Here is a 72,089-nt window from a genome sequence, read left to right on the forward strand (position 1 = left end):
TATACCCCTAGGAATTCTAATGGTTTTATCAGCTAATTGAATTCTCATCCTAGTTTGTTTGGGTTTCCCTAGTCCTAGTTGTTTAAACATTTTATAAGGCATAACATTAATACTTTCCCCTAAATTAGTTAAAGCATTGTTAACATTCAAACTACCAATTAAACAAGGAATTGTAAAACTTCCTAGATCTTTCAGTTTTTTGGGTAACTTGTTTTGTAGAATAGCTGAGCAGATTGCATTTAACTCCACATGTGATGACTCATCTAACTTTCATTTATTTATCAGAAGGTTTTTTAAAAATTTAACTGCGTTTGGCATCTGCGAAAGAACTTCAATGAACGGTAAGTTAATATGTAATTTTTTAAGTAGTTTAAGGAATTTACCGAATTGTTCGTCTGTGTGGTCTTTCCTTTTTACATTAGGATATGGCACACGAGGTTTATATTCTTTGCTTACCAGCTTCTGTGTATCGTGATTCATCTCATCCTTACCATTACTTACCACGGCTTCGTGCCTAGTTTTAAATTTAGATTCAACTAACCCTTCTTCGTCGCGTACAATGATGGCATGGAGTTGCTTCATTGGGTTAGTTTCTGTGTTACTGGGCATGCTACCTTGTGATCGTTCAGAAATCAACTAAGCGAGCTGTCCTATTTGAGTTTCGAGCCCTTGAATTAATGCTTGCTGATTCTTAAACGCTGTTTTGGTATTCTGAAAACGAGTTTCTGACACTAAGATGAATTTTGTGAGCATCTCTTCAAGGTTCAGTTTCTTCACTTGTTGATACGGTGGTTGTTGAAAACCTAGAGGATGTTGTGGTTTTTGATTTCCTTGACCACCCCACGAGAAATTGGGATGGTTCCTCCAACCTACATTAAAAGTGTTACTATACGGATTATTTTGAGGTTTAGAATTATTACCCATATAGTGGACTTGTTCCTCCTCGGTGCTAGGGTTGAACGATGGATAATCTGTGTTGTGTACTCATCCTCCATTTGAATCACACCTCATCACTGGATGTACCTGAGTAGAACCATACAAACCATTAATCTTTTTATTTAAAAGTTTACCTGGTTAGATAGCATAGTGATCGCATCAAGGTTGAAAACACGAGCTGCTTTTGTCGGCTTCGTTCTCATGACTTGCCACTGTTAGTTATTCAGTGACATCTTTTCAATAAACTCGTAGGCCTCTTCAGGTGTTTTATTGTTTAAAGTTCTACCGACGGCTGCATCGATCAGTTGCCTTATTGAGGGGTTCACACCATTGTAAAAAGTCTGAACCTGCAATTATAGAGGTAACCTATGGTGAGGGCACCTTCTCAATAAATTCTTGTATCTCTCCCATGCTTCATAAAAAGTTTCTAGATCCATCTGCACAAAAGAAGAGATATCATTCCTCAATTTAGTCGTTTTAGCCGGCGAAATATATATAAGTAAAAATTTTTCGGTCATTTCTTCCCACGTGGTGATTGACCCTCGTGGTAGCGAGTTCAACCACTGTTTAGCCTTATTCCTCAATGAAAAGGGAAACAACAGCAGGCGAATGACATCGTCAGAAACGCCATTGATCTTAAAAGTGTCACAGAATTCCAGAAAATTTGCTAAATAAGTGATTGGATCCTCGTCCTGCAAACCATCAAACTGAACAAACTGTTGTATCATTTGAATCGTGTTAGATTTCAGTTCAAAATTATTTACAGCAACAACAGGTCTAACTATACTCGATTCAGTTCCTGTTAAATTGGGCTTAGCATAATCATACATAGTACGAGGAGTAGGATCTTGATTTACTGGATTTGCAGCAACCACAGGAGGTAATGGCTTATTCTGGTTATCAACCATCTTTTCGGTTGTAGTATGGATATCGTCCTCTCGCTCTTCCTCTATGTATTGTAGACTTTGCCTTATTTCTCTTCAATTTTTACGAGCTATGCTCTTAATCTCACTGTCAAAAAGCAAAGGTCCTGACGGGTTCCTCTTAGTCATAAACTAGAGACACCTGCCAGAAGCAATTAAAAAGAAAAATTTAGAAAAGAAAAACTAAACTAAAAGCAAAAATTAAATTGCAATAAAAGTAAAAATGGCTAAAGTAATAAAAATCAAGCGTTCTTAATATCTTAGTCCTCGACAACGGCGCCAAAAACTTGATGGTCGTTAAACTAACTAACAAAATTCGACTAAGGTAAGCGCACCTATCGAACAGTAGTATAGTTATGGTGAGACCGGGAATATCGTATCCAGGAGGACTAAAAGTACTAGTAATTACTATCTTTTTATTATCTAACCTAATAATTAAAGGATTTTTTAAAACTAAAACTAATTATCTAATTAACTAATATTACGACAGAGATTAAAATTGGGAAGTACTTTTTAGAAAACCGATAGAGAAGACAATACCAAAGGAAGAATCCACCTAAACTTCACTTATTACTTCTGAATTAGACGATTTATTCACTTGACTTAATTCGTAGAAATCCTTAGTTCATGTTATTATCTCTCTCGAGACTAAAAACAACTGTCTCTAGGTTGATTAATTGAAATCTCTTTCCAATTAAAACCCCTATCATCACATTAACTCGATCTATGGATTCCCTTATTAGATTTGACTCTAATCCGAAAAATTTATGTCGTCCTATCTCTAGGATTGCATGAAACTCCGCTTAATTATAAATGATCTACTCTTAAATAGGGACTTTTTCTCCACTGAATAAGCACATCAAAAACTTGAATTAATATCCTGGAATATTAAAGGAAGAATTAGAACTCACAATTAAGAATAAGAACAATTATTTATCATATAATTCAAATGGTAATAAGATCCGTCCTAGGTTTCATCTCCCTTAGGTATTTACAGAGTTTAGTTCATAATAATGGAAAACATCTCAAGATTGGGAAAATAACAAAACATAAAGAACCCAAAAAACTTCTAAGGAAATTGAATGGAGATCTTCAGTCTTGAAGTAGATCTTGCTTCTGAGCTGATTCGATGGCTTTCCTTGAGTATTTTCTGTCTTCTACCCTGCGTGTCCCCTTTGATCCTCTTCTAGGGTGTTTATATAGACTTTGGAATGCCTAAAATAGCCTAAAATTACCTTTTTTTGAATAGAATTAGACTTTGGCTCGACAGGTACATGGCCGTGTGCCACGCCCATGTGCAGGTGCTCAGGCCGTGTGCAATTCTGACTTAGTTTAATGTCGACACGGCCATGACACACGGGCGTGTGGCCTACCCGTGTATCACACAAGGGCGTGTGGCCTGTCCGTGTGTCACACACGGGCGTGTAGTTTACTCGAGTAAAAATGCCTAGGCCGTGTGAAACACTGAATTAGGCCTAATTTGTTCGGTTTTGGCCCATTTCATGCTATTTTTGCTATTCTAAGCTCTCCTGAGTATAAAACATGAAATTAAAGGATTAAGAGCATCAAAATCACTAAATCTTATGCTAAATCATCTAAAAATATGCCAAGCATGGGATAAAAATATGTATATATTATGGTTTATCAGTAATGGAAATTATTGTAGATGAAATAAGTCAACCATATGTTTTGAAGAAGAAAAATTGTGTTTGGAAAGAGAGAAAATGAGAGAAAAAAATGGCAGCCGATAGTGGAGGGAAAAAAACAATGATTTTAAGTTGAAAGTGTAGTGTCAGTTTACAAAAATCACACAAAAGCATGATTATAATCATGGTAATAGAAATTCTTGTAGATGAAATGAGCTAACCATATGTTTAGAAGAAAAAAAACAGTGTTTGGCAAGAGAGAAAATGAAAGAAAAAAATGGTAACCGACATTGGGGGGGGGGGGAAACAATGATTTTAAGCTGAAAGTGTGGTGTGGGTTTACAAAAATTACACAAAAACATGATTATAATCATGGTAATGGAAATTCTTGTAGATGAAATGAGCCAACCATGTGTTTTGAAGAAAAAAAAAGTGGTGTTTGGCAAGAGAGAAAATGAGAGAAAATTTTTTGTTAAATAAATGATATTATCTATGACGTCATGCGCTTATGTGACATGCCACATGGGCTATTATGTTGACCTACGGTTTGAATAACGATCAACTCTCATTGACCGTTAAAACTTGGCTGATTTCTTAAAAAATCGTAATGTTGAGGGTGTCAATCAAAAAACAAAAAAGTCAAGGGCATAAAATCAAAAGCCCCCAAACGTTGAGGGTTTTTTTTACAATTATGCCAATTTTTTTATAAACGTTAGAAAATTTGATATTGGTATATTGTTGATAAATTTAGTATGATGTTAAAATTTTTGGTATGTCTTTTTTTTTTCCGAGCGTATAGCAGAACCTCTTGAAATATATGACAAAGAGCTACCCTCTATTTGGTATACAAAAACCTCCCACAACTCAATCTCATCTTGAAAAACAAAACAAAACAAGTATATTTTATTGTTGTTTCTTGTTGTTATTGTGTGTGATTGTGTATATTTTTTTTGGTATTTTAAGTTTTATCATGTTTTGAGACGTCTTTGTACTTTGTTCATCAATTCAGGGTGTTACAGTGTTCGGAATTATATAAATTTAATAACCTTTAATGTATTGTTGCATGACAATAGGAGCCATAGGTAGTTTACTATATATTTTCTCTTTCAATCAATTAAAAAGAAAAAATACAACACTGAAAAAGGAAGAGAGTGAATAAAAAGGATTTAAACATATCTTTAACATTAAAAAGGTAATTTAGAAATAAAGTATGATGGAAATGGCCTCAGGTAAAGTCAAATCTCTGTTGCTCTGCGGGTTTTCCTCTGTGTTTTAATTAAATGCCATAAAAGATTCAAAAGTTATGAAATAACAACAAAATAAGAATTTTAAAAATGTGGGATGCGAAGATAAGAGCTTAAGATGCTTTACATGCATTACACTTCTCAACTGTACAAAGGTAATGCTATACAACTTATTATCTTCTTTCATGAATTTATGATTATGAGAGATTGTAAATGAAGTCAAGAAACTTGTTAGAAAAAAAAGTTACACCTTCAAAAGTTTTTTTTTTTTTTTACAAATATATACCCATTTTAACATACGGGAAAAAATGATGATTGTCTCTAGCCAGCATAACCAACTGTTCTTAACAGGAAACCCACTCAATATTCTGAATTGATTCCAAAGATTCGAACCTTATGCATGTTGGGGAACTTGGCAACAACAAGCACAACCACTGCAATTGTGTTGAAAAAGAGCATAGGATGTTGGTAGTCGGTTGTATGTGAGGCTATCAAGTACCTGTCAAGAAAAGAAAGAACAATGTCCATACACATAAATACAAATTTACAATACAGAATAATTGGATAAAATGTGATGATCATATAAACATGCTTACAATATAACAGGTACAACAGTTAGAAATTTTCTATTGGGTGTAAGTTGTTTTCCATTGTCTATCTGCTCCCACCAAGTCAACCCATTGTACACCCCTTGATCTTCAGCAAATGGGGTTCCTTTCTTCCAATGAAAGAAATGGCATGTGATCTGAAAATATGATCAATCTCATAATTTTGGTTTAGATACTAGTTAAGCAGATTTGTCATGCGCTATAATAAATTCAAAAGCTGGATGAGTTAACACACAGGAGGGAGGGGGTATTTATAGGCATAGAAAGAAACCTAATTCAAAATTGAATACAATAAGAGAATAAAAAAAAAAAAAAAGAAAGAATAAAGAGGAATGGTACTAGGAAATGAGAGAGGTTGATGATGGTCCAAGCCATGCCAGGAGAACAACCGAAGATGGAGAGAACAAGAAGCCAAGCGAAGAAAAGGATTAGAATATAAATAGTCCACACTCCAGGGTACATAAACCAATCCGTGTTACGATTCAGATTCACCGGTGACTCCGCGTTCACATACAAACTCGCCATTTATTTTAAATAGCCACAAAATCCCAACCAGCACCCCTTTCTTTATTCTTTAATTTGACCGATTTCCTTTAAAAATATATAGTATATTCAAAAGACCTGACTTCTTTAATTATTATCATTTAATTTATCTTTAAACCTAAAATGCAAAACCCCAAGGACCACCCCACAAAAGTGGTTTCTTTATCTTAAAAAGGAAGATGATCATGAATAATGTCAAAAAAAAAAAAAAAAGATTTTTCGATTAATTTTTACGAAAAGAAGCCAAAAGAAGCTGATTCATGCCATGAACCTTTCTCTTTTTTGAAAACTTCATATGTCAAAAGCTCATTTGCTTTGTTTAGTTTTTCATCTAACACCCTTATATTTTCTTTCTCTCAATACACATATTTCTATAGCTTGGCATTTTAAATTCCTTTTTTAAGATTTACTTTTGATGTATAATTAATTACTATATTTGTTGCTTTTAAAAATGGCTTTATTTAAAGACTCATCCTTTTTCACGGTCTTTCTCTTGTTTTAAAAATGCTAATAGCATTTGAATCTCATGCATCAAATTTATGTCCATTACTACATTCTAAAAATCATTATGGATGCAGAGTCATGTGATATGAGCCGAAAGAATAAAGAAATAAAAATCAAGCCAGGGTAATGACTTTTTAATGCATTCTAGCAAGAAACCATTGCCCTTCACTTCATTTTAACAACTAGGGATAGATGATAAAGTTATGAACGGAAAGAAAGAGATTTGGAAGAGACTAACATTGTGAGTTCAACCAAATGTTAAAGCTAAATGCTTTATTGTGCTTGCAAATGACACATGTACGCAACTTCTTGTGCACAATAATACATCATGTTACAATGTCAAGAGTTGTTTATTAGAAGCCTCATTTCTTGAGCTACTTCATCATCATATCCTACCCAACCAAGCTTCACTATAACATCCCTTACCCTGATTAAATTGATAACCCAAGTAACGAGTATCACATTTGACACTGAGAGACATAATTATCCAAGTTACTATTGTCACTTCATTTCATACTTATTGAACCCAATTTAGGCTTCTCGGGTCATTTTCGAACATCCCTTACGTTTTGGTTTGATTCAGGACCTTTCTTAATCAAAACAAGGGAAATTTCTAGGTGCAGGCATGTATATCTCGAGACATTGCCCAGGAATTGTAGAAATTTAGGTTTGAAGTTTGTCTGTCTTGAGACAACAGCCCTCTGAAGCAAAAATTAGCCATGGAATTTTATAAGTCTCGAGACTTGGGATAAAGAACTTATAAATCAAGTTGTAAACACTTCCTAAACATACCAATTCAAATCATATTCATTCAAAAACATCCATCGACCATTTTAAGCCATATAATTGATAAACCATAATATATACATATTTTTATCCTATGCTTGGCATATTTTTGGATGATTTATCATAAATTTTAGAGAATTTGATGCTCCTAATCCTTTAAATTCTTGTTTTATACTTAGGTGAACGGAAAAAATGGGCTTATCTCAGTATTCCACACGGGTAATCCACACGCCCGTGTGTGACACACAGGCAGGCCACATGCCCATGTGTCATGGCCGTGTTGACATTAAACCAAGTCAGAATTGCATACGGCCTGAGCACCTTCACACTGGCGTGGTACACGGCTTGAGCACCTTCACACGAGCGTGGCACACGGTCGTGTCCCTGTCGAGCCAAAGTCTAATTCTATTCAGAAAAGGCTAATTTTGGGCTATTTTGGGCATTCCAAAGTCTATATAAACACCCTAGAAGAGCATCAAAGGGGGGACGCAGAGTAGAAGGCAGGAAATACTAAAGGACAACCATCGAAATCAGGTCAGAAGCACGATCTACTTCAAGATTGAAGATCTACACTCAATTTCCTTAGAAGTTCTTTGGGTTTCTTTATGTTTTGTTGTTTTCCCAATTTTGAGATGTTTTCCGTTGTTATGAACTAAACTCCCTAAATACTTAAGGGAGATGAAACCGAAGATGAATCTTATTACTATTTGAATTATATGATAAATACTTGTTCTTAGTCTTAATTGTGAGTTTTAACCTGATAAACCATAATATATACATATTTTTACCCCATGATTGGCATATTTATGAATGATTTTTCCTTGGTTTCATTGAATGTGATGCTCCTAATCTTTTAATTTGATGTTTTATACTCAGGAGAGCTCAGGATGGCGAAAACAGCAAGAAACGGGCCAAAAATGGACAAATTGGGCCTAAATTAGTGTTTCACATGGCCTAGGCAGTTCCACACAGGTAATCTACACGCCCGTGTGTGACACACGAGTAGACCGCATGCCCGTGTGTCATGACCGTGTCGACATTAATCCAAGTCAGAATTACACACGGCCTGAGCACCTTCACACGGGTATGGTACACGGCCATGTCCCTGTTAAGCCCAAGTCTAGTTCTACTCAGAAAAGGGCACTTTTGAGGGTTTTGAAGCATTCTAAAGCCTATATAAACACCCTAGAAGAGGATTAAAGGGGACACGAAGAATTGAAGGCAGAAAATACTCAAGGACAGCCATCGGAATCACCTGGAGACAGGATCTACATCAAGACTGAAGATTTCCATCCAATTTCCTAGAAGTTCTTTGGGTTTCTTTATGTTTTGTTGTTTTCTATACTTTGAGATGTTTTTCATTATTATTATGAACTAAACTCCCTAAATACTTGAGGAAGATGAAACCTAAGACGAATTTTATTACTCTTTGATTTATATGAAAAATACTTGTTCTTATTCTTAATTGTGAGTTTTAATTCTTGCTTTAATATTACAGGATATTAATTCAAGTTTTTGATGTGCTTATTCAGTAGAGTAAAAGTCTCTATTTAAGAGTAGATCATTCATAATTAAGCGGAGTTGCATGCAATCCTAGAGATAAGACGACATAAATCTGCCGGATTAGAGTCAAATCTAATAAGGAAATCCATAAATCGAGTTAATGCGACAATAGGAGTTTTAATTAGAAAGAGATTTCGATTAATCAACCTAGAGTCAGTTGTTTTTAGTCTCGAAAGGGATATTAACATAAATAAGAGATTTCTACGGAATAAGTCAAGTAAATAAATCGTCTAATTCAAAGGTAATAAGTGAAGTCTAGGTGGATTCTTTCTTGGGTATTGTCTTCTCAATCGATTTTTCAAAAGTATTTTTCAAGTTTGATCTCTGTCGTTACTTCGGTTAATTAGATAACTAGGCTTAGATAAAATATTCCCTAAATTTTTAGGCTAGGTAATAAAAAGATAGCAATTACTAGTGCTTTTAGTCCTCGTAGATACGATATTTCTGGTCTCACCATAACTATACTATTGTTCGATAGTGTAGCACCCCAAACCCGGCCCAGACGTTATGGCCGAATCTGACATGCCACATTGAAATTAAAAAAAACCCATGTTCCCTTTTTAGTATTTTAAAAGCCGACTTTTGTTAAGCTAACCAAGTGAATGGAAGCTGGGCACCAGGTAGGTATCCATAACAGAGGAGGTGAGCCATGAAGGCTGCTTAAGTACCAAACTCTTCGATTGGATCCAATCCTAGACATGCCCACATCTATTGCCACACTTGGTTATAACGGATTGAAACTTCTTTGAGTGGTTATCTTTGATAAATTGAATATTCGTGACGTCGTGTTATTTTAAAAACAAGTATCATTTTGAAATCGCGCCCTAAGTCCAGCCCATTTGAATTATTATCCACCAGAATAAAGTTATTAAAAATAATATAATCCCAGAAAATCAAAGAAGAAAATAAAGTTAAAATGGCCTTATTACAACCCAAAAATTAAATAGTAAATAAAGATAACTTAAGGAAACCAGTCTCTTTTCAAACCCAAAAGCGTTCACCATGGCCACTCTGAATCCCCTCCGGCTCCAAAACACCCACATCAAGGCCCAGCTGCAAGGTTAAAGAAGGGGTGAGTTTGGAAACTCAGTGTGTAAGGAAAACCCATTCAAAGCCCAGGTCAGCTCAAGCCCATCGGTCCTAAGCCCATTCAGATAACAGTGATACTGGGCCAGATCCCTTTTCAGATTACATTAAACTGGGCCTTAGCCCCTTATTCAGATAACAGTATGGCCCATAGGCCCATTTCAAAATACATGCAACATCAATAAACATATGCAAGCCCATTTGAGGAGTCTACTCAACCCACCAACCGCTACACTCCACCCGTACCAGCCCTACACTTCATGTGAGGAATAGCTCAACGCACCTAGCCCTACACTCCACGATTCTTGACCTTGCTTTGCTCGATTAACGATAAATTGAGGCAAAGCCTCCGATCGTGGACAAGCCACTTTCAATACTTCCTCCATCAATATCCCAGTCCCATGCATCAGATAATAATAACATGGCATGCAGTAAATAACAACAGTCCAACATGCATTTATGTCAATTTACTCCTAGGGGTATTTGGGTACTTTATCTCCTAGGGGTAAAACTGTAAATCTTCTACTTTTTAAAGGTATTTCAGTAATTTATCTATTTTAGGGTTTTTCATGCATATTCCTACCTTTCATGTACTAACAGAATCACTTACCGAGGGTTCTTACCGAATTAGGCCTGTTGGCCCATTATTCTAATTTTGGCCCATTAAGCCCAAAAATATCGAGGGCACAGAAATCATGCACTTTGCAGTCCAAACATTGCAGCTTACCAAAAACATTAATCGATTTACCACACGAGTATTTGCACACTCGCAAATCTACAAAATACCGGTTTTCAGCATTTTGGCTTTTCAGCTTTTACCGATCTAGACTAAGAAAGGGTGTCAATTACACACCTGTTTTATGACGATTCGTTGACGAGATCCACGCTCGAACTACCTAAAATTATATTACTACCACGTTAATCTACTACCGAAACGAACTACATAATAACTCCTTACCTTATTCGGCCATAACACCTTAGGCACTAGCAATCCTACCTTTGCCGAAGTTTGCGACTAGACTTAGATCCCGTTGCTCCACTTGTCCAAGCCCTTGATCAGCAGCCTATAGATCATATTATTATCAAGACAAAACAATTATCACAACCCCTTAGGGCTACAAGTCCAAGTCGACAGCCTCCCTAACCTTTAGGGGTTTCGGTTTTTCTAAAATACGAAATAAAGACTAGATTGAAAAGACTTACCACCGGTTCCTTCGGTCAATGATCCCAATTAATTTCTACTCAATTCTGATGCTGATCTAAGCCCTTAAAAGATAACAAAAGTTGAGCCTTCAGTGATCTCACTATTCGGCCAAGTCCCTAAGAAAGTGGGGTTTTCGGCTTTTGTTGAAGCTGTGTAAAGAAAGATGAAGTAGGAGGGTCTTGCTATGGTTCTGTCGACAGAACCTTAAGGTTTAGAGAACTAAAGAATCGGCCAAGAATGATGGAAAAGATAATAAAATTGGCTAGGAGAAATCGGCACAGAAAAAAGTATAGTTTTTGGGATTTTGGCTTTTTTATGGCAATGGCTATGAAGGTTTTAGAAACGTTTGAAGAAAATATGGAGATGCACAAGTGGTTAGAGAGATTTGGCTATGGAGGAAAAGAAGAAAAAGAAAAATTTGAAGAGAAAAGGAGAAAAGAAAGAAGAGGAGAATGGTCAGCAAACGGCACAACTTTCCCCCTCATGCCGAATTTATACTGGCACTTAACCTAGCCGAATTTTCCCATGCTAGAGGCCCTTGGCCGGCCAACTCCTGCTCCTTGATCAGCTCCTAAATCTTCTCCTTTATCAGGTCCTAAATCCTTTCCCTTATCAGCTCCTAAATCCTCTCCCTTATCAGCTCTTAAATTTTCTCCTGACAGCCTTTCACTTTAGTTCCACTGCTTGCCTTTTCTGTACATAAAAATTAATATCACCAATTTGCTTACCTTGCGACTCGAACCTTTGCTCTCCTTGGTCATCCACACGCCACCTCCCAAGCCCCCAAGTGACGCCACAAGCCAACTTACCGCGGGCTTCTTTGTGTTTTGTTTTACCCAGTTAATACCTTAAAGCCCAGCTAACCAGAACCCCTTCTTCTATAGAATTAAAACTAACTAAAATGATCGGATTTTAACTTAAACTTGGGCCTTCTAGTGACCCACTAACCTGATTAAATCTACGCCAAGCAGACAGAACACCAAAATTTAAAATTTGCCAACACTTACAGAATTCCCGAAAATTGGGGCGTTACAACTCTACCCCCTAAAAGAAATTTCGCCCTCGAAATTTACCTGATCTAAATAGTTGAGGGTATTGTTGATGCATAGTCTCTTCTGACTCCTAAGTAGCTTCTTCCCTTCCATGATTACGCCAAAGCACTTTTACTAACGGAACAGATTTCCTTTTGAGAACCTTAACATCTCGTGCCAATATCTGCACAGGCTCCTCCTCAAAGGTCAAATCAGTCTTTACTTCAATCTCCTCCATTGGCACAACATGTGAGGGATCCGATCGATATCGTCTTAACATAGACACATGAAAGACGTCATGGATTCTGTCCAACTCTAGTGGTAACTCTAACTGATACGCTACTGGCCCTACCTGCTTAAGAACCCGATAAGGCCCTATAAACCGCGGACTCAATTTGCCCTTCATGCCGAATCTCAAGAACTTCTTCCAAGGTGAAACCTTCAAGAAAATCATATCCCCAATAGCGAACTCTATCTCTTTGTGCTTTAGATCCGCATACGACTTTTGTCTATCAGATGCCTCCTTTAATCGATCTCTTATCAACTTAACCTTACTCTCGGTATCTGCCACCAACTCTGGTCCAAGCACTTGTCGTTCACCCAACTCTGTCCAACACGTAGGCGTACTACATCTCCGCCCATAAAGTGTCTCATATGGAGCCATCTGAATACTTGCTTGGTAGCTGTTATTGTATGCAAACTCCACCAATGGCATGTAGTCCTCCCAACTCCCATGAAAATCGATGATACAACCCCTTAACATATCCTCCAAAATCTGAATAACCCTCTTGTTGTCCATCATCGGTGGGTGAAAGCGATCTTGAAATTCAAGCGTGTACCTAATGCCTCCTGCAACTTCTTTCAGAACAGAGATGTAAACCTAGGGTCTCAGTCAGAAATAATCGATATTGGCACACCATGTAGTCGCACTATCTCTGCCACATACAACCTAGCCAACTTTTGCAGGGAGTAATCAGTACGAACTGGTATGAAATGGGCAGATTTTGTTAACCTATCCACCACTACCCACACAGAATCTTTCTTGGTGGGTGTCAAAGGTAGCCTACTCACAAAGTCTATAGTGACTCTCTCCCACTTCCACAATGGAATTTTCACCGGTTGCAGTAATCCAGAAGGAAATTGATACCCAGCTTTCACTTGCTGGCATGTCAGACATTTCCCTACGAATTTCGTTACTTCTTGTTTAAGCCCAGGCCACCAGTACAGCTCTCGCAAGTCGTGATACAACTTATTCCCTCCAGGATGCATGGCACAAAGTCCCCCATGAGCTTCCTTCAATATTGACTGTCTCAAGTCAGAGTCCTTCGGAACACAAATTCTTCCTCGGAAGCATAAAACTCCTTCAGTATTCAGTCTAAAATCCTCATTCTCACCCTTCTCAACTTGCTGAAACCGAAGACCCAACGAATCATCCTTCAACTGTTTTTCTTTAATCTGCTCAGTCCAAGTAGGCCTCACTTTCAATTCTGCTAACAGACTTCCATTGTCAAACAGACTCAAACGTACAAACAAAGCTCTCAAATCAGAAACAACCCTTCGACTCAACGCATCAGCCACCACGTTAGCCTTACCTGAGTGGTACTCAGTCGAATAGTCGTAATCCTTGAGCAACTCTACCCATCTTTGTTGCCTAAGATTTAACTCCTTCTGAGTTAACAGATACTTTAGTCTCTTATGGTCTATGTATATGATACACTTTTCTCCATATAAGTAATGTCTCCAGATTTTCAACGCGAAGATCACTGCTGCTAGCTCTAAATCATGCGTAGGGTAGTTTTCTTCATGAGGCTTAAGTTGTCGCGAAGCATAAGCGACCACCTTACCCGCTTGCATCAATACACATCCTAACCCCACATGCGACGCATCGCTGTACACAGTGAAGTCCTTCCCAGACTCCGGTTGAATCAACATTGGTGCTTCAGTCAATACCTTTTTCAAATGGTCAAAAGCTTTTTGCTGATTCTCAGTCCAGACAAATGCTACCCCTTTCCTTAACAGTTTCATCAATGGTGCAACAATCAGAGAAAATCTTTCTACGAACCTTCAGTAATAGCCTACCAAACTCAAAAAACTCTGAATTTCCGATACTGATTTTGGTGGCTTCCATCCCAGAACTGCCTCAAATTTTCGAGGATCCACTCTAATTCCTTCAGCAGAAACCACATGACCTAGAAAAGCCACTTCTCGCAACCAAAATTCGCACTTACTAAACTTTGCATACAGTTACTTCTCTCTTAGCACTTGCAGCACAATACGTAGATGCTCCTCATGTTTCTCCTTGATTTTCGAGTATACTAGAATATCATCGATGAAAACTACCACGAATCGGTCCAAGTAAGGTTGGAACACTCGATTCATTAGATCCATGAAAATGGCAGGTGCGTTCGTCAACCCAAACGGCATAACCAGGAACTTGTAATGACCATATCGAGTCCTGAATGCTGTCTTATGAATATCCCCTTCCTTTACCCTTAACTGATGGTATCCAGATCGAAGGTCAATATTGGAAAATACCGAAGCTCCTTTAAGTTGGTCAAATAAATCATCTATCCTTGGCAGTGGGTATTTGTTCTTTATCGTCAGTTTGTTCAACTGGCGATAATCGATACACATGCGCATTGTCCCGTCCTTTTTCTTCACAAACAGGACCGGTACTCTCCATGGAGACACACTAGGTCTGATGAAGCCCCTATCAAACAACTCTTGGATTTGAGCTTTCAGTTCCACTAACTCCTTCGGTGCTATTCTATAGGGTGCAATGGATACTGGAGCTGTTCCAGGCAACAAATCGATTCCAAACTCCACTTCCCGATTCGGAGGCAATCCAGGAAGCTCCTCTGGAAAAACATCTCGGAATTCCCTAACAGTCCTGACGGTATCCACAGTCAGATCCCTAGTTTCAACTTGATTTATAAAAGCCAAGTACGTCTCGCATCCCTTACGCATCAGTTTCTCAGCCCTTAAAGCTGATACCACATTGGACAAGTAATCTCTTCGTTCCCTAATAATAATTACCTCCTCATCCTCAATAGTCCTTAACACCATCCTCTTAGCTATAAAATACAGCGTTTCCCTATGCTTGGTCAGCCAATCCATCCCTAAGATCAAATCGAATTCTCTGAACGGTAACTCCATTAAGTCTCCATAGAAAATCCTACCTTGAGTCTCTAAAGGCACCTCCCTAAAGAGTTTCTCTACTTTAACTGAGTGACCTAACGGACTTATCACAGTTACCCCACACACAATCTCCTCAAAGTGAACACCCAATGCCCCAGAAATATCACATGCTACATATGAATGAGTTGACCCCATATCTATCAGAGTAGTATAGGGTACGTCAGAGATAAAAAAACGTACCAGTTATGACATCAGGTGTGTCACCCTCCTCGCATGACGAGCAAAGATATACCAAAGTCGACCGACGAGCCTCGGTGTTAGCAGATACCTTCGCCAGTGCCACACGTCCATGGCCATTACCAGTGCGACCTTAGCCACGACCTCTCGGCGGCGGCAATCCACCTCGCTACTGGTTGGAAAGTTACTGACCTTTGTTCAACCACTTGAGCCTGAGCTGGCCTTCTAGGACAATCCCTGACCTTATGTTCCTTTGATCCACAACGAAGACAAGCCCCAAAACGTTTCCAACATTCCCCCAGATGCATTCTACCACAATCTCCACAAACCTGTGATCTAACTGTAACGCCCCTAACCCAAATCCGTCACCGGAATAGAGTTACGGAGCATTACCGGAGTTACCGATTCATTTATCAGATATTTCATTAATCCGATATCTTTTCTTTTCCACGTTCAAGTCTCGTATTCAAGTCATCCGGATCTTTATGAAGAAATTTGATCGTCGTTTTCATTTATTTCATGTTATAATACATTCAACTAATGCTCTAAACAAAATTATCATTTTACCTCTAAACTTTTAATTAATGACGATTTCATCCTTAGGTTAAAATAAAATAAAATAATTGCAACTTAATCCTTATTTCCAGTCGTTATTCTCACACAAATTGATAACAACCTATGAATTCTATAAAATGTCAGAATTTTTCATAATTTCAACACTTTTCAATTTAATCCTTAAAACATGTTTTTCCTTGATCTTGAGCTAAATTAATAATTTCATTCAATTTTGTAATTTAAATAATAAAATAATCCATTTCATGCAAATTGGTCATTTCTAACATTTTTTTTACAAAATTGCCCATAAAATTTTACTTTTATTTAATTTAGTCCATGAGCCTAAAACATACAAATTAGCCATGCTAGCTGAATATTCATACATATTTTCCTCCTCCTCCTCTCCATTCCACTTCCTTAATTTATATAACATGCAACAAGTAACATTATCAATAATTTCACTATTTACTTATGTATATTAAAAAATGTCCATTTGCATCATAGTCACTAAATTATTTATATCTTAAGATAAAGAACTCGAAATTAAGATCCGCTAATTTTCCCTGAAACTAGACTTACTTATCTTATTACCATAAAATTTTTAGATTTGGTTTAGCCAATAAGTACAGTTTATTCTTTAAAGTTTCCCTGCTCATCATTCCGACAGTTCAGACCCTTCTTCACTAAGAATTAATTATCTCATAGTACGAGATTCGGATGATGTTCCCGCTTATTTCTATTGAAAATATACTCTTTAAGGATTTTAAACATATAAGTTTAATCCCTTAATTATTTTTCTACAATTTTTTATGATTTTCCAAAGTCAGAACAGGGGAACCTGAAATCATTCTGACCTTGTCTCACAAAAGTTATTTTATCTCATGATTTACATTTCCATTGCTTACATAATTTATTTTATAAGAAACTAGACTCAATAAGCTTTAATTTCATATTTTATTCATCCTCTAATTCGATTTATACAATTTTTGGTGATTTTTAAAAGTTAAACTACTGCTGCTGTCCAAAACAGTTTTAGTGCAAAATGTTGATTTCCATTTTACCCCAAGTTTCACAATTCATACAATTCAGTCCTTGCTCAATTAGCCCATCAATTAAGAAAATTTTCTCAATTAATACTTTTTCTAGACATTATAAGTTATTTCATAACTATTGAAATTCAAAATTTCCACATAAAACTCTAACTTCAAACTCTTTTACAATTTAGGTCCCAAACATTCAATTTCTATTCAATTCTTTCAATAAAATCAGCATATAAACAATTTAAAGCTCTAATTCTATGTCAAATCATCATATACTTCCAGCACATATTTATAGAAACTTTCAATTTCTTTCATAGAATCAAGAACTAATGAATTCAACAAATGGACCTAGTTGTAAAAGTCACAAAACACAAAATTTCAAGAATTAGTCAAGAATTGAACTTACTTGCAGTAAAAATATGAAAAACCAGCTTAAGGAACTCTTCCATGGTGTTTTTGCTGATGAGAATGCAGAAAATAAAGAGAAATCTAGATAATTCCACTTTAGTCCTAGCTTTATTAAGTAAATTTTGCAATATTCTAATTTTGCCCTTATTTTCTTGGTGATTTCATGCTCTTGTCGTCCAGCCCAAATAGACCTTGGGTCTATTTGCCTTTTAAACCCTCTTTCTTTTATCATTTAAGCTATTTAATCATTTCTCACAATTTTACATTTGATACAATTTAGTCCTTTTTGTTCAATTAGCTATCAATACTTTAAAATTTCTTGACGAAACTTTAATACTAGCTTATTAACACTTCATAAATTTTATAAAAATATTTATGGCTCGATTTAAAATTCCCGAGATCTCGATACCTAGTTTTCAATTCTAATTATTTTAATATATATATATTTTGTACATTTTACTATTTCAAAATTTTTCCTAACTTTACATTTAACTTATACTCACTAAATTATTAATATTTCCTACTCACTTGTCGGATTTAGTGATCTCAAATCACTGTTCCGACACCACTGAAAATTAGGATGTTACAACTCCCCCCCTTTAGAGATTTTCGTCCCCGAAAATCTTGCCAGAAGAAGTTACTTTCAACACTCATAAAACACCTTTACTAACTTCTCAGAATCATAATTTTATTTAACCTCGAATATCTTTTTCCATTCACCTTTGAACTCTAGAACACAATGTTGGAACATACTGTCAAAATTCTAAATTACCCTATCAGGGATACATATACTCAGCTGATCTGTCAAATGAAAACTCTGTACCTTCAGTTTATCTATCAAATGAAAACTCTGTACCTACTGAAATGATCATACAGATCTTTCTTTGTCAAATGAATAACCATAAACTAAATAACATTTTCCTTTCCGATGTTAATGACAATCCCAATTCGAAATCTATAGTCATTCTATCTCATAACACACTAGTATTATCATTGACTGCAATAATCCTAAATGTTCTTAATGTTAGCCTTACTTGCTAACAAATAGACATCTGAACATGAACTCAAAGATATTATGTAATGCTCGTGCAATCACTAGTACATCTAACTCACAAGAAGATAATAAAAATCTTGATAATTTCTCAAAGAAAGCCAGAAGAAAAACACGCCATCGACTCGGACTTCCATCATAACAGAGATAATATATTTCCCGCATGTATAAAACAAAATCATAATCAGTAGAAACATAAGAATAGTCTCACATAAATTTTTACCATTAACTTCATTTCCAACATATTAAAATAGAATTCCAAGAAGATGAAGTAATGACGATCATAAACTGACCAGACCAATAGGGCTTTCGTCTAACATCATAATTAACAAGCATTCTCAAAACATCAGAACTCCACCAGAGACTGAACAACCACACACATATCTCTGAGGATAAAAGAATATATAGAATACCCAGAAAAGATGATCATATTCGTTTCAACTGTAACTATCACACACAGACATCTTTACTACTCAATTATCATTTTTTTTATTTTTTTATTTTTTTATTTTTTTATAAATTTTCATTATAAAATACTACATTGGTAAGAGGGTGAGGTCGTAAAATCTCTAACTGAGTTCTCATAAATACACACATATAACTTAGCGTTTATCATCAACATCATATCATCACAATTACATAATTCACTTCAAACAAATTGACATATATGATTATGTTACAAGAACTTTTCAATTATCCATTTCAAACTAGTGTACTTAAACATACATTCCATGAATTTTGAGTAAATTTACTGATAGCATTTACTTAACCAAACAAGTCAGACACATAATATCATATGAATGCCACACAAACATAGATAAGTTTATCACAATATAAACTTTCATTTCATTCACGTTTCATCATTTCTCAACTTGTGATTATCTCATTTCGTACATTGTCACATACATATCATGAACTTCTATTCTTACATTTCTAAGTTCCTTCTCATCATAAACACATTTCAAATATCTCAATATCACTAACTCATACTTCTCTTACCATATACATAATTTAAATTTAACGTTTAATAATAAATAATTTGAATTATAGCAATACAATCGTACATTGAGTATGTTTGCACTCAGTGGTATTACAATAATTCAAATTATAAATACTATAATAAATAATAGACATCAAACATGTAACAATATAAGTCATATGTGTTAATTATGCTTTAATTTCATATCTCGGCAATAGTCTTTCATCAAATGGCATCATATATCATCTATATTATCTTTAATCAATTCATGAACCTTTGGTTCAAGCTTTCAATCTCATATCTCTATTTCAATTCACAATTCACATTTCTTTTCATAATTCCACTTTTTCACACTTTCAATAGTTTAATCGATCAAATTCATTCGATTTTCTCATTTCATTTACTCAACCCTATTAAGATAACTCGGACTCAGACGGATACACGGATCCAACCAAACACACCAGTAAGGCACATTGTGCCTAAAGCAGTACATAGTACCGATCGAATCTGCACATAAGTGCCTGAAATGACACACGAGGTGCCTGCTGCGACACACAAGGTGCCTAAAATACGACACATAAAGTGCTTGATCAGTAAAGCCGACAAATCCCGTACACTTCTAGTTCCTATGGCATGCCAATTATATCCGACTAGTCCGACAAGTTAATAGGAAATTCAATTCTCATTTCAATTTCACTTAATATTCATATTTACCCCTATTAACAAGACTCGGACTTTGGCGGATACACGGATTCCATCCAAACACACCAAAATGTCCAACCAAAACACACCAAGATAATCCTCCAAAACACACCAAGATTATATAATCCTCCCAAACACACCGAATAATATAATCCATCCAAAACACACCGAATAGCACAAAGTGCCTCTTGGATAAATCCAAGGATATAAACATCAACATATCCAAATCTCATCTCCAAATCCTTCTCAAAATCCTATGGCATGCCAACTATATCCGACTCATCCCCATGACAGTTAATAGGGTATTCAATTCACTTTTCAATTTCCAATCAATACACATTTCAATTAATCACATATTCATATCAATTTCATCACATTCCCAATCAATAAAATTTTCAAGTATAACATATATCCAAAATTCTATTTCCACATCAATCACATATATCCATACAAATTTAATTCAATATTGATACTTACCTTAAAATTTTACTTACTATACACATAAATTTAATATAACATAATCTACTTTTGCTCACATATTTGAGTATCGCTTTCAACATTATCGTAATTAGCTCGGTTGGGGAAGTATCTCTATCTTTAAGTAAAATAAATCTCATTAGAGCTGGAAGATATTAAATTATCTTATCACAAGTTATATAATGGCATGTATTTTTAGACTTCACATATGCTACGTTCGGTCCGAGAACCGACTAAATCTTGGCTCTGATACCAATAAATGTAACGCCCCTAACCCAAATCTGTTACCGGAATAGAGTTACAGAGCATTACCGGAGTTACCGATTCATTTATCAGATATTTCATTAATCCGATATCTTTTCTTTTCCACGTTCAAGTCTCTTATTCAAGTCATCTGGATCTTTATAAAGAAATTTGATCGTCGTTTTCATTTATTTCATGTTATAATACATTCAACTAATACTCTAAACAAAATTATCATTTTACCCCTAAACTTTTAATTAATGACGATTTCATCCTTAGGTTAAAATAAAATAAAATAATTGCAACTTAATCCTTATTTCCAGTCGTTATTCTCACACAAATTGATAACAACCTATGAATTCTATAAAATGTCAGAATTTTCCATAATTTCAACACTTTTCAATTTAATCCTTAAAACATGTTTTTCCTTGATCTTGAGCTAAATTAATAATTTCATTCAATTTTGTAATTTAAATAATAAAATAATCCATTTCATGCAAATTGGTCATTTCTAATATTTTTTACAAAATTGCCGATAAAATTTTACTTTTATTTAATTTAGTCCATGAGCCTAAAACATACAAATTAGCCATGCTAGCTGAATATTCATACATATTTTCCTCCTCCTCCTCTCCATTCCACTTCCTTAATTTATATAACATGCAACAAGTAACATTATCAATAATTTCACTATTTACTTATGTATATTAAAAATGTCCATTTGCATCATAGTCACTAAATTATTTATATCTTAAGATAAAGAACTCGAAATTAAGATCCGCTAATTTTCCCTGAAACTAGACTTACTTATCTTATTACCATAAAATTTTTAGATTTGGTTTAGCCAATAAGTACAGTTTATTCTTTAAAGTTTCCCTGCTCGTCATTCGACAGATTCAGACCCTTCTTCACTAAGAATTAATTATCTCATAGTACGAGATTCGGATGATGTTCCCGCTTATTTCTATTGAAAATATACTCTTTAAGGATTTTAAACATATAAATTTAATCCATTAATTATTTTTCTCCAATTTTTATGATTTTCCAAAGTCGTAACAGGGAACTGAAATCATTCGACCTTGTCTCACAAAAGTTATTTTATCTCATGATTTACATTTCCATTGCTTACATAATTTATTTTATAAAAACTAGATTCAATAAGCTTTAATTTAATATTTTATTAATCCTCTAATTCGATTTATACAATTTTTGTGATTTTTAAAAGTTAAACCATCGTCATTGGCTAAAAGCAGCTTTTAGTGCAAAATGTTGATTTCCATTTTACCCCAAGTTTCACAATTCATACAATTCAATCCTTGCTCAATTAGCCCATCAATTAAGAAAATTTTCTCAATTAATACTTTTTCTAGACATTATAAGTTATTTCATAACTATTGAAATTCAAAATTTCCACATAAAACTCTAACTTCAAACTCTTTTACAATTTAGGTCCCAAACATTCACTTTCTATTCAATTCTTTCAATAAAATCAGCATATAAACAATTTAAAGCTCTAATTCTATGTCAAATCATCATATACTTCCAGCACATATTCATAGAAACTTTCAATTTCTTTCATAGAATCAAGAACTAATGAATTCAACAAATAGACCTAGTTGTAAAAGTCACAAAAACACAAAAATTTCAAGAATTAGTCAAGAATTGAACTTACTTGCAGTAAAAATATGAAAAACCAGCTTAAGGGAACTCTTCCATGGTGTTTTTGCTGATGAGAATGCAGAAAAATAAAGAGAAATCTAGATAATTCCACTTTAGTCCTAGCTTTATTAAGTAAATTTTGCAATATTCTAATTTTGCCCTTATTTTCTTGGTGATTTATGCTCTTGCCGTCCAGCCCAAATAGACCTTGGGTCTATTTGTCTTTTAAACCCTCTTTCTTTTATCATTTAAGCTATTTAATCATTTCTCACAATTTTACATTTGATACAATTGAGTCCTTTTGTTCAATTAGCTATCAAGATTTTAAAATTTCTTGTGAAACTTTAATACTAACTTATTAACACTTCATAAATATTTATAAAAATATTTATGGCTCGATTTAAAATTCTCGAGATCTCGATACCTAGTTTTCAATTCTAATTATTTTAATATATATATATATATATATATTTTGTACATTTCACTATTTCAAAATTTTTCCTAACTTCACATTTAACTTATACTCACTAAATTATTAATATTTCCTACTCATTTGTCGGATTTAGTGATCTCGAATCACTGTTCCGACACCACTGAAAATTAGGCTGTTACACTAACAGTGTTCACCGGAACCGCTCGAACTGGTTCCTCCATCCTAGCTCTCTTAACAATCCGATTTGCAGCACCAGTCGGTCCAGTATCTCTCTTGAACCAGTTTCGATCCCTGTCGCGGTTCTGTCGTTCGACTTAATTTACCTCTTCGGCTATCTTAGCCTTTTCTACTAGTGCAGCAAAATCGCGCTCTCTCTGCGGAGCTATGAGCACCCTTAGCTCATCCCTGAGGCCATCCTCAAAGCGAACACTGCGTTCATATTCGGTAGAGACAATACCACTAGCATACCGGCTCAATCGCAGAAACTCTGCCTCATATTCAGCAACGGTCTTACCACCACAGGTCGTTCAGAATTCCTTCCTTCACAAGATCCACATAGCTAGCTTCGACATACTTCGCCTTCAAGGACTACTTAAACAACTCCCAAGTTACCCTCTCAGCTGGGGTACCCTCTCTCACAGTGATCCACCACTGATATGCCTCGTCCCGCAGTAAGGACACCGCCCCTTTTAACTTTTGTTCCACTGAGCAGTCCAGATCCTCCATAATCCGCTCCGTGGCTTCCAGCCAGTACTCAGCCACATTTGAGGCTACTCCAGATATACCCCTAAAAACTTCCGCTCTGTTGGCCCGGAGTCGCTCAGAAATGGACCCCCTATTCATGGGCCCGATATTAGCTCCGGCCACCCTTTCCAAAACTCTTAGCATGGCCTGAGACAGAGCGTCATCCCCCGTGGCCCGATCATACGGCCCATTCTCATCCACTGGTGGTGGTCGTGCTACCCCAGCGGGTATGTGCTCAGAAGACAAAGATCCAGCTTGAGTACTACCTCGACCTCGACCACGGCCTCTTCCCCGAGTAGCTCTCGTACTCATATCGATTTATCTGATTACAAATTTTATACAGTTAGTTTACTGTTTCCACTGTTTATTACAAAATATCTTATGAACAGATAAGGTTTCAGAGTTGTTCTTGCGTAACCACAGTTTAGCTACTGTCTCAGTTTCCTAGGGCTTAGTTTACCCTACAGTCTCAGTTTTGTAGCCTTTATGTTATAGTATCTATAGTACTATCGCTAAGGCTTAGTACTAACTACAATACAGTTCAGTATGTAAAACAGAAAGGTACTTACAGCCTTGGTGCCGGGGATTCAGTGTGCCACCTCATCAGGTTTCAGATAAACTCAAAAGATTTAGGCTTTTTGAAATCCATTTTTCAAACATTTGAAAAAAAAAACAAGTTCGAAGATTATCCCCTTTTAAACAGAAATTTTATTTTCAAAAGTCAAGTTTTTCTGAAAATACCCTTTTTGGCATAAAGTTTTGAAAACCCTTTTTGGACCCGATCCACAGACGAGTTATTGCAACTGCGCTCTGATACCACTAAATGTAGCACCCCAAACCCGGCCCAGACGTTATGGCCGAATCCGACATGCCACATTGAAATTAAAAAAAAACCCATGTTCCCTTTTTGGTGTTTTTAAAACCGACTTTTGTTAAGCTAACCAAGTGAATGGAAGTTGGGCACCAGGTAAGTATCCATAACAGAGGAGGTGAGCCATGAAGGCTGCTTAAGTACCAAGCTCTTCGATTGGATCCAATCCTAGACATGCCCACATCCATTGCTACACTTGGTTATAACGGATTGAAACTTCTTTGAGTGGTTATCTTTGATAAATCGAATATTCGTGACGTCGTGTTATTTTAAAAACAAGTATCATTTTGAAATCGCGCCCTAAGTCTAGCCCATTTGAATTATTATCCACCAGAATAAAGTTATTAAAAATTATATAATCCTAGAAAATCAAATAAGAAAATAAAGTTAAAATGGCCTTATTACAACCCAAAAATTAAATAGTAAATAAAAATAACTTAAGGAAACCAGTCTCTTTTCAAACCCAAAAGCGTTCACCATGGCCACTCTGAATCCCCTTCGGCTCTAAGACACCCACATCAAGGCCCACCTGCAAGGTTAAAGAAGGGGTGAGTTTGGAAACTCATGTGTAAGGAAAACCCATTCAAAGCCCAGGTCAGCTCAAGACTATCGGGCCTAAACCCATTCAGATAACAGTAATACTAGGCCAGAGCCCTTTTCAGATTAGATTAAACTAGGCCTTAGCCCCTTATTCAGATAATAGTATAGCCCATAGGCCCATTTCAAAATACATGCAACATCAATAAACATATGCAAGCCCATTTGGGGAGTCTACTTAACCCACCAACCGCTACGCTCCACCTGTACCAACCCTACACTCCATGTGGGGAATAGCTCAACCCACCCAAATTTACGGTCCTGATTTAAAACTTTGTTGCTCAGTTATCGAAGAATTGAGGCAAAGCCTCCAGTACGTGGACAAGCCACTTTCAGTACTTCCTCCATCAATATCCCAGTCCCATGCATTAAATAATAACAACATGGCATGTAGTAAATAACAACAGTCCAACATGCATTTAGGTCAATTTACTCCTAGGGGTATTTCGGTACTTTATCTCCTAGGGGTAAAACTGTAAATTTTCCACTTTTTAAAGGTATTTCAGTAATTTATCTATTTTAGGGTTTTTCATGCATATTCTTACCTTTCACGTACTAACAGAATCACTTACCGAGGGTTCTTACCGAATTGGGCCCGTTGGCCCATTATTCTAATTTTGGCCCATTAAGCCCAAAAATATCGAGGGCACAGAAATCATGCACTTTGCAGTCCAAACATTGCAGCTTACCAAAAACATTAATCGATTTACCACACGAGCATTCGACACTCGCAAATCTACAAAATACTGGGTTGCCAAAGATTTTGGCTTTTCAGCTTTTGCCGATCTAGACTAAGAAAGGGTGTCAGTTACACACCTGTTTTATGACGATTCGTTGACGAGATCCACGCTCGAACTACCTACAATTATATTACTACCACGTTAATCTACTACCGAAACGAACTACATAATAACTCCTTACCTTATTTGGCCATAACACCTTAGGCACTAGCAATCCTACCTTTGCCGAAGTTTGCGACTAGACTTAGATCCCGTTGCTCCACTTGTCCAACCCCTTGATCAGCAGCCTCTAGATCATATTATTATCAAGACAAAATAATTATCACAACCCCTTAGGGCTACAAGTCCAAGTCGACAGCCTCCCTAACCTTTAGGGGTTTCTATTTTTCTAAAATACGAAATAAAGACTAGATTGAAAAGACTTACCACCAGTTCCTTCGGTTAATGATCGCAATTAATTTCTACTCAATTTTGATGCCAATCTAAGCCCTCAAAAGATAACAAAAGTCGAGCCTTCAGTGATCTCACGATTCGTCCAAGTCCCTAAGAAAGTGGGGTTTTCGGCTTTTGTTGAAGCTGTGTAAAGAAAGATGAAGTAGGAGGGTTTTGCTATGGTCCTATCGACAGAACCTTGAGGTTTAGAGAACTAGAGAATTGGTCAAGAATGATGGAAAAGATAATAAAATTGGCTAGGAGAAATCGGCATAGAAAAAAGTATAGTTTTCGGGATTTTGACTTTTTTTATGGCAATGGCTGTGAAGGTTTTAGAAACGTCTGAAGAAAAGATGGAGACCCACTAACCTGATTAAATCTACGCCAAGTAGACAGAACACCAAAATTTAAAATTTTCCAACACTCATAGAATTCCCGAAAATTAGGGCGTTACAGATAGGTGCGCTTGCCTTAAGTCGAATTTTTAGTTAGTTTAACGACCATCATAACCCTTGCTTTAATATTCCAGGATATTAATTCAGGTTTTGATGTGCTTATTTAGTGGAGTAAAAGTCCCTGTTTAAGAGTATATTCTTCATAATTAAGCGGAGTTGCATGCAATCCTAAATATAGGGCGACATAAATCTGCCGGATTACAGTCAAATTTAATAAGGGAATCCATAGATCGAGTTAATGCGACAATAGGGGTTTTAATTAGAAAGAGATTTCGATTAATCAACCTAGAGTCAGTTGTTTTTAGTCTCGAGAGAGATAATAACATAAACTAGGGATTTTTACGGATTAAGTCAAGTGAATAAATCGTCTAATTCAGAAGTAATAAGTGAAGTCTAGGTGGATTCTTCCTTGGGTATTATCTTCTCCATCGGTTTTCCAAAAGTATTCTTCAACTTTCATCTCTGTCGCGTTCTTAGTTAATTAGATAATTAATTTTAGTTAGAAAACCTCCTTTAATTCTTAAGCTAGATAATAAAAAGATAGTAATTACTAGTACTTTTAGTCCTCGTGGATACGATATTTCCGGCCTCACCATAACTATACTACTGTTCGATAAGTGCGCTTGCCTTAGTCAAATTTTTAGTTAGTTTCACGACCATCAATAATACCTTAAACTACCTCACAAATCAGTGTAATTTGAAGATATGACTCAACTTAATTTATTACACCAATAAAATCTTTTAACCTCTTTAAGTATTTTTCCGTAAAACCCCTTTATAATATATCTCAAACACTTATGTATGATGACATCATGGACTAACTAAAATACGACAAAGGCAAGCGCACCTATTGAATGGTAGTATAGCTATGGTGAGTCAGGAATATCATATCCACGGAGACTAAAAGTACTAGTAATTACTATCTTTTTATTATCTAGCCGAATAAATTGAAGGGATTTATTTTAACCCAATCTTAACTAATCTAATTACTAAGACAAAACAGAGAATAAAGTAGGAAAATATTTAAAGAAAACTAATGAGAGAGACAATACCTAGGAAAGAATCCACCTAGACTTCACTTATTATTCTAAATCTGAACTAAACGATTTATTCACTTTTCTTGATCCGTAGAAATCCCTAACTTATGTTAATATCTCTTTCGAGAATAAAAACAACTGATTCTTGGTTGATTAGTTGAAATCTCTTTCTAATTAAAACCCACATTGTCGCATTAACTCGAACTATAGATTCCCCTACTAGATTTGACTTTAATCTAGTATATTTATGTCGTCCTATTTCTAGGATTGCATGCAACTCCACTCAAATATGCCAGATCTACTCTTAAACAGAGGCTTTTGCTCCACTGAATAAGCACATCGATCATGAATTAATATCCTGAAAACATTAAAACATGAAATAAGAACACATAATTGAGATCAAGAACAAATATTTATCATGTAATTTAGAAAAATTAAATAATAAGATTCATCTTAGGTTTCATCTTCCGTAGGTATCTAGGGAATTTAGTTCATACTTTGGAAGGAAAACATCTCAAAATTAGGAAAACAACAAAACACAAAAAAACCCAAAAACTTCGAGAGAAATTGAATGGAGATATTCAGTTTTGAAGGATATCCTGCTTCTAAGTTGAATCTGTTGGCGTTCTTCAAGTCTTTTCTTCGTTCAGCTCTGCATGCTCTCTTAGGTCCTCTTCTAGTATGTATTTATAAACTTTAGAAAGCTCAAAAACACTAAAAATTGGCTTTTTCCGCGTATTAAGGAAACAGGGTTCGAAATCGACATGGGCTGGCACATGGGCGTGTGGCCAGCCCGTGTAGGAAAAGGCTTGGCCATGTGGATCCTTAAAATAGCCCGTTTTGTCTGATTTTGGCCCGTTTTTAGCTCCTCTTGTTCCCCTATGCTCTCTTAAGTATAAAACATGAAATTAATGGATTAGGAGTATCAAATTCACTAAATTAAATAATAAATCATCCAAAAATACGCCAAGCATGGGATTAAAACATGTTACTTTTATGGTTTATCAAATATCCCCACACTTAAGCATTTGATTGTCCTTAAACAAAATCCTCAACTCACAATTAAAATTAAACTTTTTCAATTCATAATTCTCATTAATAATGTTTTGTCATAATTCACAAATAATCATACATTGATAATTCAACTAAAAGAGCACTAAAGATTCAAACAATCCAAGTCACACATTTTAAAAGTATGAAAATATATGTATTTCCCCTTATCTAAGTAATTACCTTCAATATAAAACTTGACAAGAATTGACATCCTCACTCAAGATTTACTCAAATAACTCAAGGTGTTTAAGGTTAAAAAATAAGCACTCAAAAGTCAAATGTGAAAAGTCATCACATGGGCTTGCATGAAACTCAAATCTCCACCACTATAAAATGAGATGATACACAAATCAAAAGGTTTTTAAAGGGTTATAATGGGGCTTGGGTTGAAGGTATGGATAAAGGTTGAAAAAAAAGGTTTGAGTCGAGATTGAACTAATAAATTACCTAACTAGAAAAATAACTAATGTTGAATAATTATATTCAAGGTCAATTGACATAGAACTACGAAATAATCAATAAATAAAAATGTAAATGAATATAAATATTTTTTCATCATTTTTTTATATCAAAGACAATAAGAGATAATTTAACAACTGAATAAAAGAACATAGTTAGACAATTAACCAAATCACATCTCGACAAAAAAGGGAGTCAATAAAATAGGAAAAATTCTCAATGAATCAAAAAGAATGAGTTATGAGTTAAAATTAAGGGTATATTAAGAAACGGTTTATTAGGCTTAAAGTGGTTCACTATAAAATTCTAGTGAAAGAGAGGTAAGTACACTTGTGATTTGATATACTGAGATGATAAAGTGAGCAAGAAAAGTGTATGCTCTAAAGGCTCAAAATCTCACAAAAATTATGGTTTGTGATATCAAACTTGCAAATTTCAAACTTCAAGGTAATACCTCAATTTAGGGAAACAACCTAGCAATTTTTAATTCTAAAAATAGACTCATTAAGCTTGATTCTCTGATGCCTTAAATTTTAAACAATCAATGCAAAATTACCTATGAATTTAATCTAAAACATATCAATAAAAATCACAAATTGATAAGAATTCATTCTAATAGTAACATGAGAAAATTACTGGAACACAAGACATAATTCAGGGATTTCCTAATGATCATAGAAATAACCTCTCCACACTTAAGATATACATTGTCCTCAATGTAAAAAAATAGATAAACACAGTAGAAACAAAAAATATCATAAGAGAGGAAGAGAATTGAAACTGCCCTGAATATTGGATGAAATGCCCAGAATAGTGAAAAGTGGAATTGTAGATAAATATAGATGTAGGACATGATTCCGAGCAATTGATAAGAAAATAAACACAATGCTGAAGAAGATTAAAGGGTTACTCGATTATAAACAACCATAATAATTAAAAATATAGTTCAAAATATAAAATCAAAATAAGTCTAAAAAATAACCATAAACATAAAAATAGAAATAAAACTAAAACTAAAACTAAAACTAAAAATAAAAATAAAATAAAATAAAATAAAAATAAGTGATAAATGGACTCAATAGTCCTCATTGTCAGATGCATCAGCATCGTGAGTTGTCAGCGCTGGAGGAGTAATATGGAAATGCTGACAAATCTGCTACAATGTCGTGTCAATACTGTCGAACCTCTGAATGCAGTACTGACGAAAGCTAGTGAACTCCTTAGTGGATACTCTTCGAAAGCTAGCAACCGAATGAACAGGTCGGTGACTCAAAGGTGGAGGCTGTGGTGGGTCCTCGTGATAAGGAGGAACATCATCAGTAAAGTCCTCGGGTTCATTTCAGAATGAATCAATCTGTACTGAGGAAGATCTACTCCACGACTCCGCTCGATCATCCTCATATGTATCATGCTCGAGATGCCCTGTGGGGACATCTGGCTGACAAGTGTGAGTGTAGAGAACTGCTCCAGTGTGTCGAGGAGACCGAAGTGTCAAGCGAGGCGAGTTACGTAAGGGCCGAGATAGATGAGGCCCTTCCTATGGCGGTCAGTCTGATGGCAAAAGGCTAGAGCGATGAAGTATGCCAAATCAAATATATGCCCGTGCGCCATGCTCCATAAGAATAAGCGTTGTAACACTCCCTAACCCTTATCCGTCTCCGGAACAGGATTACGGGGCATTACCAGTCAGTACAGTTCATTTACGGTTATTAATTAAAATAATTATTTACACTTATCACAAATTTAACAAATTATCAAATAATTCTAATTTATACCAATTAAGCCAAATCCTATTATATGCCATTACCAAACCTAATTCAAAATATTTCATCAATACATTGACAATTCAAAATACACACACGTAAAATATCCTAGGTACATGCCATTACCAACTATTAACACGCTTTACCTCATTGAATTCGGGATCGGCCTGGAATGTTGATTCCACGTTCTAACTTTAACTTAACCTATATAGCTTTCCATGATTTATTCACAAGTCATTTAAACAATAATATTATTCACTTTTATCCAATATCATTCAGTAACGATCAATTGTTTAGTAACAGTCGATTATTTAGTAACAGTCATTTATTCAGTAACAGTTGTAATAGCCCAAATTTGACTGGGCCTTAAAACCAAAATAGAAACACAAAAAATAAATAAATAAATGTTTGTTTATTTAAACAGTCCATGTTACAAAGCCCAAACCGTAGGCCCAAAACCAAACAATTCAACTAAGCCTGTTTACACCCTTGACCCAAACAACCATACCCACTATACCCTACGCCAAATATACTAAACTAGCCCAATATTTAATTGGCCCAATTAGCCTAACTTATTTTCAGCAGCAGAGAAACCCTAGCTAAGGTTCGCGCCGCAATCACCCTAAGGGTTGCGCCTCTTCAACTCCCGTTGTTTGTTTGCCCTCCATCAGCAGTAACTCTACCTCCGTGATTAGCGCGAATCCACACTAGCACGGTCACTACGGATTCCTCGATGATACTGTAAGAAAAGGAAACAAACAAGAGATACGAAAAAAAGCAAAGCGAAATGGCAAGAAAATCACAATATATCACCAAAGATACAGAAGACATAGAATGGAAAGAAATCTTAGATTTCTTTCCCGAATATGTAAGGGACCAAGGCTATAAAGCCTTTCCTTTCACTTGTAAAAGTTACGTTTTGAAAAATACACATAAAGAAGCAATAAAAAATACAGAGGTTTAATACGAAAATAGCAGATTCAAAGGTTTTACTATTTTTATTCTCTATTATTTTCTTTCTTTTTATTATATACATACATGTATTTTAATACAACAAACGATCCAGAAACATATTTTAAAAAAGCAAAGAGAAAAGCAGTTCATTTTTAGTTGTAATACAGGAAAATACTTTTAAAAATAAAGAGGAGAAATTATACCTGTGATTTGCCTAGAAAGGGGAGAAATTTAAAACCTCCGACCACCGTGTACGATGGCGCGTGAGGAGCGTGAACGGTGGTCATTGGCCGTTGTTGGAACTCAGGCTAGAGGACGGAGAGGGGGTTTCAGAGTTTTTTATTTTTTTTAAAAAAAAGGGTGTTAGAAATGAATTTTAAAATCAAAATTTAACTTATATAGGGCCTAAGATCCGACCCGATCCGACCCGGAGGGTCCACGTGTTTTAAGAAAATGGGATAATTGTCCCTTTAGTCCTTTCGTCTTTTATCTGTCAAATTAAGTTTATTGCAATTTTTAATTTTTGCCCATTATTTTTATTTTGATTTCTATATGATCCCTGACCTTTTTTTAAACATAGAATTAAAGCGCTGACGTTTTGGGAATAGGGTATTTTGCCCAATGAGTCCCTTTCGTTTTTCGCGCGTTTCAATTAGAACCTTAATCCAATGTTATTTCTTTTAAATTTGCCTGTAATTTTATTGCATTTCAAATCTAACCCTATATATTTATCATTATTATTATTATTATATATATATTTTACATTGTTATTTGTTTTATTTTTTTAACCTTATTTTTATGTTATATAATTAATTTATTAATTATTATGCATTATTTTCATAAATTATTATTATTTTACATTATTATTTATATATTATTATATTATATATTTATTAATTATATTATATATTATTTATATATATATATACCTTTATATTATACATTATAATTATATTATATATTATTATGTCATTTTTATATTATTATCCATTTTATCTATATATTATTATCATTAAAGGTTTTAAACTTGTATTATATATTTATTTTTATTTATATGTTAATAATTATTTTATTTATATTCTATTATTATACATTTTGAAGATATTATAATATTATAATTTGTATAATACGTAGATTTCATTATTAATTATTCATTTTAAACTTATATTTATATATTATAATTATTTCATTATAAATATAAATACTTTTACATATTTCATATTCTATACATTATTTTACTAAACCAATATCTTTTATATTTTTTATGTAATTATTATTCTTATAATTATTTTTTATTATATTATTAAATATCACATTTTATTATTTGTTTGTATTATACACATATTTTTTAAACTTTTGTTTTTATTATTATTATACAATATTTATTTTTACTTTAGTATTAATGTATTTTTGTTATGTTATATGTTATGTAATATCTTAGACTTTTATATTTTATTTTCAAATGCATATTATTTTTTATGTACATTGATATATTGAATATCATGCATCATTTATGTGATTAAATATATGTTGAATTATATGTTTAGGATTTTACCTATTTCTTTTTAATATGTATTCCGCTTTTATGTATATTTTTCTTATTTAAAAATTGTCATGTTTTATTTCTTATATATGTTTATTAGTGTATGATATTTATGTCGTTATGCTCTTACTTTCCTATCATTGTAACATGTTATCTCATATGTTATATTAATATGTACCTTCATGCAATGATTTAAAAAATGAGACTTCAAACTTTTCAAAAAATAAAAATAAAAAGGCAATGCTCGGTGTTTGGAAGCTTCGAGAAAAGTAGTGCCCTAACTTATTGGGTTGCGACTTTTCTCGTTGAGTTCGAATAGTCAAGTACCATTCTAAGTTTTTAAGATTTTCAAAATACAAGCAACTGTCTTAGAATTTCAAAGCGTTGTGTCCTAACTTATTGGATGTGACGATTTGACGTTTCGAGATAGGGATTTCCAAAAGGTTAACTTAGTGTCAATGTTTTGATACGAGTGAACCCAAATTTTCAGAATCAAAGTATTTTAAAGAGGATTACATCTTAAATTTCTTTAAATTTCCGACATTAAAGACATTTGATAATCAATTAGGTACCAATTTTTTTTGGGCGTTACGAGGGTGCTAATCCTTCCTCGTACGTAACTGACTCCCGAACCCGTTCTTTTATTTCGTGGACCAGAACTAATGATTTTAAAACAAAATGTTTTAAAGGTGATCCAATCACACCTAAAAAGATTGGTGGCGACTCCAATTTTCGTTTTTTTAAAATTGATTCCCATTTTACAAAACTCGATTTAAAAATGGTCTCGACAGCTTGGCGCTCCACTGGGGACTAATAAGAGAGTCAAGCCATATAATTGATTACCTTTTGTCTTAATGTCGAAAATTTGAAAAATTTTAAAATTCAATCCTCTTTGCATTACATGTGTTTGTATTATTGCATTTGTTATATATTCTGATACACATTGCATTTGCATGACCGTTGTGGTCACACCCTTAAGTGAGAGTGAGAAACTACGCCTTCGTGAGGTTTTCGCCTCCGTGCAGGATAGTGGATCACTTTCGGGATACATCCGTACCTATGGTTTCGTGAGATTTTCATCTCCGTGTAGCCATAGGGAAATGTATTCCCCTGAACTGAACTCGATTCAAATGAGCCTATAATGGGTGAGGATCGAGGAATCTGCTGGTTCAGGTACCTCAACTTTAGAACTAAAACCTCATATAGAAAAACCGTAAGAGCTCAACCTAGTTAGAATTATACTTTAGATATTACCCTTATAAATTATGGTTGAGATTTATTGATATCATGTGATACTAACTATTTCTTTTCTTTTGTTCGCATGTCATTTTGCATTTACAAAGGTATCGATTCACGGTCAGTTTCTAAGTTAGGAAGTTTTATTTTGGAGAACGGACTTCTTGATAGAGTGGAGGGTAATGCTAACGTCCATAGATGGTCTGAGCAAACTCAATTAGAAAAGGGGGACAGTATAACTATGGGATATGTGTCGGAGCTATCAGATTATACTCGTATTAGTGTCACAGAGAATAATCTCCAAGAGCTTAAGGAAATTTGGGATCAGTGGGGCAAAGAGACCAAGCAGTTATTCTATGGTAATTATGGAGACTTACCTTACTTACTTGATGTTTAGATAGACGAGCACTTATTCCGAGTCCTTGCTCAGTTTTGGAACCCAGCGTACAATTGCTTCACTTTTGGGGAAGTAGACATGGTACCTACTGTGGAGGAGTGCATGGCCTTGCTCCGTTGTCCCAGATTTCAGAATGATAGGATCTATTCTCGAGCTGCTTCTGTCCCTACCTTTTGGAAGAAATTGATGATTATTACGGGGATGAGCGAGCAGTGGGCCACGACCCGAATTAAAGAAAAGGGTGAGTGTAAGTGCATTTCGTGGGACACTTTGAAAGATTTGATTCTGACACACCCTGATGAGACGAAGAAGGTAGATGTTTTTGCCTTGAGTTTGTATGGATTGATGGTTTTCCCTAGGGCTTTGGGATATGTGGATGAGGCAACCACGGATCTTTTTCATCGACTCAGTAAAAATGTCACTTCTGTCCCTGCAATTTTGGCGGAAACATTAAGATCTTTAGGTGCTTGTAGGAGGGCTGGTGCTGGCAGGTTTATAGGGTGTGCTCAGTTGCTTTTGGCTTGGTTCTACAGTCATTTTCATTTAATAGATAGGGTGGTTTGTCGGGTTTTCTTTAAGGACTATTCACCGTTGAAAGATATAGCAGCTTCAACTAGGAGAGTTGATGTTCCAGAAGAGAATTGGATAGCGCTACTTCAGAACCTTCAGTCGAAAGATGTCGAGTGGAGGGCTCCGTAGATGATGCCTGGTGAGGTTCTTTATCGATGCGGCAGTTTTGATTGGGTACCCTTACTGGGAATTTAGGGTGCCATTAGTTATGCTCCTTTGCTCATGCTGAGGCAGCATGGATTGAGACAGTTTGTACCAGCGACTCAGGGGTTGGCTTAAAGTGAGTTCGTATATAGAGGAGCCGATTACAAGAGAAAGGTTAGTGAAGTTTCTAATGCTTGGAAAAAGACTTGTCGGTTGAAAGGAGTAGCTATTAGTCCTGCAACCACACCGGAATACATTGAATGAAGAGGCAGAAGGGTTAACGATAATATCCCTAAGCCAAGTGTGGAAGAAGCTCGACCGATGGAAGAATATCTGCAAGTAAGGCCCTCAGAGTCAGAAATTATGAAATAGGAGTTCGAGAGAAAGAACTTGGAGTTCGAGAAGAGGATAGCAAAGCTCAAAGAGAGAAAGATGTACTTGAGTTTGGACGTCGATGTTCAAAAGATGGAGCTCGAGAAAGAGAGAAAAGAAAATAGGAAGATTGAGGAAGATCGAGATGATCTAAAGGAACATTACAAAAGGGCACAATTATCCTTAAGAAGGGCGAGAGTAGGAGGATCTTCAGATCAGTTGCAGAAGGAGGTCTAAGAGGAAAAGGCTAGGGCCGAATATTGGGAGAGGAAGTTCCAAGAGATGCAGGTACAGAATTTGGCATTAGAAGAAGAAAATAAAGGGTTGAAGACTAGGGTAACTGAGCTTGGAAGATCCCTACATTGGCACCAAAACCATAACTCTACGATCGAGTTAAAGGAGCTAAAAAGCAAAGTTGAGGATTTGAAAATGGTATTGTATGACGATGAACTTTGGGTTGAGCAGCTCGAGGCGCAAGAGGACTATTTGAAGGGAGAGCTTCATCAGGCTAGGGGACAGGTCAGAGAAAGGGATCATGTCATTGGTGAGGCCATAGCCCAGATTTGAGAGGTCGCCGAACATGTGCAAGACTTAGCAATTCGAGCTGATGTATTGAGTCTGATGTATTCATCATCGTACGATGTAGGACGAGAGTTAGCCCTTTTATTAGATAGAGTTAAAGCTTTGGGCCTTAGGGCAAAAGCGTATTTGTAATCCTCTTATATGTAAAGATATTCTTTTTCTAAATAAAATTTTCTAAATGAAGTTGAACCAGAATCGATATCCTTTTTGCATTCATGCATTTGCATCTCATAGTATTTCATCATATCATTTGCATGCAAAGTTATAGAAAGACCCTAATTAGTTAAAGTTTACTTTAAATGGTAGAAAAGAAAATCTAGAAATCACACATCCTTACGGCACTCGTACTAAAACTAAGAGCATGGATCAAAGGTTCGAGCAATTACAAAAAGACATGCAAGAACAGTTGGCCAAAATGCAGAATGAAATGAGGGAGCAGATGCTAGAGGCTCAGAGAAACATGATGGCTGAAATGGCTCAGCTGCTAAGAACCACTGATAAAGGAAAAGCTCTCATGGCGACCACTGAAGAAGAGAATGAAGGTCCTCCTCTGGGTTTTACTTTGCCTCATGTGCCCTTGCAAACTGAGGCACCTCCTAGAAGACCAGCTGTCACGGTGAGGCCTCAACATGGGCCAGTGGATGCTGGAATCCCCGTAAATTTCCCATCTGGGTTGGGAAATAATTTGGGTGATAGCTCGATCAACCCTATTACTCCTGATTTGGATTTAATGGAGAAGGAAAGAATGGCCACTGAATCCTCGAAACAATTGGAAGATCGTTGCAGGTGGTTAGAGGAGAAGTTTAGGGTTTTGGAAGGCGCTGGCAATCATCATGGGATTGATGCCAAAGACTTAAGTTTGGTTCCAGATTTGGTGCTTCCTCATAAATTTAAGATGCGAGAGTTTGAAAAGTACAACGGGACTACTTTCCCAGAGGCACACATAACAATGTTTTGTAAAAGAATGACTGGTTACGTGAATAACGATCAACTATTGATCTATTGTTTTCAGGACAGCCTAGTGGGAGCAGCGGCTAGGTGGTACAATTAGTTGAGCCGTGCAAGAATCAATTCATGGAGAGATTTCGCACAAGCTTTCATGCTGCAGTATAACCATGTGACTGATATGACGCCAGATAGGATCACACTTCAAAACATGAAGAAAAATCCTAATGAAAGTTTTAGGCAATATGCACAACGATGGAGGGAGGTGGCAATGCAAGTACAACCACCATTGTTGGAAAAAGGAAACCACCATGTTATTTATTAATACTTTGAAGGCACCGTTCATTACTCATATGATTGGAAGCACCAAGAAAAGTTTCGTGGATATAGTTATGGCAGGTGAGATGATTGAGAATGCTGTGAGGGGTGGTAAAATCGAAGGGGAAGTGGCTAAAAGATCGGCCCTAAGGAGAAAAGACAATAAGGTGAACAACATGAACAGTTTCAACTCTAGGGCAATCACAGTTGGACAACCTAAAGCAGCTACGGGTGAGCAACAAAGTACTCAAAGACAGGAATCGGGTACAAGACAGAATTCGAAGATGATGCAAGTCACTCCTATCCCTGTGACATATCGTGAGTTTTATCAAAGCTTATACGATGCACATGCCATTGCTCCGTTTCACTTAAAATCACTGCAGCCACCGTACCCCAAATGGTATGATGCAAATGCTAAATGCGAATATCACGAGGGAATATCGGGGCATTCAATTGAAAATTACACTGGGTTCAAGAAGGTCATGGAAAGGCTCATCAAAATGGGGGTTGTGAAATTTGATAGTACCCCTAATACTAAAAATTCGTTACCGGATCATGGCAATCAAGGAGTGAATGCCATTGATGAAACAAAGAAAGGAAAAGTCAAGGAAGATATTGCTGAGGTGAAGACACCTATGAAAGTAATATGGGAGGAGATGGTGAAGAGAGGTATGCTGACCTCTAGAAAAGGAAGAGAAAGAATAGAGAACCATTGTGAATTCCATGGAGAGGCGGGTCATATGATCCAAAATCGTGAAGAATTCAAGGCCATGGTACAAGGCCATATGGTTAACAAAGAACTACAGGTTTCTGAGGGTAGTTCTTGTGAAGGACAAATATGTGTGCTGGGGAATGAACGACAAAGAACCAGCCAACCAAGAATTATTATTTTCTTTCCAGGGAATAATGAGGTGGGGTTGCAAACTGGGCCCAAAATAGTCATTCATAAACCCAATCCTTTCCCTTACAAGGATGACAGGAGGGTGCCATGGAGCTATGACTGCAATATAACAATACCTGAGGTGAAGAGTATAGCTAGCGTGGCCAGGGGCACACAAAATGAAGGTTCCCATACACGAAGTGGGAAACGTTATGACGGGGGGAATATCAGAGTGGAGCCTGGAAAGACGAAAAATGCCGAGGCTGAAAAGGAAAAGGTGACTAAAGTACCCATCAATGAGCCGGTAAAGGAGGAAGAAGCTAAAGATTTTTTAAAATTCCTGAAACATAGCGAGTATGGTGTGGTAGAGCAGTTGCGCAAGCAGCCGGCATGTATATCAGTATTAGCCCTACTCTTGAGTTCTGAGGTGCATCGAGATGCGTTGTTAAAAGTGCTTAATGAAACATATGTCACCCATGACATATCCATTAACAAGCTGGACCGGTTAGTAAACAATATCAGTGTTGACAATTTCATCTATTTTAATGATGATGAAATTCCACCTGGGGGCATAGGGTCAACCAAAGCCCTACACATCACTACTCGGTGCAAAGGATACACACTTCCAAGTGTACTCGTGGATAATGGGTTTGCTTTTAACGTCCTGCCGCTATTCACCTTGAACAGATTACCCATTAACAGTTCACATATGAAAACATGTCATAACGTGGTAAAAGCCTTCGATGGAACTGAAAGGAAAGTAATGGGACAAATTGACATCCCTCTGGAGATTGGGTCAAATACGTATGAAGTTGATTTTCTAGTGATGGATATCAAGCCCTCCTACAATTGTTTATTGGGGAGACCATGGATACACTCGGCAGGAGCGGTGCTCTCTTCATTGCACTAAAAATTGAAGTTAGTGACAGATGGACGCTTAATAACCATCAACACGGAAGAGGATATCATAGCAACAGTCACCAGCAAGGCCCCTATGTTGAGGCCAATGAAGAGGCTATCGAGTGTTCTTTTCGCTTTTTAGAAATCATTAATGCCACCTTCATTTTGGAAGGAAGCGAGGTGCCGGTACCCAAAATGTCTAGAGCCACGAGGATGGCCCTGCAAATGATGATAGGGAAAGGAGCATTGCCGGGAAAAGGGCTAGGAAGACAGTTGCAAAGAGGGGTTCAAATCCCAAAACTGATTGAGAAGAAGGACCGCTTTGGCTTGGGCTTCAAGCCAGACCACAAGCACAAGAGGCAGGAAATAGAGAAGCGCTAAACAAGAAGAAATGCACGTTTGAATGGAAAAGAAGTGGAGTGGGAACCGATGACATTCCCACCTATATCCAAATCCTTTAGGTCAGGAGGATTGCTGATAGAGGAAAGTCATCAAGTTAATGCTGTACATAATGAAGGATCGGAACAAGGAAACCTTGAGGGCATTCGCCCTTACGAATTGGGGAGTTTTCTGAATAATTAGAGCGCGGAGGACCTTCCTGTAGTCTTTAGAAACTTTTCAGAGTAATTCTCGAAACATGTTTGTTACTCTAGGGCCTAGGAGTAGTAAGATTTTGTTTGTGAAAAAGGTCTATGTTCATCTATAATTATTTAAATAAAACATAACTTTTATCAATTTAAACGAGTATTGTTTCATTTTTATCGACCAATATTCCTTTAAATTCTGGCAATTCTTCTTCTTTTATTCATAGCACATAAACAATCATTCTTAGATTCATTTATTCTTTGTATATTCTTTCATACCCCTACAGATCCATAGATATCAATGATATGAATGCTGATACTGCAGCTCCTAATTTCTCTGGCGAGCAAAACATGTGTTTAGAGGAACCTCAGGATTTTGAAGATGTTAAGATTGTGACATTTCTCTCGATCTGTTAAGAATGGTAAAGCAAGAGGAGAAACAAATCATGCCACATGAGAAAGAGGCAATAGAGAATATAACCCTAGAGGAAGGGAAAGAGTTGAAAATCGGAACCCTAATTAGCGAGGATACAAGACATGGTCTGGTTGAGTTACTTCGAGAGTTCAAAGATATTTTCGCCTGTTCATATCAGGATATGCCCGGATTGAGTACCGACATTGTGGTACATTGACTTTCGATAAGACAGGATTGTAAGCCAGTCCAACAGAAGTTGCGAAGAATGAGGCCAGATATCGTTTTGAAAATAAAGGATGAAGTCAAGAAGCAGTTCGATGCAGAATTCTTGCAAGAAGTGAAGTACTCTGAATGGGTAGCTAACATTGTACCTGTTTCTAAGAAGGATGGGAAATTACGAATGTGTGTTGATTACAGAGATTTGAACAAAGCAAGCCCAAAGGATAATTTTCCTTTACCACACATTGACACTTTAGTGGACAACACAGCAGGATATTCGTTGTTCTCCTTCATGGATGGTTTCTTAGGATACAATCAGATAAAGATGCATCCAGAGGACATGGATAAAACCACCTTCATAACCTTATGGGGTACTTTTTGCTACAAAGTAATGCCGTTTAGATTAAAGAACGCAGGGGCAACGTACCAAAGGGCCATGGTGAACTTGTTCCACGATATGATGCATAAGGATATTGAGGTATATGTTGATGATATGATTGCCAAGTCACGTACAGAAAAAGAACATATTGAGGTTTTGAGAAGATTGTTCTTGAGGTTGAGAAAATTTCAGTTGAGCATGTCCAGGCCATGTGGGTTACATGGCCATATTGCTAGGCCGTGTAACTCGCTATCGCACACCTGTTACGCCACACGACTAAGGACACGCCAGTGTGTCCAGGCCATGTAGGTCAAAAACCTGCATTTTTAATTAGTCAATTTTAGATAAATACCATGAAATGAAAATAAGGAAATTAGCGGTGTTAACACTCGGGTTGCCTCCCAAGAAGTGCTTATTTAAAGTTTAAGCTAGACTTACTTGTACACACGATTACGAAGGTTCGCGGAGTTAAAGCTCCTTTCTATCATTTCTAAAATCCTCACCACTATAAAGTTTAAGTTGATGATTGTTTACCTTGAATGTACCATATTCTAGATGAGTTACCTCTATCGTACTGTAGGGAAAAACGATTTGTACTACAAATGGACCTGACCATTTATATATTTATATTAAGTTTATATTAAGTATGGCATTAAAAATTAGAAAAAAATTCTAGTTTTTCTAAATTCGAGTCTATAATTCATATTAATAATTCATATTAATTATGAACAACTAATAGATAGTAAATAGATAAGATCTAATAGTTTGTTGAATCCCTATGGATACCAAATTTCTATTATTTGAGCCCGCTTAGCTCAGAGGTTAGAGCATCGCATTACAGAGCCTTGAATTATATAAAAGGACAAAATCTCCAGCTAAAAATTGTTTGGGTTGCTTCAAACGAGCATCATGGCGTCACTTTGTCGCTTTTTTATATAATCGCGAGTTCTCATAAGCATCCACTCGCCACTCGTCTAACTCGTTCGGCTGTATCAATCTCTTTTTACCTACAAGTTTGAGATCATAGTTTAGGAATTTTATAACCCAGAATGCTTTGTGCTCTAATTCAAATGGTAAATGACAACTTTCTCCATAAACAAGTTTGTAAGGAGATGTTCCTATGGGTGTTTTAAAAGTAATTCTATAGGCCCATAAAGCATCATCTACTTTCATCGCCCAATCCTTCCTATTTGATTCTACGGTTTTCTCTAGGATGTGTTTAAGCTCTCGATTTGCGAGTTCAACTTGTCCACTGGTTTGAGGTTGATAAGAGGTAGTTGTCCTAAGATGGACTCCATACTTCTTAAGAACTTTATCAAATTGAGCGTTACAAAAATGCATACCCTTATCACTAATAATTGTTCTAGGTGTTTCGAATCGAGAAAAGAGCTTCTTGAGAAATCTAACTACCACTCTATCATCATTAGTAGGTAAAGCCTGAGCTTCTACCCATTTTGACATGTAATCGATCACTACTAAGATATATTTATTACCAAACGAGCTAGGGAATGGACCCATAAAGTCGATGCCCCATACATCAAATATTTCACATGAGAGCATATACGTTTGAGGCATTTCATGATGTTTATAAATATTACATGTTCTCTGGCATCTATCATAAGACGTAACATACCTATTTGCACTTTGAATAGTGTGGGCCAATAAAAACCTGATTCAAGTGTTTTATGTGTTGTCCTATTCCAACTGTACTGTCTTTCTGTTGGTCCTGAGTGGAAGTGTTTCAAGATCTTACTCGCTTCTGATTTTGTAACACATCTCTAAATTACTTAATTTGCACATACACGAAAAAAAAGGTTCCTCCCAAAAATAATTTTTCACATCGACAAAGAATCGTTTCTTTTGATGATGTGTCAACCCTTTTGGTAGGACGCTAGCAGCTAGGTAATTCACAATATCTGCAAACCAAGGAACTTTTGAGTCAGTTATAACCAAAAGTTGTTCCTCAGGAAACGAGTCATTTATCTCATTCTCATCAAGCTCCTTGAGATGTGAATTCTCTAACCTGGAAAGGTGATCTGCTGCAAGATTTTCAGCTCCGTTCTTGTCCTGGATTCCAAAATCGAATTCTTGCAATAATAAAATACATATTATAAGTCAAGGTTTTGCATCTGATTTAGTGAGAAGATAATGAAGAGCCGAATGGTCAGTGTAAACGACAACTTTAGATAATATTAAATATGACCTAAATTTATCGGATACAAAAACCACATCTAGCAATTCTTTTTCTGTAGTAGTGTAGTTTTCTTGTGTAGCTATCAATATTTTGCTAGCATAATAGATCTGCTGAAAATGTTTATCTCTTCGCTGTCTAAGAACTGCACCTACTGCAAAATCACTCGTATCACACATTAGTTCAAAGGGTAAATTTCAATCAGGTGTAACTACAATCGGAACATTAGTTAATTTTTCTTTAAGAGTATTAAATGCTTCTAAACATTCCTGACTAAAATCGAAAGGCACATCTTTTTCTAACAAGTTCGTTAAAGGCTTAGATATTTTAGAATTTTTTTTAATAAATCTTCTATAGAATCCAGCATGCCCTAAAAAGCTTCAAATAGCCTTAACTAAACTAAAGGGAGGTAATTTTTCAATGGTTTCAATTTTCACTCTATCAACCTCAATCCCTTTACTAGAAATTTTATGACCTAACACAATCCCTTCTCGAACTATGAAGTGACATTTTTCCCAATTAAGTACAAGGTTCATTTCCTCACATCTTATTAGGACTTGTTTTAAAATTTTAAGACAAAGATGGGAAGAATTACTGAATACCGAGAAGTTATCCATAAAAACCTCCATAATATCTTCTACGAGTTCATAAAAAATGGCCAACATGCAGCGCTGAAAAGTAGCAGGAGCATTACATAATCTAAAAGGCATTCTTTGGTAAGAAAATATACCATATGGATATGTAAATGTCATTTTTTCTTGGTCCTCGGAGCTATCGAGATTTGGAAGTAGCCAGAGAGTCCATCTAGGAAACAATAATACATATGTCCAGATAATTTTTCCAACATTTGATCAATGAATGGCAAATGAAAGTGATCTTTTCTTGTGGCATCGTTCAACTTCCTATAGTCAATGCAAACTCTCCATCCTGTGACTGTTCTTGTTGGAATCAACTCATTCTTCTCGTTTGCTACAGCAGTCATGCCTCCCTTCTTAGGAACAACATACACAGAACTTACCCAAGTACTGTTAGAAATAGGATAACTAACCCCAGCATCTAGAAGTTTAATTACCTCAACCTTAACGACTTCTTTCATGTTAGGATTCAATCGTCTTTGAGCTTGCACACATGGCTTGTATTCATCTTCCATTAAAATTTTATGGGTGCAAAAAGAAGGACTGATCCCTCTAATTTCAGAAATCTTTCAAGCTATGGCTTTTTTATGCTCCTTTAATGTTTATAGTAGCTTATCTTTCTCATTTGGCTGTAAATCTGACGCATAATCACTGGTAATATGGAATTATTTCCAAGAAACGTATATTCTAAATGATTTGATAATTGCTTCAGTTCCAATTTGGGAGGTTCTTCAATAGAGGGTTTTAATTTCAATTCATCATTTACCTCAATACCCTTATAACTCTGATGTCCTAGTGAAGACTCATTAGAATCTAAATCAACTTTTGTCTTACCTATCACAGTATTATCATCATCTACATCCTCTCATTGAACAAGACACAGTTCCAACGTGTCCTTATGAACAATTTCTTGTAAAGAATCTTGAATAACATGATCAATAGAATAAAAAAATAACAGGAATCATCTTGTTCTCTAGAAAATCTCATGACATCATAGATTTTAGAAATAATTTCTTCGTCACCTACCTTAAGCACAAGTTTACCATCACCCACATCAATAACAGCCCTAACAGTGGCTAAAAATGGGTGACCTAAAATTAAAGGTACCTCAACGTCCTCATCTATATCAAGCACAACAAAATCAACAGGAAATATGAATTTATCTACTTTTACAAGCACATCTTCAATAATATCCGTGGATATTTAACCGATCTGTTAGCTAATTGAATACTCATCCTAGTAGGTTTTGGTTCCCCAAGACCAAGCTGCGTGAACATTTTATAAGGTATCAAATTAATGCTAGCACCTAAATCAGCTAATGCTTTCTCAATATTTAAATTACCAATTAAACAGGAAATAGTAGAACTTCTTGGATATTTCATTTTGGTTGGTAGTTTATTTTGAAGAATAGCTGAACATTATTCGTTGAGTTCCACAGTAGATAGCTCTTCAAACTTTATTTTATTTGTTAATAGCTCTTTCAAAAATTTTGTATATATAGCCATCTGAGAATAACTTCAACAAAAGGTAAGTTAATATGCAACTGTTTAAAAAGTTCAAGAAATTTACCTAATTGTGCAACAATGCGGTCTTTCTTCAACTTTGCTAGATATAGGATTGGTGGTTTATATTCCTTAAGTACCAGTGTCTCGCTCACTTTGGGTTTTATTCCCTCGTCCTTTTCCTTATCAGATTCCTATGGAAGCTTCTTTTCAGGTTCAGTTAACACTTTTCCATTCCTTAGTGCAACTACTTTCACATGCTCTTTTGGATTGGGTTCAGTGTTACTAGGTAAACTACCTTGTTGCCTTTCTGAAACTAATTTAGCAAGCTACCTAATTTGATTTTCAAGCCCTTGAATTGACGCTTGCTGATTTTTTAAGGCCATCTCAGTGTTTTGAAAATGAGTCTCTGACACCAAAATAAATTTTGCCAACATCTCTTCAAGGTTCGGTTTCTTTTCTTGCTGATAAGGTTGTTGTTGTTAAAAACCTAGAGGGGGTTGTGGTTTTTGATTCCCTTGACCTCCCCATGAGAAATTTGGGTGGTTCCTCCATCCTGCATTGTAAGTGTTACTGTAAGGATTATTTTGAGGTCTAAGATTATTACCCATATAATTTAATTGCTCATTCTCCATGCTAAGACCATAGGGTGAATATTCTGAATTATTCGTTCCACCTCTATTTGCATCGCATTGCATCACAGATGTACCTGCGTAGAAACACATAAACCATCAATCTTTTTATTCAAAAGTTCTACCTGGTTTGATAACATGGTGACTGCATCAACGTTAAAAACACCAGCTGCTTTCATTGGCTTTGTCCTCATGGCTTACCACTGATAATTATTCAGTGATATTTCTTTTATAAACTCGTAAGCCTCTTCAGGTGTTTTGTTATTCAGAGTCCCACCGACGGCTGCATCGACCAATTGCTTAGTTGGGGGGTTCAAACTGTTGTAAAAAGTTTGAACCTATAGCCATAGAGGTAACCCATGGTGAGGGCACATTCTCAATAAATCCTTATATCTCTCTCATGCATCATATAGGGTCTCTAAATCCATTTGCACGAAGGAAGAGATATCATTCCTCAGCTTGGTTGTCTTAGCCGGTGGAAAATACTTTAATAAAAAATTTTCTGTCATTTACTCCCAAGTAGTGATAGAACCTCATGGTAAAGAGTTTAACCATTGTTTATCCTTATTCCTCAATGAGAAGGGAAACAACCGAAGGCGAATGACATCATCAGAAACACCATTAATCTTAAAATTGTCACAGAATTTTAGGAAATTAGTCAAATGAGTATTTGGGTCTTCATCCTTCAAACCATCAAACTGAACAAACTGTTGAATCATTTGAATATTGTTGGGTTTCAGTTCAAAATTATTTGTAGCAATAGCAGGTCTAACAATACTCGGTTCAACCCCATTTAAATTGGGCTTGGTATAATCGTACATAGTACGAGGACCAGGATTTGAATTTGCAGGATTCACAGGAAATAGCTGATTATTCTGATTTTCTACCATCTCCTTAGTATTAATAACTTTCTCTTGCTCTTCTACTATACTTTGTCGACTCTGCCTTGCTTCTCTACCGTTTCTACAAGCTGTACTGTCAATCTCACTGTCTAAAAGTAGTGGTCCTGACAGGTTTCTTCTAGTCATAAACTAAAGGAACCTGTCAGAAACAAATAAAAGAAAAGTTAGTAATTTAAAATAAAAAAATAAAATGCAATAAAAATAAAAATGGCTAAATTAATAAAAATTAATTGTTCCTAATATCTTAGCCCCCGACAATGGCGCCAAAAACTTGATGAGGTCACGAACTAACTAAAATACGACAAAGGCAAGCGCACCTATTGAATGGTAGTATAGCTATGGTGAGTTAGGAATATCGAATCCATGAGGACTAAAAGTACTAGTAATTACTATCTTTTTATTATCTAGCTGAATAAATTGAAGGGATTTATTTTAACCTAATCTTAACTAATCTAATTACTAAGACGAAATAGAGAATAAAGTAGGAAAATATTTGAAGAAAACTGATGAGAGAGATAATACCCAGGAAAGAATCCACCTAGACTTCACTTATTATTCTAAATCTGAATTAAGATTTATTAACTTGTCTTGATCCGTAGAAATCCCTAAATTATGTTAATATCTCTTTCGACAATAAAAACAACTGACTCTAGGTTGATTACTTGAAATCTCTTTCTAATTAAAACCCCTATTGTCGCATTAACTCGATCTATAGCTTCCCCTATTATATTTGACCCTAATCTGGTAGATTTATGTCGTCCTATTTCTAGGATTGCATGCAACTCTACTCAATTATGTCAGATCTACTCTTAAACAGGGGTTTTTACTCCACTGAATAAGCACATCGATCATGAATTAATATACTGAAAACATTAAAACATGAAATAAAAACACATAATTGAGATCAAGAACAAATATTTATCATGTAATGCAAAAAAATCAAATAATAAGATCTGTCTTAAGTTTCATCCTCCTAGGTATCTAGAGAATTTAGTTCATACTTTGGAAGGAAAACATCTCAAAATTAGGAAAACAACAAAACATAAAGAAACCCAAAAACTTCGAGAGAAATTGAATGGAGATTTTCAGTCTTGAAGGAGATCCTGCTTCTGAGTTGAATCCGTTGGTGTTCTTTGAGTCTTTTCTTCGTTCAGCTCTGCGTGCTCTCTTAGGTCCTCTTCTAGTATGTATTTATAAACTTTAAAATGCTCAAAAACCCTAAAAATTGGTTTTTTCTGCGTATTAGGGAAACAGGGTTGGAAATTAACATGGGTTGGTACATGGGCGTGTGCTCAGCTCATGTGGGAAAAGGCTTGGCCATATGGATCCTTAAAATAGCTTGTTTTGTCTAATTTTGGCCTGTTTTCCGCTCCTCTTGTTCCCATTTTCTCTCCTAAGTATAAAACATGAAATTAAAGGATTAATAGCATCAAATTCACTAAATTAGATAATAAATCATCCAAAAATATACCAAGCATGGGATTAAAACATGTTAATTTTATGGTTTATCAATGTACATGTGATATCTAATTCCAAATAACCTGTATCATACTCATTTTCGAACATCAATATGTGATGAAATGTGTTGAGATCAAATCCTCGATAAAAAATTATTATCGATCCTTTATCTATGCATTTGAAAACAATGTGTTAAGTGTGAAATCTTAGTAACTACAAAAACAAAAAAAAATTGAATCTTACCTTAACCTAAGAAAAATTAAATATACAACCACTAATCAATAGTGTGATAATTAAACTTAGATAACATTTTCAATAGAGTTTCAAAAAACTATTTCTTATCTTTCTATAAATTATAAACCATATTCATATTAAGCATTGGACTTTTCTTTTATCCTTAATTATCTTATCATTGAAGCCCAATGTAGACTTAACTGAACATAAAGGATATACAAAATTAATATAGAGATGCAATGAAATGCAATAACAGAACATAATGGCACCGAATTGCATTAACAAAACAAAGAGTGCGCTAAATGTTTCCTAATGGCATGTGATCTATATCATACTACTTCATATATTATCTACATGAGCCAATATAACATAATCAAATTTAATTTTACATTTCAAAATTGAACTTACATACTTTTCAAATCTTTTCAATTTAGTCCTTATTATAAAAATTCAATAAACTCTATAGTAATATTGTAACACCCTTTAACCCCAAACTGTAGTCGGAATAGGATTACGAAGCATTACTGAACCTATCGGACAATTTACATAAAATACCTATGTTCAACCAATCTAAACACATTTAAATATGCTCAAAACTTGCTAAATTTACACATTTTATATATTATCCAATACTCAATTTTAATTACTTATCAAATATTATCAAATAAATCAAATTCAAACTAAATTATTCAAGTCCTATTATACACCATTACCAAAATCTAAATCTACTTATTTCACTTTTACATTCACCATTCAAAATGACACACATAAGACACCTTAGGTACATGCCATTATCAACAATTAACATGCTTTACCTCGTTGAATTCGAGATCGGCCTGGGATGCTGATTCGACATTCTCACTTTAACTTAACCTGCACACGAAAATAAACCGTACGCTGAGTATGTGTAACGGCCCAAAATCCGTGGGCACCGAAAAAGTGTGTTATCGGGCCTCCGTCTTAGTGAAATAAGTTTGAAAATAATTATTAAAAAATATTTATGAGTCTAGTAGTGTGTTTAATTAGGTTTTAATTAAGTAAATTTAGCTTAATTTAGAGTAATTAGTAAAAAGGATTAAATTGAATAAGGGTAAAAGTTTAATTATAGATTAAAGAAAAACTAGAAGGACTTAAGAGGAAATTAAACCATTTCCTATAGCTGAGGCGGTTTAACGTGGAAAAATATCAAAGATTTTATTGATTAAAAGATATATATTTATTTAATAATTAAGTATATTATATTATATTATTATATTATATTATATTATATTATATTATATTATATTATATTATATTATATTATATTATATATAAAAGAAACAAATAAGTTAAAAGAAATGAAATGAAAGCGAAAACAGAGAAGAAACAAGGGAGAAAGAAGAAAAAAAAAGGAAAATTTAGGCTTCAAGGTTCAAAATTAAATTGGTAAGTTTAATCAAGTCCTTTTCTTATAAATTTGATGTTTTTAGAATCTTAGAGTGAAATACTTTTGAATTTAAGTTGAAATTTTGAAAGTTAATAGATTTTTGGGTAGGGTTATGTTGAACAAATGATGGAATTGGGGGTTTATTGATAGAAATTTTGATTAGAATTGAATAAAGGATTGAATTGTAAACTAAGGTATAAGTTTTGAGTTTTAGGGATTAAATTGAAATAAATTCGAAATTATGAAAATATGATAAAATTAAGTAGTTAGATGTGAGTTTGGTAAGAAATTGAGTAGTAAAATGTATGAATTGAGAAAGAAAAATATATAGGTTTAGTTGGGATTAAATTGGAATTAAAGTAAAAGTTAGATGAAAATTTCAGCATTTAAATTGTGTTATGCTAATAATTGTGAAATTATTTTAATTGTTCGTAGCTAATATCGAGCCTGAAGCATTGGCACAAAAAGGAAAAGGAAAGATCGTCGAGGATTAAATCCGAAAAGAATTCTGGTTTGTATCACTATAACTCAAGCTTTATAATTAATATGTGTTTAATTTAATATGAATATGTGGTAAGTATTTTAAGGTAAGTATTTAATGAAATAATAAAATTTGTGATTGGGTATTAAAATTGAGATTGATACTGAACTGAATTATTGGATTCTGAATATTGTATTGAATAATCGAATTGAACTATGAAATTACTGAATAATGTTACGTATATTGCATTGAACTGTAAATTTTCTAATGAAGTAAATTCTTGACATCGTGAAAATTGATCAAAATAATAAATTATAATTAATATTAAATCGAAATGGAAATTACACTGAAAATGATTTAAATACCATATTAACTAGTCGGGCTAGTCGATATAGTTGGCATGCCATAGGATATGGAAGAGTACGGGTTTTTGTAAACATCGATCGTGCACTTATGTGCCGACTACTATTACTGTTACCATTGCTGTTACCGATTCGACACTTTGTGTGTCGAATATTGTTACCGTTATTGTTATTGTTACTGTTTCGGATTTGTTCCGATGAGGTACTCTTGTACCGCATCTTTATCTTTATCTTATCGCTCGCCGGTAGATGAGGCACTATGTGCCGCATCTTGGTGTGTTGGTTGGAATCCATGTATCCGCCGAGTCCGAGTCAAGTTAATAGGATAAATGAAATAAATCTATTGATAAAACTATATTTGAATAATATGTCCTATGTGAAAGTTGAGAATTGAAATAAAGAAATAAGAATGGTATATATATATATAATTGAATGATAACATGAAAGATTGAATTGTTCATTAAGTGATGATAATTGTAATGTAAAAGTATGTGTGTGATTTAATATATTTAATTATAAACTGAATTATAGTGATACCATTGAGCATATGCATACTCAGACGGTTGTTTCGATGCGCATGCAGTTGTAGAAGTCAAATCTTGAACCAACATCCAAAGCCGACCGACTTCAAACAAACTTTTGGTGATGTATATTTTCTTTGGTAATGTGGCATGTACATAGGATGTGTATAAAGGTTATTATGTTTTGAATATAAATGTTTTAAAATATTAGAATTACAAGTCTAAGAATTATAATGAAAAAGTTTATCCATTTCAATTTAATTAGTACAATGATAAATTTAAATTGATATTATGTTGAGTAAGTTGATTAGAGGTATTTAGAATAGAAAATGAATGAGTGAAATAATTTGGTTGAATTAGTTATGCTTGAAATGGATATGGTTTTAATTGCAGGAGATTTATGTAAAATAAGCGTAAATCATTGTAAATTCATAAAAAATGGAATACTTCAACGAGTCCGTTTCACTTAAATGTAAGATTTAGATTTGAATAGTTCAATATAGGATTTAGTAATTAAATTATGCTATGAATGTTATTTTATTAGTGAATTATTCATAAGTTGTCTGATACGTCCGGAAATGCCTCGTAACTCTGTTCCGGCGACGGTTCGGGGTTATGGGGTATTACAATTATTGGTATCAGAGCTAAGGTTTAGCCGATTCTCAGACTAAATCAAGCTCGTAAATGAGTCTAGAAGTACATGCCACATTTAAATCGAAACTGAGTCGGGTTTTTGGATGCTAATATATTTATTTTATTTTGTTTTATAGATAAAATGTCAGATGAAAGAATGGATAATGTTGAACAAGAAATGTATACTGGAAGTCGAGAATTAGAAGAAACTGAATCTGCTACACCTAGTGTGAATCCGTTAGATAATCAACGTCCTAACGTAGGGAGAGAAAGAAATGCCTCACAACTGTTAAGAGATATAGCTGATGCATTACAAAGATATAGTGAGAACTATACTGCTACTACATCTGCATTTCACTTGTCGACAGTGCCCGATTAAAGAGCTACGAAAATATGGTGCCACGGAATTTCAGGGATTAAAAGGAGTTGATCTGTCCGCTGCTGAAAATTGGATGGAAATGTAACACCTCGATTTTTTGGGCCTAGAAGAGTTAGGCTTTGAGTCTGGGATTCGGATAGAAGGAAACCTGAATAATTAGGAAGTTTTAAATATTACCGCTTAAGAAAAAAAATTTGAATTACTTCTAGAAAATTTTTACTATATTTATTATTACGGATATTTTAAATTTTTACAAAATTTTAATTAGTATTATGAGATAAAATTATTATTATTAGAAAAATATTTATGCATGTATGTTTGAAAAATTTTTATGAAAATTATTATTATTTCTTGTATCATTGATATTTGAAATTTTTATTATTAGATATATTTATAAAACTATTATTATAATTATTATTATTAGATAGGAAAAAATATAAAATATATATATTTATAAAAGTATTGTTGTTTTGGTGTTTAAGACTCTAGAAAAATTTTAATTTTATGCTACCTTAGGGAATCAAGCAGAGAGGCCTTATTAATAATTTAATGAGTTTTAGCATAAAGGAGCACCTGGCCTAGTGGCTAAGCATGCTAGGTAGTGGGAAGGAGAGTTGGGGTTCGACTACCAACATGTGCAAAAGAGTTTTATTTTTCTTTATATCAGGGAACGACGCAGGGAAGTGTTATATAAAGTTGGGGTTAAAAGGTAACACAAAAGGGAAGCTCGGCCCAGTGGCAGAGGCACTGGGAGTGTGGTATAGTGCCTAGGTTCGAGGGTTGGCACACGCAAAGGCTTGTTTATTTATTTTAAGAAGCCAGATCGCACTAAAGTAAGGCTTAAGTATAGTTGCGACCGAGTTATGCCACTAAAAGGCTTGTGGCGCAGCGGCAACAGTGCGTTAGGAGTCCCAGGGTGGCTTGGGTTCCAGTCCAGGCGCATGTATGTTCTGTTTTATTTTTAAAAGAACTCAGGACGTCAGTAGGTAAGGTTTAAAGGTAAACGCTACGCTATTATATCAAAGAAGGAGGCCCGTCCCAGTGGTCAGCAGTGTGTTAGGCACCTTGGAGGTCTCGTGTTCGAGTAGCGTTGCGTGCAGGAGGGTGCTCCTTTTTTATGTGCGCGCACGAAAAGGGCCGTACGGGATTGAAACTCCCCCCAGCAGCAAGGTGCAAGGTGAGTCAGCTAAGCGGAGGACTCCTGCTGTTGTTTGCGCGAGGAGAGTTTGAATTAAATTCAAACTATGTTGTGGCTATAAATAATGAGATAGGCACGAGATTTAAATTGGGATTATTCTTAGCCAATTAGCTGAATCTGTTTCTTTTTATTTTCAATTGATTTTTATTTTGCTCATTCACTTTTCACAAAATCTTCTCCCTTATTCTTAATTTATTTATTCCTTTGATTTTCTTTCCCAATTAGCCGAATCTTAATCTCTTCTCTTTTGATAACCTCTTCTATTTTTGTAACCCTTTCTTCTTCGATTTTCTTTTTGAAAACCAAAATAAGCATACCTCAGGATGAGTTTTAGAAGCCGAAACTAGATCCTTTGTTGTTAATTTTCTCTTGGTTCAAACTCCTTCTTCCTTCCATTATTTTTAAGACTATAGCCGGTTGCCTCAAATCCCAAAATCCCGAAAACTTGATTCCTCTTGTCCCGATTTCCTTAGCCAATTCTCTTATTTTTCTCATCATCTTTGGCCGATTCTTTCATCCTCTAAACCCCAAGTTTACATCGACAAGTACCACAAAGAAAACCCTCATATTTTATCTTTCTACACTATTGCAAAAAAAAGGCGAAAATCCCACACTATCCTAGGGACATAGCCGAATACTGAAATCACTGAAGGCTCGACTTTTGTTATCATTTGAGGGCTTAGAGCTGCATCAGAATCAAGTAAGAACTAAGGGGGGAACGTTGACTGAAAGAATCGGTGGTAAGTCTTTCCAACTTAGTCTATCTTTCAGATTTTAGAAAAAGCGAAACCCCTAAAGGTTAGGGAGGTCATCGATTTGGGTTTATAGCCCTAAGGGTTGTGATAATTACTTTATTTTGATAATAGTGTGATCTAGAGGCTGTTGATCAAGGGCTTGGACAAGTGGAACAACTGGATCTAAACCTAGTCGCTAACTTCGGCAAAGGTAGGATCGCTAGTGCCTAAGGTGTTATTGGCCGAATATGGTAAGGAGTTAATATGTAGTTCGTTTTTGATAGTTAGATTAACGTGGTAGTAATACAATTGTAGGCAGTTCGTGCATGGATCTCGTCAACGAATCTTCATAAAACAGGTGTGTAAACGACACCCACTCATAGACTAGATCGGCAAAAGCCGAAAAGCCAAAAAGCCGAAAAGCTGGCATTTGTGAACTTGCGAGCGTGCGAGCGCTTGCAAGGTGGTTTGGTTGTTAATTTTGGTAATCGAAAGCAGTATAATTTCAGAGTGCGCAATTTCGTGCACTTCGGTATATTTGGGCTTAATGGGCCGAAAAAGAGTTAGCGGGCCAACGGACCCAATTCGGTAAAAACGGTCGGTAAGTGCTTCTGTTAATGTGTTAATGGTTATAATATGTATGTAAACTCTAGAATAGTAAATTTTACCGAAATACCCTTAAGTATGAAAATTACCATTTTACCCCTAGATGCAAAATGACCGTTATGCCCCTAGGGTTAATTTTGACTGAAATGCATGATATTCTGATTATGTTTGTTGTATGCCATGACATGTATATCTGTTGCATGGGGTTGGGTTTTGTTATGGAGGAAGAACCCATTCTGGTGGCTGTGCCACGTATTCTGATATAAGCAGCTTTACTGCGGATTATAGTTAGTGCCGCAACTAGTGCTAACACTGTAAGTGTAGGGATGGCGTGGGTGATTTATTCCCCCTGTGAAGTGCGAGGATGGACGGAGGAAGTGCGAGGTTGGATGGGGTTATCATGCATTAATCATATGAGACTGTTTTATTATGGGCCAACTGTTTCAATATGGGCAAGGCCCAATATATCTCGACTTGTAATAGGGCTACGGCCTAGATTGATACTGATATGGGCTAGGCCCAAGATACTGTTATCGTAAGGGCTATGGCCCATTAATATTGATATGGGCTAATGCCCGTTAACACTAAATTCGAATAGGGCTTAAGCCCAAGAAAGCTTGAACCGATTTGGGCTCGGTTGGGATACTTTACACATCGAGTTTTCCAAACTCACCCCCTTTTTCCCATCTTTGCGGTGAGCCTTAGATCGATGGACTTGGAGTCAAGGGATTCAGAGTGGCCACGAAGATTAAGTTTTATTTTCTTTAAAATAAGTTTCGATTTATTATTTTGATTATTTTTATTCGTTAAAGTTGTAATAAGACCGCTCTTTTTATTATTTTTAATATTTTGGGTTATTAAATTGGTTAGCTCTAGGGCACGTTTTATAAAAGTTACTTATTTTTAAAATATCACGATAACCGAGCAAAGCTTCCGCAACGTAAATGTTTTCAAAGGAAATAAATATTTTAAATAGACTTAAACTTAATTTATTGTTCGTGGACAAGTAATAGGCTTAAAGTGTGGCAATGGATGTGTGCATGTCTAGGATTGGATCATGGAAGAGCTAGGTACTTAAGCAGTCTAATTGACTCACCTCCTCTTTTCTTGAATCCTACCTGGTGCGTAGTATCCATTCACTTTAAGCCATGACAAAGAAGGTTTGATACTTAACTGTTTTTTTAAAATAACATGATTCTGCCACTACAAAGGTTTACAAGTTTTCAAAGTTTCCCATAAGATTTTACAACAATGCTTTGATTATTACAATGAATCACGTTTTAGAAAAAAATAAGGCTAAGGTTTTATTCAAGTTTAAACGATAAAAGTTTCTAAACATCAAGAAGGGTTTTCAATGAAAACATGGTTTTCGAAAAACACTTCAATGTGACAAGCTGGATTCGGTCGTAACATCTGGGCCGGGTTTGGGGTGTTACATGAAACAACAAAAAGAGTTTTGCAACAATTAGACTGCACCCCCGGAGAGAATCTGATATGTGCTGTATCACTGTTATAAAGAGAAGCGTATCACTGGTGGGAATCTGTGGTTAGACATTTTCCGGATGATCAGGTAACCTGGGACTTGTTTCAAAAAGAATTTCAGAAGAAGTATATTGGGGAATTGTACATCAAGAGAAAAGCAAGAGTTTTAGTGTTGAAACAGGGAATATGTCAAGATCTTGGATTATTAGCGAGAGTTTTCTAGATTGAGCAGGTATGCTTTAGAATATGTTCCAACTGAGGCTGATAGTTGTAAACGATTTCTACGGGGACTGGGAGATGAAATCAAGATTTAATTGGTAAGTCTCAGAATTACTGAACTTGTTGATCTGGTTGAACGAGCAAAAATGATAGAACAAGTACTGGGCCTGGATAAAATTCAAAAATTGGTAAATCAGCTAGAAAACGTATGGGAACTACCAGTTCTAATCCATTACCGAAGAGATTCAAAGAATCAAGAGGTGGTTGGAGATCAAGCTTTCGGTCTGATAGGGGTGACAGAAGTAGAGGAAAACAGATTACTATCACCGGTAGTGTAAAAGCTCCGCCCTGGGAAAGTGAAAATCCTGAATGCGATTATTGTGGGAAAAGACATTTTGGTGAATGCTGGAAGAAAACAGGAGGATGTTTCCACTGTGGCTCTACTGAACACTTTGTTAAAGATTGTCCGAGAGCTCAGAGTAGTACACCTGCCATATCTCAGAGATCGGTATCGACTGCCAGAGGTAGAGGAATGTCCAGAGGAGGTTCTGTTTCGAGGAGAGGAGGAGTTGGTAGAAGCAGTGATATAGCTACACAGCAATCTGAAGCCAGAGCTCCAGCTAGAGCTTATGTAGTCAGAACCCGGGAAGAAGGCAATGCTCACGATGTGGTGACAGGTATATTTTTACTGTATTCTGAGCCTATTTATACTTTGATTGATCCTGGATCTTCACACTCATATATTAATTCAAAATTAGTAGAGTCGGGGAAATTAAAAACAGAAATGTCTAAAGTCTCAATAGACTTATCAAGTCCATTGGGGCAAACAATATTAGTTAATCAGGTGTGCCCGAGATGTCCGCTAATGATATATGATAAAACTTTTCCGGTGGATTTATTAATAATGCCTTTTGGGGATTTTGATGTCATACTGGGTATGGACTGGTTAGCTGAACATGGGGTAATTTTGGACTGTTATAAAAAGAAATTTAGCGTTCAGATTGAAGATGGTGATAGTGTTGAGGTAAATGGAATTCGTACCAGTGGGTTAGCTCGAATCATATCAGCGATTAAAGTTAATAAGTTGCTCCATCAGGGTTGTACAGCATATCTGGCATATGTTATTAATTCTGGTTCAGTCGGAAGTCAATGTAACGCCTTAATTTTCGGGAATTCTGTGAATGTTGGCATAGGTTTAATTATGTTAGTGGGCCTCTAGAAGGCCCAAGCTTAAGATAGAACCCGGCAATTTTAGTTAATTTTTGTTCCATAAGAAAAAAGGGGTGAAATTATGAAATAGAACCTATGTGAAAATGTTTCAAAATGCTATACGCTAAATTGAAGTGGCCAAATAAATAGGAGTGCAAAATAGAAAGATTTGCATGACAAACCTCCCATTTTACATGAAGTAGCCAGCCATCATGTTGTTGTAGACAATATGAGCACTTGATATCCATAATTCATGATACAAATTGATAATGGGTTAGGTAAATGTTCCATGATAATGGATTAGGTAAATATTCCATGATAATGGGTTAGGTAAATGTTCCATGATAATGGTTTAGGTAAATGTTCCATGATGGGCATTTCATGTCTTTTGTATTAAAGAATTAAATGGATGAAATATGAAATTTTATTAAAAGAAAAAGGGGTGAAAAGAACAAAGTTTTGTCCATCTTTGTTCATCATAGCCAAAAGTTAGAGAAGAGAAAGGAGAGGAGAAAGCTCTTGAATGTTCGGTCACTTGGGGAAGAAAATTGAAGGTAAGTTCATGGTAGTTTGCTTCTATCTTGATGTTCATGAGTTCTTCTTGATTCTACCTTAACTCTTGAAGCATATTTTGGTTTTTAGTTGTGTTGTGAGCATTTAGTCATGAATTAAAATGAAGTAAATGGTTGTTGTTTCATGTTCTTTTGATGAAAAATGGAAGATAGGTGAAGTTGAGCCAAACAAATGAGCATGCATGTGCCTTAGATGCTAAGGGGAAAAATTGGCTAACATGTTGTGCTTTAAAATGATGAAATGGAGATTATACTTAAGTAAAATCATAGATATGTGATGATTGATTGGTGATATACATGTTTAAATAACAAGCATGCAAGTTAGGTGTGAAAGAGTGATTTGGTAATAAATCTGCTTGGGACAGCAGCAGTAACGTGATTTTTGAAAATCACCATAAATTGTGGGAGATGAGTTAGAAGCTGCATAAATTATATAATTAAAGCTTAATGAGTCTAGTTTCAAATGGAATAAACGAGAACATATTTTGAATTCTGTACAATGAGAAATTTGATTCGTAATGAAGAGTGGTCAGATTAGTCAAACACTGAAACATGGGAAACTTTGAGAAAAATCTGGTATTGATTGGCTAAACCAAAAATTCTGAACATTTTATGGATAGAAGATATATGAGTCTATTTTCAAGTAAAATTAACGGCACTTGATTTGGAGTTTCGTAGTTCCAGTTATAAATGATTTAGTGACTGTTGCTCAGGAAGACAGCTTGCAGTGAAATTATGATTATGTGGTAAACATTGACAAAAAAATTGTTAATGAGTTGCTTATTGTTTTCTTATAAGCTTACTATGATCTGTAGGTGTGGTTGGCCGAATATTGTAAGGGGTTAATACATTGTTTGTATTTGAATAGTTAGATTAACGTGTTAGTAATCCAATTGTAGGTGGTTCGTGTGTGGATCTCGTCAGCATATCATCGCAAACAGGTGTGTAACTAACACCCTCTTATAGACTAGATCGACAAAAGCCGAAAAGCCGGTATTTTGAGATCTTGTGAGTGTGCTAATGCTCATGAGATTAATAGTTTGATGTATATGGCAAATTAAAGTGATAAGACTGCAGAGTGCGTAATTCCGTGCATTTCGATGTTTTTGGGCTTAATGGGCCAAAAACGGGATAATGGGCCAACGGGCCCAAGTTGGTAAGAAAACGCGGTAAGTGTTTCTGATCGTACGTAAATGGCTATGTTATGTATGAAAACCTTAAGAATAGTGAAATTACTTGAACACCCCTATGTATGCAAAATTATCGTTATACCCCTAGGGTTATTTTTTCTGAAAAGCATGATGTTCTGTTTCTGTATACGTATGCCATGACATATTATTTCTGTTGCATGGGGACATGGGTTATATTATGGAGGAAGCGCCCGGTGGCTATGCCACAATTATCGATCTGGTGGCTCGCCACATATATCTGCTTCGGTGGCTATGCCACGATTATCCGATCCGTGGCTCTACCACATATATCATTTTGGTGGCTCGCCACAATATTCAGATCTGGTGACTTCGTCACAATATCTGGCACCTCGCTGCGATTTCGTGGTGTGTAGCAGTTGGGTGGGTCGAGTAGTCTCCCACATGGTGTAAGGCTGATGCGGGGTGTTATGGATGAATCTGGGTTGGGTTTCTGCATAAACATGTAATATCTATTCTGTTCTGTTATGGGCCTATGGGCTTTATTCAGAATTTCTGTTCTGGGCTAAGGCCAACTTATTTTGTTTCTGTGGGTTGAGCTGATTTAGACTATGGTTGGGTTATTTTACACACTGAGTTTCCCCAAACTCACACCTTTTATTTTCATCCACGCAGGTAATCCCTAACCATAGTGGGCTTGGAGCTGTGAGGGAATTCGGAGTGGTCACCCGTTCTGAAAGTTTGATTTTCTTCTGGTGAACTAGATATCCTTTTAATTACGTTTGAGGTTTTGGGCTTTTAAATGTAATAAGGCCACTTATTTATTTTTGATGGTTTTTATATGTTTTATTAAGATAGGTAATATTTATATTTAACTGTTGAAATTGGATAGCTTTAGGGCGCATTTTCAAAAACAGTAATTGATTTCAAAATAACACGGAAACAAGCAAAGCTTCCGCAATGAAGGTATTTTCCAAAATTAATCATTTTTCCTAAAAATGACTTAATCAAATCAGTTTCCTAGAAATATACATGACGTTAAGGTATGGCAATGGCGGTTTGCATGTCTAGGATTGGATCCGAAGGGAGTTTGGTACTTAAGCAGTCCGATGGACTCACCTCCTCTTTTCCGGTTTCCTACGGTGCATGACTTCCATTCACTTTAACCTATAATGAAATCATCTTTAAAACACTCAAGAAGTTTTCTTTCCGGATCGAAATGTTTTAAATGCTTCGATGTGGCATGTCGGATCCGGCCATAACGTCTGGGCCGGGTAAGGGGTGTTACATTTAGTGGTATCAGAGCTTAGGTTGCAACAACTCGACTGTGGAATGGGTTTACAAAACCAAAGATTTTCGAAAACAAAAATTTTATAAAGAATACGAAAAACTCAATTTTCAAAATTTAGATCTTTAGAAGATGGCATTCTGAATCTCCGGCTCAAGTCTGTAAGTATTACTCTGAACTCTTCTGAATATTTTTCTGACTTATCTGTCTATACTGAAATCCTGCTAGGATACTTTAGATAGGAAAATCTGATAAGAGACTGAAACTGTAGCTAGACTTCGATTCTGCGAAAACAAACTCTGAACTACTGTCTGATTCATAATACATCTATAATGAACACTGGAATATTAATTGATGCATAAAAATTCGTAATCAAGACAATATGATATGAGTACAAGAGGCCGTGGACGGAGCCGAGAAAGTGCTCGAGCGGGATCTTCGTCTTCGAGACATATGCCGGCGACGGATGCACCGATACCACCGACAACAGAGGTAGAGTCTCATGACCGCGGTGCTGGGGATGATGCCCTATCACAAGCAATGCTTCGTATTCTGGAAAGGGTTACCGGGGCAAGTACGGGCAATGGAGTTCGGGGATCTATTTCTGAACTACTTCGGGCTAACGGAGCGGAGATCTTTAAGGGCGTGTCTGGTATAGCCCCGAATGTGACGGAATATTGGTTGGAGGCCACAAAATGTATTATGGACAACTTGGACTGCTCTGAAGAGATTGTGAGTAGGGTACCTATACTAAGTCCTTTGGGTCATTAGGGTAGACAAACTGTATAGGGATGTACCCTTAGAAACTCAAGGTAGGATTTTCCCTGGAGATTTGATAGAGTTACCGTTCGGAGAGTTTGATCTCATTTTGGGAATGGACTGGCTTGTTAAGCATAAGGCGACCCTAGATTGTGCTGCTAAACGAATGGTGTTAAGGACCACAAAGGATGAGGAGGTTATAGTGATAGGTGAGCGAAGGGATTATTTTTCCAATGTGGTGTCGGCTTTAAGAGCCGAAAAGTGGATTCGGAAAGGTTGTGAGGCCTATTTGGCATTTGTAAGTCAGTCAAAAGAGGAGAGACTGACAGTGGATAAGGTTAGGACTGTAAAGGAGTTCCAAGATGTTTTTTTGGAGGAGCTTCCAAGATTGCCTCCAAACCGAGAAGTTAAGTTTGGAATAGGTTTATTGCCTGGAATGGCGCCCGTGTCCATCGCACCGTATAGGATTGCACCGAAGAAGTTAGTGGAGTTAAAGGCTCAAATTCAAGAATTGTTGGATAAGGGCTTCATTAGGCCAAGCGTGTCTCCATGGGGAGCACCGGTGCTATTCGTGAAGAAGAAGGATGGTACAATGCGGATGTGCATTGATTATCGCCAGTTGAACAAACTGACAATTAAGAATAAATATCCACTGCCAAAGATTGACGATCTGTTTGACCAGCTTAGAGGGGCTTCTGTATTTTCTAAGATCGACCTCCGATCTGGATATCATCAGTTAAGGGTCAATGAGGCGGATATCCATAAGATGGCATTCAGGACTCGGTATGGTCATTACGAGTTTTGGTTATGCCATTTAGACCGATTTAACGCTCCCGCAAAGATTTATGGATCGATGAATCGGGTGTTCCAACCATTCTTGGATCGATTCGTAGTCGTCTTCATTGATGATATCCTGGTATATTCTGAAACTAAAGTGAAACATGATGAGCATCTCTGTATAATGCTGCGAGTGTTAAGAGAGAAGGAACTCTTTGCGAAGTTCAGCAAGTGTGAATTTTGGTTGAGGGAGGTAACCTTCTTAAGACATGTGGTCTCTACCGAAGGGATTAAGGTGGACCCTCGAAAGATTGAAGCAATTTTGGAGTGGAAGCCACCTAGGACGGTGTCAAAAATTCGAAGTTTCCTAGGGTTGGCAGGACACTACAGAAGGTTTTTGGAAGGTTTTTCTATGATGGCAGCACCTCTGACAAAACTCATAAGGAAAAGAGTACCGTTTGTATAGACTAAGAAGCAGCAGGAAGCTTTTGAGAAGTTGAAGAAAGTTCTGACTGAAGCACCTGTGTTAATTCAGCCAGAGTCTGGGAAGGATTTTAGTGTATATAGTGATGCATCACACGTGGGTTTGGGCTGCGTGTTAATGCATGAGGGTAAGCTGGTTGCATATCCATCACGACAACTTAAACCTCACGAAGGGAACTATCTTACTCATGATTTGGAGTTGGCGGCAGTGATATTTGCACTTAAGATTTGGAGACATTACTTGTACAGGGAGAGGTGTATTATATACACAGACCACAAGGGTCTTAAGTATTTGTTGACTCAGAAGGAGCTGAACCTTAGGCGAAAGAGATGGATTGAGTTGCTTAAGGATTATGACTATTCGATCGAGTATCACCAGACAAGGCTAATGTGGTAGCCGATGCTCTAAGTCGTAGAACTGTATCTAATCTGAGAGTAATGTTTGGTCGTCTGAGTCTGTATGATGATAGAAGTCTGTTGGCTGAGTTGCAAGTGAGGCCAACCTGGGTGGATCAGATTAAGGAAAAGCAGTTGAACGATGAGTCTTTGGTCGCTCGTTTTCAACAAGTTAAGGAAGGGGAAACGTTTGAGTTTGGGTTAAATGGCGAAGGAGTTCTGTGTTTCCGAGGAAGAATTTGTGTTCTGAATGACTCTGATTTGAGGCAAACAATATTGAAAGAAGCTCATGTAGGACTTTGTGCCATGCACCCTGGAGAGAACAAGTTGTATCATGACTTACGAGAATTGTACTGATGGCCTGGACTTAAACAAGAAGTAACGGAGTTTGTAGGGAAATGTCTGACATGCTAGCAAGTGAAAGCTGAGCATCAATTACCCTCTAGACTGTTACAGTCAGTGAAGATACCACTTTGGAAGTGGGAGAGGGTAACCATGGACTTTGTGAGTGGGCTGCCCTTGACACCATCAAAGAAAAACTCGGTGTGGGTGATTGTGGATAGGTTGACCAAATCGGCCCATTTCATACCTGTTCGTACTGACTTTTCACTTCAAAAGTTAGCCAAGTTGTATGTGGCGGAGATTGTGCGACTTCATGGAGTCCCAGTTTCAATTATTTCTGATCAGGATCCCAGATTTACATCTTGGTTTTGGCAAAAATTGTATGAAGCATTGGGGACGCGATTGAATTTTAGTACGGTTTTCCATCCCCAGACTGATGGTCAATCGGGAAGGGTTATTCAGATTCTAGAGGACATGTTGAGGGGATGCGTGATTGATTTTTGAGGTAGTTGGGAGGATTACTTGCCGTTGGCAGAATTTGCGTACAATAATAATTACCAGGCGAGTATTCGGATAGCACCGTATGAAGCACTGTATGGACGAAGGTGTCGTACACTTAGTTGTTGGATCGAACTAGGAGAGCGACAAGTTCTTGGACCAGAGTTGGTAGCTAATACTGAGGATAAGGTCAGAATAATTAGGGACCAGTTAAAAGAAGCATCTGATAGGCAAAAGTCGTATGCAGATTTGAAGCGTAAGGAGATTGAGTACCCAGTAGGTGATATATTCTTCTTAAAGGTTTCTTCTTGGAAGAAGATATTAAGGTTCGGTAAGAAGGGCAAGTTGAGTCCGCGGTTCATTGGGCCTTATCGGGTTTTGAAGCGAGTAGGCCTAGTGGCTTATCGCTTGAATTGCCTCAGAGTTAGACAGATTCATGATGTTTTCACGCTCCATGTTAAGGCGTTATCGTCTTGACCCGCTCATGTCCCGCCGATTCTGAAATTGAAGTTCGATCGATTTGACCTTTGAAGAGGAGCCTGTGTAAATATTGGCTCGAGATGTTAAGGTTCTCAAAAGGAAATCTGTCCCGTTAGTGAAAGTACTTTGGCGTAATCATGGAAGGGAAGAAGCTACTTGGGAATCAGAAGAGACAATGCGTCAACAATACCCTCAACTAGTTGGATCAGGTAAATTTTAAGGACGAAATTTCTTTAAGGAGGGTAGAGTTGTAATGCCCCAATTATCGGGAATTCTATGAATGTTGGCATAGGTTTAATTATGTTAGTGGGCCTCTAGAAGGCCCAAGCTTAAGATAGAACCCGGCAATTTTAGTTAATTTTTGTTCCATAAGAAAAAAGGGGTGAAATTATGAAATAGAACCTATGTGAAAATGTTTCAAAATGCTATACGCTAAATTGAAGTGGCCAAATAAATAGGAGTGCAAAATAGGAGGATTTGCATGACAAACCTCCCATTTTACATGAAGTGGTCAGCCATCATGTTGTTGTAGACAATATGAGCACTTGATATCTATAATTCATGGTACAAATTGATAATGGGTTAGGTAAATGTTCCATGATAATGGATTAGGTAAATATTCCATGATAATGGGTTAGGTAAATGTTCCATGATAATGGTTTAGGTAAATGTTCCATGATGGGCATTTCATGTCTTTTGTATTAAAGAATTAAATGGATGAAATATGAAATTTTATTAAAAGAAAAAGGGGTGAAAAGAACAAAGTTTTGTCCATCTTTGTTCATCATAGCCGAAAGTTAGAGAAGAGAAAGGAGAGGAGAAAGCTCTTGAATGTTCGGTCACTTGGGAAAGAAAATTGAAGGTAAGTTCATGGTAGTTTGCTTCTATCTTGATGTTCATGAGGTCTTCTTGATTCTACCTTAACTCTTGAAGCATATTTTGGTTTTTATTTGTGTTGTGAGCATTTAGTCATGATTAAAATGAAGGAAATGGCTGTTGTTTCATGTTCTTTTGATGAAAAATGGAAGATAGGTGAAGTTGAGCCAAACAAATGAGCATGCATGTGCCTTAGATGCTAAGGGGAAAAATCGGCTAACATGTTGTGCTTTAAAATGATGAAATGGAGATTATACTTAAGTAAAATCATAGATATGTGATGATTGATTGGTGATATACATGTTCAAATAACAAGCATGCAAGTTAGGTGTGAAAAAGTGATTTGGTAATAAATCGCTTGGGACAAAGAAGAGAACGTGACTTTAGAAAATCACCATAAATTATGGGAGATGAGTTAGAAGCTGCATAAATATGTAATTAAAGCTTAATGAGTCTAGTTTCAAATGGAATAAACGAGAACATATTTTGAATTCGTACAATGAGAAATTTGATTCAGAATGAAGAGTGGTCGATTAGTCAAACAAAGTGAAACATGGGAAACTTTGAGAAAAATCTGGTATTTATTGGCTAAAAATTCTGAAAATTTTATGGATAAAAGATATATGAGTCTATTTTCAAGGAAAATTAACGACACTTGATTTGGAGTTTCGTAGCTCCAGTTATAAATGATTTAGTGACTATTGCTCAGGAAGATAGCTTGCAGTGAAATTATGATTATGTGGTAAACATTGACAAAAATTTGTTAATGAGTTGCTTATTGTTTTCTTGTTAGCTTACTATGATCTGTAGGTGTGGTTGGTTTTATATTGTAAGGGGTTAATACGTAGTTTGTATTTGAATAGTTAGATTAACGTGTTAGTAATCCAATTGTAGGCGGTTCGTGTGTGGATCTCGTCAGCATATCGTCGCAAACAGGTGTGTAACTAACACCCTCTTATAGACTAGATCGGTAAAAGCCAAAAAACCGGTATTTTGAGATCTTGTGAGTGTGCTAATGCTCATGAGATTAATAGTTTGATGTATATGGTAAATTAAAGTGATAAGACTGCAGAGTGCGCGATTCCGTACATTTCGATGTTTTTGGGCTTAATGGGCCAAAAACGGGATAATGGGCCAACGGGCCCAAGTTGGTAAGAAAACACGGTAAGTGTTTCTGATCGTACATAAATGGCTATGCTATGTATGAAAACCTTAAGAATAGTGAAATTACTTGAACACCCCTATGTATGCAAAATTACCGTTATACCCCTAGGGTTATTTTTTCTGAAAAGCATGATGTTACATTTCAGATATCGTATGCCATGACATATTATTTCATTGCATGGGGACATGGGTTATATTATGGAGGAAGCGTCCGGTGGCTATGCCACAATTATTCGATCCGGTGGCTCGCCACATATATCTGCTCGTGGCTATGCCACGATTATTCGATCTGGTGGCTCGCCACATATATTTGTTTTAGTGGCTCGCCACAATATTCAGATCTGGTGACTTCGTCACAATATCCGCAGCCTCGCCACGATTTACGTGGTGTGTAGCGGTTGGGTGGGTCGAGTAGTCTCCCACATGGTGTAAGGCTGGTACGGGGTGTTATGGATGAATGGGTTGGGTTTCTACATAAACATGTAATATCTGCTCGCTCATTATGGGCCTATGGGCTTTATTCGAATTTCGCATTCGGGCTAAGGCCAACTAATTACGCTTCGTGGGTAAGTGATTTAGACTATGGTTGGGTTATTTTACACATCGAATTTCCCCAAACTCACCCCTTTATTTTCATCCACGCAGTAATCCCCAACCATAATGGGCTTGAGTCGTGAGGGAATTGAGTGGCCACCCATTCGAAAGTTTGATTTTCTTCCGTGAACTGGACATCCTTTTAATTATGTTTGAGGTTTTGGGCTTTTAAATGTAATAAGGCCGCTTATTTATTTTTGATGGTTTTTATATGTTTTATTAAGATAGGTAATATTTATATTTAACTATTGAAATTGGATAGCTTTAGGGCGTGTTTTCAAAAGCAGTAATTGATTTCAAAATAACACGAAAATAAGCAAAGCTTCCGCAATGAAGATATTTTCCAAAATTAATCACTTTTCCTAGAAAGGACTTAATCAAATCGGTTTCCTAGAAATATACATGACGTTAAGGTATGGCAATGGCGGTTTGCATGTCTAGGATTGGATCCGAAGGGAGTTTGGTACTTAAGCAGTCCGATGGGCTCACCTCCTCTTTTCCGGTTTCCTACCTGGTGCACAGCTTCCATTCACTTTAACCTATAATGAAATCATCTTTTAAAACACTCAATAAGTTTTCTTTCTGGATCGGAAATGTTTTGAATGCTTCAATGTGGCATGTCGGATCCGGCCATAACGTCTGGGCCGGGTAAGGGGTGTTACAGTCAGTGTAGTCAGATTAGAACTGTATGTGAATTTCCAGATGTATTCCCTGAAGAGTTACCGGGATTGCCACCTGACAGAGAAATAGAATTTGCAATTGAAGTATACCCAGGTACAGATCCAGTATCAATACCTCCATATCGTATGTCACCTACTGAATTGAAGGAGTTGAAGGTACAACTGCAAGATTTATTAGAACGAGGTTTTATACGACCTAGTACCTCACCGTGGGGAGCTCCAGTGTTATTTGTTAAAAAGAAAGATGGTTCGATGCGGTTGTGTATTGATTATCGGAAACTGAACAAAGTGACAATCAAAAATAAATATCCATTACCACGTATTGATGATTTATTTGATCAATTGAAAGGAGCTTCAGTATTTTCAAAGATTGATTTAAGATCGGGCTACTATCAGTTAAAGGTGAAAGAAAGTGATGTACCGAAGACAGCATTTTGTACAAGATATGGTCATTACGAGTTCTTAATGATGCCAATTGGGTTAACAAATGCCCCAGCTACTTTTATGGATCTTATGAATCGAATTTTCCAGCCGTACTTGGGTCAGTTCGTGGTAGTTTTTATTGATGACATTTTGGTATATTCAAAGTCCGAATCTGAACACGAGTAGCATCTCTGAATTGTTCTGCAAACGTTACGAGAGAAACAATTGTATGGGAAATTGAGTAAATGCGAATTTTGGTTATCAGATGTGGGTATTTCTTGGTCACGTGGTATCAGCAGATGGAATTAGAGTGGATCCAAAGAAGATTGAAGCAATCGTTCAATGGAAGACTCCCAAAAATGTGTCAGAGGTACGTAGTTTTCTTGGATTAGCTGGGTATTATCGAAGGTTCGTGAATGGATTTTCAAAAATAGCTTTACCGATGACAAAATTATTGCAAAAGAATGTTCCATTTGTTTGGAATGATCAAAGTCAAGAAAGCTTTATGAAATTGAAGCAGATGCTGACAGAGACGCCAGTTTTGACTTTACCAGAATCAAGAAAAGATTTTATTGTGTATAGCGATGCTTTTTTAAATGGGCTTAGATGTGTACTGATGCAAAATGGGAAAGTGATAGCTTATGCTTCTCGGCAATTGAAACCACATGAACGTAATTATCCGACACATAATCTGGAATTAGTAGCCGTGATCTTTGCTTTGAAAATATGGAGACATTATTTATACGGTGAAAAATGTTACATTTATACAGATCATAAAAGTCTCAAGTATCTTCTATCACAGAAAGAGTTGAATTTGAGGCAGCATCGATGGATAGAACTTTTAAAAGATTATGATTGTGTTATTGATTACCATCTAGGTAAAGCTAACGTAGTAGCTGATGCATTGAGTAGGAAAGCAGCAATTGAATTGTGAGCGATGTTTGCACAACTCAGTATTAGTCATGATGGAGGTTTATTGGCTGAATTAAGAATTAAACCAGTGATGTTTGAACGGATCAAGTCAGCTCAATTAGAAGATGACAAGTTAATGAAGAAAAAAGAAATGGTTCAGAGCGACACAGTAGGGAATTTTAGTATTAATGAGCATGATTGTTTGAGATACCGAGATCGGATTTGTATTCCAATCAATTCAGAGATTAAAGAATTAATTCTTCGAGAAGCACATGACGGTCCATTTGCTCTACACCCTGGAGGCACAAAGATGTACCGTGATTTACGAGAATTGTACTGGTGGCCAAGGATGAAAAAAGATATAGTTGAATATGTCAGTAAATGTTTGGTTTATCAGCGGGTGAAAGCAGAGCATCAGGTTCCTACTAGATTATTACAGCCAATTACTATTCTAGAATGGAAATGGGATCGTGTTACGATGGATTTTATTATGGGATTGCCATTGTCTGCAAGTAAGAAAAATGCTATATGGGTAATAGTTGATCGACTCACAAAATCGGCTCATTTTATAGTTGTCAGAATGAATTGGTCACTTCAGAAACTTACAGAGGTCTATATTCGGGAAATTATAAGGTTGCATGGTGTACCGGCTTCTATAATTTCTGATCGAGATCCTCGGTTTACATCGAGATTCTGGAAACAGTTACATGAGTCTTTGGGTACTAAATTTAATTTCAGTACAGCATTTCATCCACAGATTGATGGGCAATCTGAGCGAGTAATTCAAATTTTGGAAGATATGCTTCGAGCTTGTGTTATTGATTTTGAATCTGGTTGGGAACGTTACTTGCCGTTAGCTGAATTTGTTTATAATAACAGTTATCAGTCCAGTATTCAGATGGCTCCGTATGAAGCTCTATATGGTAGAAAATGTCGATCATATGTATGTTGGACAGAATTAAATGAAAAGAATATAATTGGACCTGAATTGATTCGTGAAACAGAAGAAACAGTCAAGAAGATTCAACAGAGATTAAAAGCAGCTTTTGACAGACAAAAATCTTATGCTGATTTGAAACGTCGGGACATTGAATACTCAGTCGGGGATAAAGTGTTTCTCAAAGTTTCTCCTTGGAAGAAAGTATTAAGATTTGGCCTAAAAGAGAAGTTAAGTCCTCGATTTATCGGACCATATGAAGTTATAGAGAGAGTTGGACCAATTGCTTACCGATTGGCTTTACCTCTGGAATTACAACAAATTCATGATGTTTTTCATGTTTCCATGTTACGAAGGTATCGATCGGATCCATCTCATATTATCTCTACTGAAAACATTGAGATTAGACCAGATTTGTCATATGAAGAGGAACCAGTTTAAATACTAGCTCGAGAAGTGAAAAAGTTAAGAAACAAACGAGTTCCTCTGGTAAAAGTATTGTGGAGAAGCCATAGTGTAGAAGAAGCAACGTGGGAGCCGGAGGAAACTATGAGATCACAGTATCCTCACTTATTTCCAAGTAAAATTTCAAGGACGAAATTTTTTTAAGGGGGGAGGAAATGTAACGACCCAAAATCCGTGGGCACCGGAAAAATGTGTTATCGGGCCTCCGTCTTAGTGAAATAAGTTCGAAAATAATTATTAAAAAATATTTATGAGTCTAGTAGTGTGTTTAATTAGGTTTTAATTAAGTAAATTTAGCTTAATTTAGAGTAATTAGTAAAAAGGATTAAATTGAATAAGGGTAAAAGTTTAATTATAGATTAAAGAAAAACTAGAAGGACTTAAGAGGAAATTAAACCATTTCCTATAGTTGAGGCGGTTTAACTTGGAAAAATATCACAGATTTTATTGATTAAAATATATATTTATTTAATAATTAAGTATATTATATTATGTTATATTATATTATATTCTTATATTATTATATTATATTATATTATATTATATTATATTATATTATATTATATAAAAGAAACAAATAAGTTAAAAGAAACAGAAATGAAAACGAAAACAAAGAAGAAACAGGGGAGAAAGAAGAAAAAAAAAAGGAAAATTTAGGTTTCAAGGTTCAAAATTAAATTGGTAAGTTTAATCAAGTCATTTTCTTATAAATTTGATGTTTTTAGAATCTTAGAGTGAAATACTCTTGAATTTAAGTTGAAATTTTGAAAGTTAATATATTTTTAGGTAGGGTTATGTTGAACAAATGATGGAATTGGGGGTTTATTTGATAGAAATTTTGATTAGAATTGAATAAAGGATTGAATTGTAAACTAAGGTATAAGTTTTGAGTTTTAGGGATTAAAT

At 35.9% G+C, this 72,089-nt stretch overlaps 2 protein-coding genes and 2 non-coding genes across 4 annotated transcripts; 3 read left to right on the top strand and 1 right to left on the bottom strand.

Moving 5' to 3' along the window:
* The first annotated feature begins 1,299 nt into the window (after nucleotides 1-1,299).
* On the top strand, nucleotides 1,300-1,406 carry LOC128284433 (small nucleolar RNA R71). Its single transcript, XR_008274860.1, has one exon. It is a non-coding gene; the product is annotated as a small nucleolar RNA R71 (small nucleolar RNA).
* Nucleotides 1,407-5,015: 3,609 nt separating this feature from the next.
* On the bottom strand, nucleotides 5,016-6,278 carry LOC108473267 (uncharacterized protein C119.09c-like). The gene is made up of 3 exons (XM_017774782.2): nucleotides 5,697-6,278; nucleotides 5,346-5,494; nucleotides 5,016-5,248 (listed from the first exon to the last, which is right to left on the bottom strand). The coding sequence occupies exons 1-3, from the start codon at nucleotides 5,880-5,882 to the stop codon at nucleotides 5,110-5,112; spliced, it is 474 nt and encodes a 157-aa protein (XP_017630271.1). The 5' UTR covers nucleotides 5,883-6,278; the 3' UTR covers nucleotides 5,016-5,109.
* A 31,181-nt stretch (nucleotides 6,279-37,459) lies between these two features.
* On the top strand, nucleotides 37,460-40,989 carry LOC128283826 (uncharacterized). Its single transcript, XM_053021221.1, has 3 exons — nucleotides 37,460-37,561; nucleotides 38,226-39,529; nucleotides 40,860-40,989. Exons 1-3 carry the CDS (start codon nucleotides 37,460-37,462, stop codon nucleotides 40,987-40,989), a joined length of 1,536 nt encoding a protein of 511 aa, XP_052877181.1.
* A 5,910-nt stretch (nucleotides 40,990-46,899) lies between these two features.
* On the top strand, nucleotides 46,900-47,006 carry LOC128284511 (small nucleolar RNA R71). Its single transcript, XR_008274936.1, has one exon. It is a non-coding gene; the product is annotated as a small nucleolar RNA R71 (small nucleolar RNA).
* The last annotated feature ends 25,083 nt before the right edge of the window (nucleotides 47,007-72,089 follow it).

This window comes from Gossypium arboreum, chromosome 11, assembly GCF_025698485.1.
Source record: "Gossypium arboreum isolate Shixiya-1 chromosome 11, ASM2569848v2, whole genome shotgun sequence".
Taxonomy (NCBI): domain Eukaryota; kingdom Viridiplantae; phylum Streptophyta; class Magnoliopsida; order Malvales; family Malvaceae; genus Gossypium; species Gossypium arboreum.

Bases quoted from the DNA above. Each gene is read 5' to 3' on its own strand.
- LOC108473267 (XM_017774782.2), bottom strand. From the start codon at position 5,882: ATGGCGAGTTTGTATGTGAACGCGGAGTCACCGGTGAATCTGAATCGT. The intron at 5,495-5,696 runs GTACCATTCCTC...TCATATTTTCAG, and splicing joins TCAACCTCTCTCATTTCCTA to ATCACATGCCATTTCTTTCA. The intron at 5,249-5,345 runs GTAAGCATGTTT...TTTTCTTGACAG, and splicing joins ACTGTTGTACCTGTTATATT to GTACTTGATAGCCTCACATA.
- LOC128283826 (XM_053021221.1), top strand. From the start codon at position 37,460: ATGGCGACCACTGAAGAAGAGAATGAAGGTCCTCCTCTGGGTTTTACT. The intron at 37,562-38,225 runs GTGAGGCCTCAA...AATACTTTGAAG, and splicing joins CTAGAAGACCAGCTGTCACG to GCACCGTTCATTACTCATAT. The intron at 39,530-40,859 runs GTTGTTAAAAGT...ATACCCCTACAG, and splicing joins TCTGAGGTGCATCGAGATGC to ATCCATAGATATCAATGATA.